Genomic DNA, 72,089 nt, shown 5'->3' on the forward strand with positions numbered 1-72,089 from the left:
AATATGCTGACTCTGTAAACTTCTTAGAGAGGGCGGGAAAGCACTATAGAACAATATATAAGTCTAAATGCTGTTGCTATCACAAAGTTGAAAATTGGCAGCAAATGCTGGGAATTAAATGCAGCTTCTCTTAGACATTTAGTAGAAAACAAAAGAAAACATGCAGATAATTTACCAAAGAGGTTAAACATAATGTAAGAATCTCCTCAATCTCCTCCTAAACATTCCCCCAACTGGACAAAAAGAGTTCAAACATCCTGTCCTTTCTCCTCCAGTGACTTTATTAAGAATTGGTGCAATCTGGTCAACAAGAAGCAGTTTAGATATATTATTTACGACAGTATTAATGTACATATTTCTAAATATATGCAACAGGTTTCATTTCCTAGTGAGCAATTGCTCCACAAATGAAGAATAAGATTTCCTTCCAAAGACCTCTAAAGGACCTCTGTATATAATGTCCTTAAAAAACGGATGTGTAGTTCTTACTTCCTTTTAACACATTTTGAGAGCTCTGTTCAATTAAAAAAGTTAGAATAGCATTGTCCTTTTGCAGTTAAGCTTTACAATAATGGTATTGGGTAATTGGCCAGACTTGTTCATAGGAGTGGGCTTCAAAAATTGCAGCAACAGGTTTGCTGCCTCGTTGCTGAGTGGGTGTGACCATGGTGGGCATGGCCTACTCAGCACCAGGGGGGGGGAAGATGATTTTTGCCCTCCCCAGGCTCTGGAGGGTTTCCTTGAGCCTCCAGGAGGGCAAAACTCCTTCCCCTGGGTTCTGAAGGCCCTCTGGAGGCTGGAAACAGGCCCGTTTCTGGACTTCCGGAAGCTCCGGTAGGCCCGTTTCCCACTTTCTGAACCTCCATATGGGTCCTGCACTTACCTGGCATGATGAACGGGCTGTGTGGAGACTCCTGGGAGGGGAGGATCAAGGTGGGAGGGGCGTGTTGGAGTGGGTGTGGCCAGCTAGGGGTGGCATTTGGCGGTTCGCCGAATTAGGCAGAATCCTAGCTAGAGAATTGCCCGAACCCTTGCGAACCCCCAGCATCCCACCCTGCTATTCATTTCCACCAATCTTCTTTTCCATTGCAATACCAACTCCTACTTAGTATACATATTTATGTTGAATCCATCAGGATGTTTTTAAACAATATCTGTGCCAGTCAGCTTTTTGTGTGGTGCACTGAGGCACAAATTAAGACCAACTTTAAATAGCATGTTGTTGATGCTATTTAATTACACAATTAACACTTTAAACGGTCACAACTGCATAATTTCAGATTCCACATCAACATTATTTTAAGTGCCTTCTCGCTCCAGGTTCAGAAACAGATCTTTAACTGGGCTTGTACTTCAACTTACATCAGAAATCTGTTTGTATAGGTGTGTGGACAAAGATGTATTATAAGTAAAATATAAATAAAAATATCCAGGAAGAAACTGTATACACTTCACAAATAATTCAGAAGAAGTGGACCTTGAAGAAATGAACCCAGAAACTGTACCTGCCTGTTATTCATTAAAATTTGAGTTCACTGTTTGAGCTTCAAATAGAATGTGCCTTTTTGATGAATCAGATTTTTTTTGCAGATTACTACTAATAAGTTGTTCCAGCAGAGATCAATATCTCTTCACCGATGAGCACATGTGAAGCTACAGTTTGTTTAAAGGGGGCTTCTCTAACTGAATTTATGAATCACAGTGATTGGGATGACACATTATTCTGAATGAAAATTAAGCAGGACATACGATATAGTTTAGTACAATAAGTAAGGCCAGCCACTTGTGGTTGATTTGATTAGCAAGCACGGTAAATAGATGCAATTAGCAGGTACTTTCTTTGTAAGCAGCTATGATCCTTAGAGTGGAATATAGTACCTGCAAGTGGAAACTAATTATTTTGATCCATTTTATTCTAGAATCAAGGTCCCACATGGTTATTGAACCTGCTCCTATTGGATAACACTTGCTAGAAGAAAGGCCAGAAGATTCTGTTCTGCTTATTGTAACCTCTCACCAACTTTTGATACCAATGGACATGTTATCTGATGAACTGACATTTCTGGGTAATACATGAGCATACTGAGAGATACCCAGAGTTGCGGTTCTTAAAATGGAGATCTTAATCTGAGTAAGGTTCAGTAAATTGAGACTTGCCTGCCACTCATCAAGTGTGCCTCATTCAGCAATGCATTAAGTGATTTACACCAATCATGCTATAAACTCAAAGGCAAGTCCATAGTTGTATTTATCTGATTTATAAGTTTAATTTGCATGATGTTGTCACAACAAACATGTCATCCTTTGCTTCACTGAAGTTTCATTCTTCCCACTCAGTTTTGTGTTCAAATGCTGGTGCTTTTTAGAGTGACAACTTTTCAAGCCACTTCTCCTTAACTGCATGCTGATGCCCAGATATAATGCTCAGAGGTGGCTTCAAATAGGAATTCAGTAATGTAATGTCAGTTTGTAATGGTCGTAAGCCATATTTGCTGGCAATGCAGCCCTCCGCTCTGGTGCACATCCACTCACCGGCCAGCTGATTTTTGGCCTTCCAGAAGGCCAGGTGAGGCCGTTTTCGCCCTCCCCAGGCTTTAGGAAAGCCTCCGGAGCCTGAGGAGGGCAAAAAACAGGCCCAATGGGCCAACCAGAAGTTCTTTCCCAAACTTCCAATTGGGGGCCGTTGGGCTGTTTTTCACCCACCCTCAGGAAAGCCTCTGGAACCTGGGAAGGGTGAAAAACAGGCCCAACGAACTTCTGGTTGACCCATTGGGCCTGTTTTTCGCCCTCCCCAGGCTCCGAAGGCTTTCCTGAAGCCTGGGGAGGGTGAAAACGGCCTAACAGGCAAACCGGAAGTTCGTTACCGAACTTTTAGGAAAGCTTCTGGAGCCTGGGGAGGGCAAAAACTTTCCCCCGTGGGGGGGCACATGCACATGTGTGGGGCGTGTCGTGCGCATATGAGCAGGTAGGTGGTCACGTGCGCATGCATGTTAACATACGTGCACACAATTTTGGTACACCTTTAGAAAAAGCCATCACTGTTCTATACTGTATAGTTAATGTAGAAGTACTAAAAGTGAGAAATATCTTCGAAGCTTTGATCACTAGCCCTACTGGGCTTTTGTATGTCTTGTATGTTTGGGATGGACCTGTTTGCTCCTGACGCTTGTCTCTTGCCTATAGTGGACATTTGTGATGTGCAGGCCTGGATTTTGGCCTCAGTCTTGCCCTACTTGTACCAAGGGAAGCTAGGAGTTGGCATGCATGAAGAGGGGCTTCACAGTTGCTTCTCGATTTTTTTTATAAAAATGTCAAAGCTTCTCCCTTCTTTATGTCTCACATCACAGACTGCCTTGAATTTTATTATTTTAAACAACATGCATTTCTTTAAAAAAACGAGAAACACTCCTAGCAGAAGTTCCACTGTTCTTTTAGCTTCCTCTTTCTTAAAACACCCTAAACGGGAGCAGCAAACGTTTAAAATTCGCTATAGAGGCCTGCGAGGGTCCCCCATAAGAAAAGCTTATCGGCAGTTGTATTCAACTGACTAACGTCACTCTGAAAACTTTTCGGCTTTAGTTAGAAAAGCGAAGTTAAGAAAGGCCAGGAGGGCACGGAATCCGCTCCGTGAAAAGAAATCCAGTGCCGGTTTTAACCGCGGTCTCTGGAGTGGGTGGTTTCCGAGGCGCAGCGGCTCCCCGCCCTCCACTAAGCTTGGGACGCGGAGCGAGCGCCGGCTTAGGAGAGCGAAGGCACTGTTGAGCCGAGTGGCTGGACGGTGGGGATGGGCTCGCGCTAGCGGTTTGCTCCGGCTCCGGTTTGCTCTCGTCATGTAAGCGCAGGCTACGGGCGCTCTCCTCTTTTTCCCTCCTCTGCTGGATCCGTTCTAGGGCAGCCCCGGCGGGGATCATGCGGAGAGCCCCGGCGCCCGGGCTGCTGCTCCCGCCGCCGTCACCGCTGTTGCTGCTGCTGGGCTTTTTGGTACTGGACAGGGGCTGCACGGCGCAATACTCGAGCGACTTATGCAGTTGGAGAGGAAGGTAAGAAGTTGCTCGCCGGGCAAGGGGCTGCGGGAGGTTGTGCGGGCTGGCCAACACGCTGTAAGGTGTGTTTCCAAAGGTTGGGTCTTTGTCCGGGCATATCCCCGTTCCTGGGATCTTGTTTCCCAGGTGCGCTCCTGAGGAACTCTAAACTTCAGGACACCCCCCTCCCCTTCCCCGATCCTATTTTTCTGTGAGTTGGCGTTGCTAAATCGGAGGCGATTAACGCTGCTTTTAAAGAGAACAAGGACCCTTGGGGAATCTTTCCTTCCTCTTATGGAGGTGGGTGGGGGTGGAGGGAGAGATGAAACCCTACTTTGTAGAGGGTCGCTTTTCTTTTTCTTTTTCCTTCAAGTCTGTTTTCCCCTCTGTTGCGATTGGAGAGTTGGAATGGGGTTCACAGCGAAACGGCTGCCAGGCTTGGAAATCTTGGATCCAGGAGGGCTGGTTCTCTTCCTCCCCCGATCCCGCTCCCCTCCCCTTATTTCATCCCAGAATTGCCGCGTGTGCGTGTTTGGGAGTAGCTATTGGGGTGGTGGTGGTGGTATTGAATCTTAGCCGTCCTCGAAACCGTTCTTCGGAGAAGTTTTGTTCGGAAAGGGAAAAAGGGGGGCGCATAGTTCCGTGTGGGCTTGCTAGCTCCAGAAGCTCCGGGACACATGGATTTGATTGTTGCAAGGGGGATAAAAGAAATCCTCCCTTTTTTTCCCCTTCACCCCCTCGGCTGTTTGCTCTGATTTATTGGAAAGAAGAAGGAGAGGGACAGTTTGATTAACATTCCAGGAGTGTTCAGGATGAGTATATTGCCAAAGCAACGAGCGAAGGAGAGGCGTGGGGGGGGGGAGGGGGGAGGGAGAGGAGGCGGGGAGGAAGGGAAGCCGGAGAGCGCTCGGCAGACAAAGGTAGAATTTCTCTCCTGACCACCGCGGCACCCTCCGCATCTGGGCAACTCAGCACCACAATAACATACTTGAAACTTGGTGACCTCCTACCTGTTTTGCACTAACTTCAGCGTAACTCGGTTAGGCTTTTTCAGCCGCCCGAAAGAGAGAGAGAGACGGAGACAGAGAAAATGGATAAGGGGCTTATAATCGGCGTGTTTACGAATGTGTAAAGATTGCTTCGCCCTTATCAAACTTGTGACGCTGGGCTCTCTCTCGCTCTCTCGCTCTCCCTCCCCCCTCTCTTTTGGCAGCGTGCAGCTATTTTTTTTTTTTTGAGGAAATAAACCCCAATATATATTATTTTCATTAATACCCGACTTAGCGCCGGGCTTGTTTACCTCAAAACGCCTTGGATGACTGAAGTTGGTGGGTTTTTTTGGTTTTTGGGTTTACTGGGGGTGGGAAGATTGTTTAGATTGGAAACTTGGGCGTTTACTGTACACCTTTTGAAGTTGTTCCCTGGAAATTGCAAAACTAGGGTGCCTATGTGTGGGCAAGGAGGTCTCCAGAGAGTGGGTGGTTGTCGTTCTCCCGAGTTCCTTTGGAGTTCACCTGCTATATTGTATAAGACTAGGATCTCATAAATGTTCTGAGCTGAGCCTCCGTCTCTCTTACACCTGTGGCATAACGTCACCGCTGCTACTTTAGATTTTAATCGGGATTGCTAACAGAAAGCTCTTGGCCATAATTCCTTAGTTTCCACAGCTATGTTAATCCTCCTGCTTGTGAAATCTTTAAAACTCCTTGGCCTCTACATTTTTCCCTCTCTTGTGTCTGACTCTCTCTCCCCCCCCCCACCTTCAGTAATAGTCCTCAACTTACAACAAACAGTTCGTTTAGTGACTGTTCAAAGTTACAATATGACTTATGACCGTTACTCACACTTAAAACCTGTTGCAGCATCCCTACCGAGAGGTGATCAAAATCCAGATGCTTGGTAACTGACTCGTATTTATGACAGTTGCTGTATCCTGGGGTTATGTGATCTCTTTTTGCAACCTATTGACAAGCAAAGTCAATGGGGAAGCCAGATTCATGTAACAATGGTGTTACTAACTCAACAACTGCCATGATTCTCGCTTAACAAATGTGGCAAGGAAGGTCGTAAAATGGGGGCAAACTCAAAAGTTTCGTTTAGCAAAATAAATGTTGGGCTCAATTGTCATAAGTTAAGGACTACCTGCACTTTAAATCTGTTCCTATGGTTTTCAGAAATCATCTGTAGGTCTAAAAAGGCTTTCATTTAGCCATGAATCCATGGCTAAATTATGTGCATCTGCAACCTGTATTTGAAGTTTACAAAGCAATTTATTTTTAAACAAGTAGAATGACTGTGAATGGTTTCTTTGGATTTATGCAAACTGGAAAGTTTAAATGAATAGAAACAGGAGGCAATATCAGGGCAGTAGCCTCAGGCTTAAATGGTGGGGATCAGAGGTGTGTGTGTTTGTGTTGCTTTGTTTTATGGGAGAGACAATTCTTTTTGGAAATCCTTTGGGGAAAGGTTGAACTCCAGCTATCACAGATTATCTCACCTGTTACGAATTGTCACATGCCCTGTAGCAAAATAATTCCATTATCTAGAAAGATAAGTCCCTGAAAATAGTGGCATGGAAAACTTGTTGAATGTTATCAGATAACTTTACAAGACCTGTGCCTAAAACAAAGTTCAGCTTATTTAGGGAACCATTTAAAGTTTTGCTGCCACATTCCTGTTGGTAGGATATTCCAGACCAAAAATTTCTTGGAACCATCTTCTGTTTGTTCATGTATTGAATGAACAATGTCTTTCATGCCTGATTTTCCTTTTAATTGAAGTTCATAAATGTGCAGGCATGGATTTAATCACAAATATGCCCCCCCCTTTTTTTAAATGGGCATTGGCTTGAGGATGTCTCCCAAGATTTCTTTTTAAAATACCACATTTTATTTCGGTGTGATTATTAAAGAGATTGTGCGCGGGTAAAGTCATATCCTTGTCTGGATTATCTCTTCCTAAAATTAGTGGCAACAATATTTCCATAACATAAAAGGGAAATATTATTTGGGGGAGGAGCAACTTGAAGAGCATGACTTGTTTAACTCACTTCATAAAATAAAAGACAGAGGCAGTATTCCCAATTTATATCTGTCTCTCAGCTGCAACACTAAACCATTAATATATTACTCTACTGATGAATGAAGTCTCTCTTCTGGGCTTGTCAGTGTCCTGAATGCCAACCACAAGGGATGTGTGTGAGCAGCATGACTCACTTCCCTGTTGTGGGTCTTACCCAACACTCCCCCCCCTCCCCAATCTGTCATTAAATATTTTAGTTTGGGGGAATGACGCATGCTTGCTGATACTTGCAATTGCACAAGAAAACATCAGATGTCTGAAAAATAGATGGAATTGACCAAACAGGTGGTATTTATAAGAGAGAGCAAAAGCTTCATGGTTTTAAGCCCCATCTCAGGCAGCTTCAGGTAGGACTGGGAAAGTCCTATCTGGAGCCTTGCCTGGAATTCCTGCCTATCAATACATTTGGTTGTATGGAAGTTTTTCCTTAGGGCTACCTCTATCTTCCTAAATGTATTAAGATGCATAATGTCTAGCAATAGGCATGTGCTTCTGAGTCCTAGTCAGTAAGGAGCAATAGTAGATGACTGTTGCCTTCATATCTTACTCATGGGCTTTGAGTAACCTTTTTTGTTGGCCATTAGTGCAAGGGAGGATGTTAGACTATATAATGGTGCCTTACAAGGTAAAGTATACAAAGTTAAAGAGTTTAGTATTGAAGGCTCAAAGGGGCCTTCATCCAGCCCCTCTCAGCAGCTCCTTAAAGTAGTTGTGTTTTTCTTAATATCACACAGCTGCCTTTTACCCAGCTCTGTGATCCTAGGGGGGAGGGTTGGTTTAGTTCCAGCAAGTGCTGTGTGTGTTTTCTCCCCTTTCTCAAAAACACTCCCCCCCCCCAAGTATTGGTGAAATGTCCTTAATCCAGTGTTTCTCCACCTTGTTGTCTTGAAGATATGTGGACTTCAAATCCACAACTACTTTAGGTTGTCAAGATTGCCTTCATTAAAATCTGGCAGGCTGCTATTATAAATAAGAAAAAGGATGAACTAATGAGTATGAAGGGATTATTTAGGTCACAAATTCAGCTTGGCCTTCTGGAAAGGCAAGTTCAGCAGGGCCAGTGGTGAGAGGGACTCGCCATTTTACTTCAAGAGAAGCACAAGCTTCCGACAATGTTACTGTGATGCTGCTTTCCTTTCCAAAATAGCTTTCCTTACTTCTGTCTTAACATGAGCTGGTGGTGTCTCCTTAGAATCTGTTGACACTGGTGATGAATAAATAGGCATTTATAGGCATTTATGTGTACGGGAGAATTCTTAAGAACGGTTAGCTTTTAAAAGTAGGCTTTTTAAAAAGTTTGGAGCAGTTGAGCTTCTCATATACTAGGATAGCTGTGTGCCCTGTGGATGCATTGGGCTACAGTTCTCAGTATCCCCTGGCCAGCATAAACAATTCTGAATTCTGAAGGCTTTTTGTCTAGCCCTAATTGCCCATCTTCAAAATTCTGGCACTTTTTTTCTAAAGGTTTTTATACAGTGATTATCCCATTGTTATATGCAGGATTACAGCCTATTCTTTCTGGCTGTGTAACCTTAGAAGTTATATTTGTTACTGTGGCAGCAGATGAGGTCTAAAGTACAAGCTGCCACTAATCTGTGGTATCCGGCCTTCAAAGTTAAAGATTTCAATGATAACAGAGGTGTAAATGCCAGGCCTTCCACTTCTTCTAAAAAAAAACCCCAAACCCTGTTTTTTCTAAGTTGTCAAGCTGTTCCAGTAGCAGGTTGGTCTTAGAAATGCCTGAACCTCCCATTAGTAGTTATAATTAACATTGTTTTGAACAAAAAGGAGAACCACAGTTTTATATATATTCATAAGTACTGTAGCTGTCAATGCATGTTTCACTGTGTAAGAATGAATACTGTTGGCATATCTCAGTTTGGTTTGGAAGTAAACAAGATAATTTCTTGTCTGTGGGTGGGATTAGGTAATTGTGAAGTTTTTCCATTAAGGCCTTAAACTGAATTATTTGGCCTTATGGTCATGCGTAGGTAAAACTAAAATACTGCATTGATGTAATAGTCTTCTACTAGAAAATGGGATGGAAGTAAGTTATGAGTTTTGGTTGTCTTGTTTGTGTAAGGACTTTGGACATTTATCTTTGGCCTTGAAATCAAGCCAACATCATTTTGTATTTATAATGGAAGTGAATGCAGGTTTGCTTCAAAACATGGGCAGTTAACCTGCTTGGTTTAATACATTGAATAATCCTTTACATACAGTACATAACAGGAACATGAGATGATTTAGCAATTGGTCCTGGAACTGGCTATATATAAATGTGGATTAGAGAAGTGGCTTTGTTCTTAGTTCAGACATTTAATATCACCATATTTATCCGGAAAGGAAAGATTTGTTAGTCCATCAGACCTCTTAACACCTTCTGATAATGAATCATTTAAACTCTCTCTAGGCAGATGTTTTCTGTCTCCACCAAATCTTCCAAACCATAGAGAGCTCTCCATCTCCACCAACTCTTGACAGCTTTAACTAGGTCATGAGCTTTTAGCCAAGTCAACTCAAGTTGTTTTGAAATGCATTCAGTATTGTGAATCATCTATTCAGTAGGAACTTGGTGGATTTGTATCCTGACTTGCTTGTCTTTTTAATTCTGCTTTATTCCTTTATGGTTTCTTTGATATCATTAACTTCAATGAAAACAATGCACCCTCTTTCCTTTTAGTCACAAGAAAAGCTTGCAGACCTGTGTTTGTGCTTAGTTTTAGGGTCACTTATTGCTAAAAACTTCAAAGCATGAATACTCTCTTGCTTTTCTTTCAAACTGAAAGGTCACATTTTGGCATTGGAGAAGTTTCAAATAATCCATGGTATTTTGAAGTGGGAACTTCTTCCACTCAAGAAAACACATTGATAAAGTATAGGTTGTATGTGGGTTAATGAGTTTCAGGACTCAGTGTTTTACACTGGAAAGCTCTTTATATTTTGTAACAAACAATGTGCTTCTGAGCCAACTGCACTGACTTTATTGTGAAGAAATAGCAAATTCACACTTTCAAGTAGGACTTTATATAAATGCTGTAGCTCTTGTACTATGGCTGCTCTATTCTGGCTGCATTCAGCCATGTAACAATCCTGTAAACATGGTTGAATTATAATTCTGATTTGATGAATGGAGGTGATCAGGAACCCAGAATTGGTAGGAGTTGGTGCTTTGAGAAGTGGCTTGATTCAGTCTTGAGTTTAACTTGCTGCCACAACAATGCATTGACATTTTGAGAAGAGTATTTTTGTAATCTGGAACCATATACACCAACAGATTGCCACTTTTATTTAACACTTAAAACTGCAATATCTCAAATGTTCCACTGAGAGTTACATTTCTGAGATCAGCGAGAAGCATGAAGATCAAGAATCAGCTCCTTCTCCCATAATTTGTCAGCTCTTGATGTGACTGACTTAGTTTGCAGCCAATAAAATGATGTTATGATGATGCTAATGATTAAAATTTAAGTTTCTTGGAGTTTTCTCATGAAACCTCTGAATTTTGTTGCATCTCCAGTATGACAAGTATTTTATTCTATGTTGTCCCTTGTTTTCTCCCCACACTCCAAATCAAATCTCCCAAAGCTAATTTCTGCACAAGAGTAACATTAACATTTGTATTATTAAAATGATGTTGATCACTTTTTAATGTAATATATTGGAAATCTAATGTCTGGTTATAGTACCTAAATGCATCCAACATGTTGGTTGGTAGGATTGTCATGTAGGGTTGGATTTGAGGCTGAAAGTTGTGTCTAGTCCATTTTTCTCATAAACAGTTTGGTCTTGTAGCTTAATTTATTTTATGGAAGGACTTAATTTGAACATTACTCCATGGTTTGGAATGGACTTGATGTTAGCAGACTTGATTAATTTGTCTATTTGAGGTAAGTGCCAATACAACTTAATAGAATTGGAAGCATTTCTAAACCCTTAAAAAAGCCTGAACCCATTATTTCATTGTACTTTTCCACAATCGTCTTTCAAGTCTTTCACAGTGGCTTTTGTCTGACTGCATATAATATTCTTGTAGAATAAATCAAGGCACTTTCCTTATAATGTTGCTATCTTTCTTTTTCCCTCCAGTGGATTAACTCATGAGTCCCACAGAAAAGATGTCGAACAAGTCTACCTCCGTTGTTCTGAAGGGACCATAGAATGGATGTATCCCACTGGAGCATTGATCATCAATCTGCGACCCAATATTATCTCTTCTTCTTACAAACATTGGACTGTTTGCATAAAACCCTATAAGAACTCTGCAGGAGCAAATATTTATTTGGAAAAAACTGGAGAACTAAAACTACTGGTCCAGGAGGGAGATCACAGTCCTACCAGAGTGTATTGCTTCAACTTTGACCAAGGGGGCCTTTTTGTTGAGGCTACTCCTCAGCAGGACATTAGTAGGAAGATTACAGGCTTCCAGTATGAACTGATAAGCAAGGGGATGGCATCTGATTTGCACATGATTTCCGGTGAGTTGTGATACGTTACTTCTATTTGGCCTTGCATCTGATTTACAGTTTGATTGGCTTTTCTGTTGATATTTGAAAGGTAGTAATGTTCAATCCCAGGCCTGTTCAGTCTTCCAAACTAATTCCTTTTACAAAGGAAAAGTGATGAAAACTTTAAACATAAACAACATATATAAATAACTTGTTAATGGGCCTCCTCCCGAGTCTGCCTATGAAAGTTTTTGCTTGTTCAACTCCAAATGTCAAACTTGTTTGCTTTGCAATTGTTACCTTGAGGTGAGAGTCACATACCGGTTTATCCATGTTGTGGGGTTGCTTCCCTTTCCTGCTCTCCTTATGAATATATTTAGATGGTGAGATAAGTTTAATAACTTAAAAGAGAGGTACACCTATTTATAGGCTTAAGGCTTCTTTATACATGGGTTGGTTCTCTGTAGATCATGCTTCCAAAGAAGAAGTTGGCATCCAAATATTAAAATCACATGCCCATGATGTTCCATGCATCCTGTCCGGCAATTCACCCAGGCTGTTGTTGCTCATCCTTTCCCCTCTCCATTTGTTCGTTTTTGTTCTTATATTGTGGAAGAGGTTCCTTTCACCACTCTAATCACCCTACAAGGGTGTATTAAAGAGGCGAAATATATTCTACCTTGTGTGGAGTGTATTATATATACTACCTTGTGTGGTGTGGTAAGTTGTAGTTTTGCTGATTCAGCTCCTATAAACGGCACAACTGTCTCTTTAAACACATTATAACTGCCTTGCAGTTGAAAATCATTTTGAGTCATTAGCAAACAATTCATCCACTATTGATGTCTCTGAAAGCAAACTGGGAAAGTAAGTGCTACTTCCTTCCTAGGGACCATCACTGATGTGCAGATAGGTGAAAGAACCGTTGACTTCAACAGTCTTTCAGAGCTAACAATTTATATTTTCAACAGTTATCTCTTACTTCTAGTAGGATGTACTACAGATATTAGTAATGATTGCAACACAACTTATTTTTAGTTTTTGGCATGTTTTTCCTTATTTTTAAACAGCTCCATTTTTTATCTGTGCAGCAAAACATGTCTTGCTGTATAGAATTTTTCTCCCTAGTTTTTTTTTCCTTGCAAGGTTGACTTGGTTCAACTCAAAGTATTAGAAATGTCTGCTTTGTATTGACCTTGATGTGTAATGTCTTGACCTCTGGCTGCTATAAAACTGTAATGTCCCTTAGTAGCTGATAGGTGGCGCATTTGCCATTATAACTAACTTAACACATCTTGCTTTCAAAAACATTTGTAATTCAGTAGCATCGACTATCCTGCTTTTAAAGTTGAACATTTTAAATATGTCTGTCACTGCTGTAAAATCACAATTTTTAAATGTGTTTTCAGAATTTTTCACAAAGATTTATCTTTGTTTTGGAAATCAACGCCCTCTCCCCGTTTTCCATGTTGCATGCAATATAAATGCTGTCCTTCAATTATTTCTCATTGTTATTTGCCTTAGCTGACTAAACCTCTTAGAACATATTTCTGTTTCTTTACTTGGCAGTCATTTTTTGATAGTTGGATATTATTTGAGACATCTGAACCAAACATTAGGTCAGCAGATTATTTTAATGACAAAATAGGAAATACTGTATGCCTAAGGATATTGCTCTTTAGACGTAAAACTTTGTTTTTAGTCCGAATTCTAGTTTAGTTTTCCAGATTTGCATGCCTCTCCTGGAATGCAGATGTGTAACTTGGTACCCTAGTATTTCCCCTGGTATTGAAGTCCCATTTTCTCTATATAGTGCAATCATAGTAATGTTTGTTAAATAAAATTTTCTTCCCAGATAAATGCAGATAGGATTGTGGTCTTAATCTGCTTTTTTGTGGTACTGAAAGTAGATGCAGGTTTTTTCTCCCCAAGTCAGGCTTACATATAGTACATCCTATTTTGGCATGAGAAAAATAGTCCCTTTGTCCCTTTTTATGGATACATTCACATGCTGGACCTCACCATCAGAAGACCTACTGATCACACCTGAAGCTCTTATAAACAGAAGAACACTGACATTGACATACCCTAAACTGTGCTGAAGATGTTACCTAGCCTGCTAATGAAACATTTGGAAACCAAGCTTGGAGAATGAATCTTCATCCTCATCCTATACCCAAGCTATACCTGACCTAGATATTTGCCATTATTGCATGCTGTTTTTTAATAGAAGAGAAAGGAACTGGCTCTAAAGCTTTGATAAGTCTTACAATTGTTAATCTACCCTTTTCCTAAACGTTTTATTTTTTTTAGCAGACTGACTGTTTTTGGATAATATTATTGGAGTCTGTCTTTATTTTTGCTCTGCTCTCATCCTAATCCAGCTGTGATCAAAGTTCATGTGTCATCTTATCCTACTTTAAGGCCCTGCTGTGCCCCTAGTCATAACACTGCTGCGAGAATCAATACATAAGCAAACTGTACTTGGTAGAGGACCAGGGTTTTGATTGATACATTCAGCATTTTATTATTTATACTCTTCTTTTGACTCAGTCTGCACTTTGCAAATAACTGCTGTGAAAACCACTGTCTGTGAATTAGCAGCATATGGACATTGTTTTGCAAATGAATGGATCCTAAGCTGCTGTGCTATGTAGTATCATCTATCCAAATTGTCCTGTTTTTGGAAAGTGCTGAGAATAGAATTGGAGCAAGAAACACTATGAATGAAGAAGCCATGCTGGATTTACTCCTATACTTCTTGTAGGCTGGGTTTGTGTCCATGATGACAAATCCTTATCCGTATGATTGATAGAAGCAACTGTACCTTTCTTCGATTCATCACACTTTATCCCAGGATGAGTTTAAGGCAATATTGTTATGGTGATGTCTTGAGTTCCTCTATGGTAGATACCAACATTCTCGTCAGTTCAAGAGCTGGAAATTGAGCTGCTAGTTTGCTGAAGTTTGCTATCTTATGGTTAGAATTACACCGTTAGGAAGAACTAATGCAAGAGTTGCTCGGAAATTCTGCAAAGGAGAAGAGCACGTCATCCTTTTGCTGCTTCTGTCAGTCTTTCCTATGAGCATGACATTAGGAAAAACACCATGTTTAAAGTGCTTTTCTGCATTTTCACTTTCATCAAGTATCTTATTATTATTATTGTACTAATAGTCTTGTAAGTAGTTGGGCATGAAAAGAAGGTGATCAGGACGCTAAATTATCTAAATATATTTGTACAATAGGGAGGAAAGGTTTGCATCAGGAAGTTGAACACATGAAATGGCAAGAGTTGTTCCTTCTAATGAAATCTTTCTCAATCTAATTCAGTAAGAACAGACTGTCTTTCCAATTTACCTATTTCAAATTGAGACAAGTACTTTACTAGCAGCATTCTTGATCATGGTGAAGAAAATTAGGAAAATGTATAATTTCCTTTCTGCCTCCGATCCCACTGTGCAGTTTCATCAGTTACTTTAGAATGAACAGAGGGCATTTGGTGAAGAGTTTGTCAAAAGTAACAACTGTGCGTGCACACGCACGCACACACATACTGTTTTGCCTGAGTTTGTTTTTTAATGAAAGGAAGAAAAGTTGGGGGTCCCTCACTGAGTTTGAATAATCTTCTTCTGCAGCTGTTCATCAAGGATTCCAATCCTTTTATTCATTTAAAAAAGTACTTTAGTTTGTGGCAGTTTTTTCCATGTATTTTAAGTGCTTAAAAATGTTCAAGCTCTTGGTTTTCCCTGAAAACCTATTCCTGTTCCAGAGCCAAGGTCTGCAAACTTAATTTACTGGAATTCAGAAATATAAAGCCCTGTTACCTTCAGGGTTTTTAACATATATATTTTTACACAGGCAAGTTAAACTTTAACAAACATTTCTTCTATCTTGATGAGATCTGTTTCTTATAAGGCAGCTGGTTCTGCTGGTTAATGAGATTCCTATATTTTAATGTCCAGTATGTAGTTGTAGGAATTTATAAATGCCAACATTCAACTATAATCAAGTTAAGGGATAATAACCAAACATTTCCCATACGATTTTTGCTGAATTGAAGGAATATGCCCCTTGGGTATAGTACTTCTTCAGGTGTGGTGTAAGGATTTATGGGGATGGTGATGAGATGGTCTCTCTCCAGACATCTGCATGTGATAAATTATAGACCAGTTCTGGGTAACAGCATTCCCCTACCAGCTGTATAGGATCTCTTTTGATCCTATGATTCAGTTCTACTTCCTAACAGGAAAGAATAACTATTTTTTCCAGCTGTACTGTATATTGTTGAAAAAACATATAGTCTAACCACCAGTGTCATACTATCATTCCACTTAGTAATGGCAAACCTATGATACATGTAGCACATGCCATCATTTACCAACACCCAACAAATATTCTTGCAAGCATGGCAACGAATGGAGTGGAGTGGGCTCTTGCGTGGCCTCCAGGGTGGATTTGATTTAAATCGAGTCGATTTAAATCATGATTTAAATCACTAGTAAAAAGGCTTGATTTAAATCAACTCGATTTAAATCATAATTTTAAAAGTGCAGCTGTCATCTCGATCCCGCAGTGGCTCCCCCTCTGACATGTTGTTGACTCACCGACAGTCCCAATACTGCAGAATATACAGCCTCATGTTATGTAAGCTCCATTTCATGCTGAATAAACTAAATGATTAATGTATCTTAAATAAAAAACAATCTTTAGATAGATATTTACTCCAAAAGCATTTTATTAAAATAAATTTACTAAAAAATTTTAAAAAATCAGTTTTAAATTAAAAAAAGCAATTTAAATGAAAAAAAATCCGATTTAAATTTTTAAAAAATCCATTAAATTATTTTTTTAAAATCATTGATGTTTATGTACCCTGGTGGCCTCCAGAACATCTGTACATGAACAGGGCTTGCTTTCATGTGGTTTTCAGCTGCTGTGGAGACTGCACAAGTCTCCAGACCCTCGGACAATTGCATGAGAATGGGACTTGCTTTTGTGTACACAGTTACATACTGCTGTTCAAGGTAGTTTAGATGGGTGGGGAAGTAGAGAATTGTTTGTCTTTTGCTCAGAGGCGGTCAAGTTAGGTACTTTCTGAATGTTTGACAGGCCAAGTCAAAAAGATTGCCATCAGTTTTTTAAGAAGTGCCAAAAGGGTAGTCATAAGTAGTAGTTTATCAGCTACAGAATCTGGGACCTATTTGCACACCTTGCTATATAAACAAGCTCATTCAAACAAAGCTACAAATATCATTATGAAATTTAACCAGAATTCCTTATCTTCCTTATTTAGTAAAGAATGCACTCCGTAAGAGCTACATGGTAGTTTTATTACCCAGAATTTTTACTGCAGGTGAAAATTATAGTTAGCATGGCATATTTAATGTTTACACAGGAGATTTATATGAAGGAAGGCTTTATGCTTGACTCATTGTTTCTCTGTGCTCTTGCATTGTTCTTTGAAATTCTTCTGAAGTGCTGACCTCTGGATTTGCTTTATTTTGATTTTTTTTAAACTAGCGGATAACGCGGCATTGCCCGGATATTTATTTATAGGGAGAAAATGTCTGGACCAAATGTAATTTCTAATGTTGTATTTTCCCCCTTATCAGAGGGAGTCTCCTTGTGGAGTACTGTGAAGCCATTACCATGGCAACTCCACTGTGTTTTACAGTAGAAGCCAGTATGGCAGTACGGCACAACAGGCTGTATCATAACAGAACACACATCCCGAGGGGTATTAGTGAGTGTCTTACCCTCACAGTATTTTTTCCCAAAGAGTAAGTCATCTGTGTACCACGTTTGGTTGAAATTGCTCAAGGCGTTCCAGAGTTATGCTGTAACACACATACACACACACACACACACACACACACAGAGCCATTGATAAATAGATAGATAGATAGATTGATTAAGATCTTCTTTACTGTTTTCTTATCAGTTGTATGGGAACACCAGTGGTGGGATATGACCAGTATGCCCCGGTACAGGTGTACCTGTGCCTGCTGGAAACACCAGGTACCATTCTGGTATGGTGCTCTGGAGGGCTCACCTGCCTGCCCGCCGTCCTTACCTGTATTTGAGCCCATCGGGGCTTCCGCACATGGAGCGTATGGCACCTGCGCGACGTTCCGACGAGCAGCTAGAGCTGTCGCGGAGTGTTGAGGATGGTAAGTACAAAGGTGCGTGCTGTGCACGTGCATGTGGTAGATGCCTGGCCCCGTTGCATCATACCGGTTGCACCAGGATCCGGAACCCACCACTAGGGAACACCCCTTTAACAACATTGTTATGGGTGCTCCAGCTAAAATATTGTCATGTTGACTCTTCCATTATCAGTGGATGGGATTATCCACTGAGCTACCAAACAAAATATTTTTTCCAATCAGTATCCACCTTCTTGGATTGATTCCCTGTCAACGGGATCGCATCCTGCCCCATACATCCCTGCGACCAGTTCGCTCTCACAGAGAGGGACTCCTCCGGGTGCCGTCCACTAAGCAGTGCCAGAGGGCGGCGCCCAGGAGTAGGGCCTTCTCTGTGATGGGCCCAGCCCTCTGGAATGACCTCCCCCCCCCGACATTAGGACAACTACCGACCCACCTGTTCAGACTAGCCGGCCTGGCTTAAATTAGAACTATATTCTCTAATCCCCCTGGCAATTTTAAATGATAAATTTCAAATTTTAGGGTATTTTAATTGTTTTAATTTTATTGTTACTGTTTTTAACTTTATGGCTATTTTATTTATGAATTGTAAAAATGTTTTATGTATATTCCTCCTCCGTGTCATATGCTTGTATATTTAATTGTACGCCGCCCCGAGTCCCTTCGTGGAGAGGGAGCGACTTATAAATCAAATAAATAAATAAATAAATAATAAATAAATAAATAAATAATAAATAAATAAATAATAAATAAATAAATAAATAAATAAATAAATAATAAATAATAAACTGATAATCTTAGAAATCCCTGATAATTCCACTTATTTAGCAAGGAAATGAAGGTGTCTCTGATTGCATGCTACAATAAAAACAATCATAAATTCTTTTTAGTTTTTCACAGGTCTCACGTTAAAAAATACTGTGGGCTCAGGTGCACAGGAAAATGTTAAGAGCCTTTTTGGATATGAATCAAGGTATTTAATTCTTTCAGGACTGAACTGCCAGCACTTACTTAGTGCTGGTTACAGTGAATACCTCAATCCTGGTAATGTCCAAAACAGAGAGTACAATAGTTTCAGGATGATAAATAACTATTTGGCCCCAAACCAACATTTTAATTAGGCTTTAAAGGGTAGCTGATACGCCTGGGCCAGATTCTGTTGTTTTTCGCATTTTACTTTAAATGTAATCCTCTTTCCAATAGCAAAATATCTAGAAGGGCAGGATTTTTGAAGCAGAAAAATGCCATTTGAACAGTTCTTAGGTGACCTTAAAGAGTCACGATTTGCCTTGGTCTTGAAGTAAGACTTGATTTTTCCTCCTTGTTATTCCATGTTTGTTTCTATCTTTAATGTCTTTGCAGTTGTTGTTGTAATACTGTTTATTGCCTCTTGGAACAGCTCTCTGAAATTTCTTTGCTGAGATCCTTGTCTTTCTCTGGTTTGTATTTGGCTTGGACTTCTCTTCTTGGCAAACTCCACTGCTCTGACATCCAGTTTGTTTTCTTCTATTTCTTGATCTCTTTCAAGTTCATTCTAAAGAACCCCGGTTCTTTATGAATGAGATTCAGGACTTCAAAGCAACTCCTAGTGTTGTTCTTGACAATGATGTACACATGCTAAAGATCATACGGTGGAAACTTTTTGGCTTTGTTCTTCCACTTTAGCTTGATTTGGAACTTGCATACGAGCAGTTCCACAGTCACCTTCAGGACACATTTTTGCTGTAATAAAAGACCTCTTTGGTTTTCTTATAGCAATAATTAGTCAATTTGATTTTAGCCTACTTCCTCTGATGGATAAAAGTGTTGTTTTGATCGTTTGAAAACTGTGTTAACAGGGGGGGGGGAGCCATTGGACTGGCAGAAACCAATAATTTATTCAGGCCATATAATCCAACCCCATTTTCTTCCTTCTCTTTCCAACTTTTTCTAGCCTCCAGTTAAAAGCAGCACAACTTCTTTGCCTGTTCTGTCAATTTCAGAATGAACTTTACCATAAAACTCATTCAACTCCTCTCTCTCTTTTGCATCAACATAAACTTGTATAAATGTCATATTACTGACTTGTCCATGAAATCTGATTGATAATTATTCAGTCACCGATCATGTTGTATTCAAGTACAGCTAGTCCTAGACTTTTAACCATTCCTTTAGTGACCATTCAAAATTACAACGGCATTGAAAAAGGTGACTTGTGGCAAGTTTTATGACCATTGCAGTATCCTCCTGGTCATATAACCAAAATCCAGACACTTGGCAATTGGTTTGTATTAATGACAGTTGTATTGTCCTGGGATCATATGATCACCATTGGTAGCCTTCCCAGATGGCTTCCAACAAGCAAAGTCAATGGGGGAAGTCAGATTCACTTAATAATCACATGATTCAGTTAACAACTGCAGTGATTTGCTTAAAATCTGTGTCAAAAAAGGTCACGAAATGGGTCACAACTCACTTAACAACTGTCTTGCTTAGCAACAGAAATGCTAGGCTCAATTTTGGTCATAAATCGAGGACTACCTATACTGTCTTTACTATATCCTTCCTGACTATGAAAGCAATGTATTTTCTTTTTGTGTCCTGAGCAGTAAACAGTGTAATTTTTTGAATGAATGTGTTCAATTTATTTCTCAAATACTAATGTAGAAATTCTATGTCTTATCCAAGTGCCTATGGCCCAGCATCAACTACTTGGCTGTATAATTCTGTAGGACTACATCATCTTAAAAATTTCTTTCCTGGATGGTGGTATTGAGAGCAAATCATCTTATCCAATTCAATCAAAAAAGAACAAGAATTATACAAGAAGCTAGTGCTATCTTAGAACTGACTGGGCTTCTTTTTTAAATAAGGCTATGGGGTTATGTTTCCAATAATCTGTATCACATTTTTCCAAATACTGGCAGAACCAGTATTCTGTGGTAGTATATGTGGAAGATTAGCACAAGAAAGAAAGGTCTGTTTTATGGATTATAATACTTGATTTTATAGGAGGATCCATCACTGGGAAGGGAGAGTTTCCCTCATGCCACTGCTTTTGGGTATAACATACTTTGAAACTGAAAATGCAGCTTTTTGTGAAAAGATCATTATGTTTCTAGGGGCCTAGGTTGCTTTAAAATAAGCTAGAGGAAGTGACTATCCTCTCATATTTTTTCATCATTTTTCTTCTGCCCCTAAATTTAAGCCCCCTAGAACAATTGAATGTCTACTTGATACCTTAGAAAAGAACTTAATCCCCTTTTTAAATGATCCACTGGAAGTTACTCAGCATTCTGATCATTACAAAGTTAGAAGGCTAGAGAAATCAGTGGCATATTAACAAAAATATGGCAAGCAACAGATAAACAATAAGTAAAGTTTCTAACTGAATATTGCCAACAAATTTAAAACATGACATAGTAGTAAATAGATTGAAAGAGGTCAATGTGTACATCACCCTGATGGAGGCTTATATTTGTAGTCACTAAAAGTCATGGAACATAATGACGAGAAAGGAAACTGTCATATTGTATTATCTGAAGGTGATGGGGTTATGCATGAAATGGGATGGACATATGGTCTTCAAGTTGAGCCTCGAGTCCCATTTGTTGCCTTCAGAAGTTGTAAATGCTCCAACACTGGAAGTTTTAAAGAAGAGATTGGATAACCATTTGTCTGAAATGGTATAGGATTTCCTGCCTAAGCAGGGGGTTGGACTAGAAGACCTCCAAGGTCCCTTCCAACTCTTGTTCTGTTCTGTTGGCTTGATGTATAAAATTTACTTATAAGGTTATTAAATTTAACATCTTAGTGCTTATCTCAGTGGGACTTAAAACTGAGTAAACAGGCCTAGGATATATTACAATTAAGATGATAGACTGAAGACATTTATCTGCTCTTGAATAGAGTTGAATAGAATGGAACAGGGCACATACAAGCCCTGTCCCCGGAATCAGTATGTACTTGGATGCTAATAGAGATCTCTATGCACTTCATTCAGATGTCTGAAAGGAATATAAGCCATCGAAAAGCTCTTTGCAAGCTTATCCAGGAATCCAGATAAGACGGTGATTAAACACACAACCATTTTTGTTTTTAGGAAAATACTGAGCAGAATTGCCAGAGGCAGACACTTCAGTGTTTAGTTGCGGCTCTTTCTGTAGCTTATATGGATATCAGTGTAAGCTTAATTGATCTTAGTTCTAGAATTTAAATTACCAGATCTTGAGTTACCTGACTGTTTACAACTAGAAAATACCTCACCACACTAGAACGGCCAAATAACACTGAAATAGTCCAAGAGTGGCAGAGTTTTCTGAATTTCTGTTGTCAAGAATATTCTGTTGTCAAAATGACCCAGAGGAGTATGTTCTCTAAAGTCGCTTTGTCATACAGTTTTCATTCCATTTTGGAAGAAATTACTCCAGGACCTTTTTCTCTCTCATTGTGCTATTTTAGTCAGCAGTGGCCCTGGACTATTTTGAACATTGACTATAGCTTTAAATGTTACAGTAAATTGCACAATTAAGTGACACAAATCTGAAATGAGCCCAAATCCATGCCTTCTCACACCTATTCCTTCTTTTAGAAACAATATAAAATATTGCTTAGGTTCTTTTAAAAAGTTCCCTTTAAGGCTTATTTACACTTTGACCTTTTTTTCACCAACTTGCTCTCCAAGTTTAAGTTTAACCAGCTTCTAGTCATTTAATTCAATTCCACTCCAATCTGGATTCCATATGAGGTTGAGACATTTTACTGGCAGGATTCCAGCCTGGGTTAATATATACAGTGCTTACTGTTATTGTCCTGATACCAGAGGCCAATGGAAAGTTATTTTTGTGCTGGAGCGGAATACCAGATAAGAACTTTTATGTACTAAAGAACAGGAAACTTGTGGTGAGCTACTTTCTTGTACCTTTCCCCCCCTCTTCTTCCTCTTTGCATTTGAAGACTTTCCCTTTCTGCTCTTATCAAAATGAATATTTAGTATAGATGGAATTCCTAGTTTCTGAAAATGAAGGTTGTTTGAGTCAAAAAGCAATAAGATATGCCTCCAAGCTTCAGAGGGTTCACAGTAGCCTAAGGAAATTGATACCTGAGCTGGTCTCACAACTTCAGAGCCACTAGTGCATGTGATTGTTCCACAATACCACATGTGTACAGAGCATATTGATTGCTTCATCACTGGTAGATGTCATAAAAATGACATCTATTAATGGGGATGGGGAGAGGTTAGCAAATTAAGAAGATTATTCGTTTTGAACTTCACAAATGAATTGGTTCCAAACCAACATTGCACTGGTTGCAATATGAGCTATTTTACCATTGGGAAGGCTCCTCTGCAACTTTCTTGTTAGACACAGTTCTAATCACAATGACAGAGAGTTAAATCCCCAGGCACTACCAATGCCTCAGTGCTTTCTTTTTCTCTTGCCAGATGTCATTATTGTTGGGTTGTTATTTTTGGTTTTAGCCATAGAAATATTTGAACCAGATGAAAAACATTATATCTGCTTTGATTTTCAGAGCAGGGTAGATAGTGGACTATATACTGTATAACCTTAGCAGTGAGCCACCGGATAGTCAGATGATGATTTCTACCCTGTCTTTTGGAGGAATCCGCACAAAGCAGTCTACAAGAAAAATGTTGCTGCAATCCTTGTGGGAAAAGCAAAACACTTGAAGGATCACATATTCAGGCTTGCTTCATAAAAGCCTATTTCTTTTCACTGTTCAGAAGTCAAGGATATGCCAATTAAAAATAATTGCTGGGCCAAGAAGATTGTAGTAATCTCTCCACGCTGTGTCAAACTACAATTAGAAGAAGGACTTCTAAGTTACGAGAAATTGGCATTAACTTCTTCAGGTCTGCAGAATGTCTGTGATTCAGTAACTGCACTGGAGCCTTTTAACGTGTTAACCGCCCCCCCCCCCCCCTGTATTTTTATAGTGTCAAATAGGAAGCAGAAGCAGGAAGCTTATCGAGTCATAGTGGGCAAACATGAACAGTTGTGTTTGGGTCACAGATTGATCCATGCCTGGAGTATCTTTTAATGCCACAAAAATAAACATGAATTGTGGTGGATGACAGAGGAGGATAAGACCAGACCATTTAAATAGCTGATACTTATTTACCTGATTTTGGTGAAAGCTTTTGCTTTTAAAACTGTACCCCATTGAAACTGTGGGTCTAATCCTTTTGCAGAAAGAGTCTAACAGAGACTACATGAAACCAAGTTAGACGTCAACAGGATATTTGATTCCTCTCACACTATTAAGAGTTTACATTCATTTATAGTCCTCTAAGGAGTTGTATGTGCAGGGTTTATCCCTCTTGAGTTGCAGTAGGCCATCCCAGCTGAAAACTGAGCTTGCGAGCCCATTTTCAGAGTGCTCCGGCCACCACAGGCACCCTTGACATAGTGACGTCAAGCTGGCCAGGCCCCCCGCCCCCTCAAGGTCAAACACAACCCTGATGCGGCCTTCAATGAAATCGAGTTTGACACCTTTGCTCTAGAGTATCCTTATGAGATACTAAGCAGTGAGCCATGGTACTTGTCAGATTTATGCCTGGCATCTTAGTTTTCCAAATTCTTCAGGAATTTGCTTCCAGTAGAAGCTCATTGATACAATGAATTTTAAAGAGCTGTTTAATGCTAGGAGCTATTTCTGTGTGTAAAATACACCTGCTGTACAATACAGAAATGAAAGTCTAAATATACTTATACATAAGCTCTAGGAATTGAGTCTTTTTCAAATAAGTGGAAATTTGGCCGTTCTCTTCCTCGCCTGGCAATTGAGAGCTACCTCTCTAGTGTTTACATAACTGCTCCATCTAGTCCAGGGATGGCTAACCTTTTCAGCACCGAGTGAGAAAGCACACGTGTACGCCGGAGCACCGGAACCTTGAAGAGAACAGCTGGCCGGTGTGCATGCTCTTTTCCGAATTCAGGCATGCATGCGAACCATCCCACTTCTCTCTTCTGGGATCCAGCGCATGCTGAAACCTGGAAGAGAGCAGCTGGCTGATGTGCATGCATGCAATGGAGAGGGCGCATGCACACAACAGAGAGGACTGTGTGCCACCTCTGGCACACATGCCGCAAGTTTGCCATCACAGATCTAGCCTGAGAAGGGTTGGATTCCACTGCCAGCTTCAGTTTTTATACTACCAACGTTTCATGACTGTGGTTGAAGAGGCTTTAGAGGAGCACATGAGAATGGAGGGATGGAGGGATCAGATTACACACCCCAAATTAGAGCAACACTCTTAAGAGACATGCCTAAGTAGCGCACACTATGAATCAAGCTTGGAAGTGGGAGAAACTAACTCACATAAGTTTTTGTTTTTCTTTCTTTCTTGTCAGACACCAAGCTACTACCCCATGGGAATTCTGAAATACAGTTTAGCCCTTAAACGTTTTTAATAAAACATTGTAATCCCAGTAGGCATAGTTCTGTCTTTGAAACAGTTTTACACATTGAGTATTCAGAAAGTGGATTTTTTCCCTTAATGTTTTCTTTGTCTTGCAATAAACTAGAAGTCCTATCAAAAATCAAAGGGAATTTGAGGTTAATAAATTGTTCATGTTACTAGTTTTTAGAAAAAGGATTCCAACTCTGAGAACGCTTAGGTTTTGTTAATATATTCCGTAGGAGGAAAACCATGCTAGGCTAATCAGATGGAATCTGATAGCTCCTTTATTTCATTTTATTCAAAGTGCAAGATTTTGAAAGCTTGTGTATTTGTTAGTTGGAAAGGACCATCAGAAGCCTTCCAATAGTAGATTCTTTTTTTCCTTTCAGCTATAGATCTAAATTGCTAGGATCCTATAGTGAAAACTTTACCCCTGAGGTTTAGGGCTTGGATTTTCAGTTACTTGGGTGGTCATTGTCATTTTTATTTTTATTTTATTTTATTGTATTCTTACATTCTCGTGCAGAACCTCTATCTGACCCAGGTTTGAACTGATTAATTTGCCAAAATATGAATATGTTGGACAAAGAGTGTTAAGACTTGATTTATGAGTCACACCAGAAATGGGAATAAGAGATATGATTCACTTCTTCTCCAGAACAATTTGTATTCTTCTGATACTAAATACCTCAGGGGTTCCCTTCTCTGAGGGGATAACCTCTTCCTAATTTGAACATTCTGGAACTTTGGGAGAAATTTTAAGTATTTTGAAATAATGTATTATTTTTCAGTTTTTTTAAATCTAAAGTAGCATCAGAACGCTAGAAGTTAAGAAGGCTACATCTAATCCATCATGTGATGAATAGGACCTGCTGCTTGTATTAAGTCAGTGAAGCAGATGAGTAGGAGATTCAGTATAAACAAAAGAGTACATTCCCCCTCCCCCCAGTTTAAACCTAAACTACAGAATCTGCCATTGTGAATTTGTCTGATGATTGAATGTGAATTCAATAATTAAGCCGAGTCTCTGTTTACACAGACAGCTATAGTAACCCCCCCCCCAAAAAAAAACCACCACGCAAATGTGAGTGCTTCCTCCATCAAAAAAGAGGAGTAGGCAACCTGTTTGATCTTCAGCAATTACAACTTTCATGAGCCCTTACAGTGGCCATGCTTGGTCGGATTGATGAGAATTGTAATCTAAAATATAATGGAAGGCATCAGGATACCTACTGCTTACTTTTTTCTAAAGTAAATGTTTCAGAGGCAGTTATAAGGAGAGTGTTAGCAACCTTTTGCTGCCATTGTCGCCTAAGCCTAGCTTACTGGTACCTTATATATTATACTAGACCGAGTATATAATTCAATGGTGCTTATTTACAGGGAAGCACCAGCTGCAAAATCTATAACATCTAATTAGTGGGCAGCCTTTATTTCCTTGTTTATCATGTTTAATTGGCTTGAAAAACGTATTTGATGGAACCTGTTTAGGAAATACTTGAGCTACAAACAATATACTAATACAATAATTGCATTGTTTTCTATTGATGATAAATAGTAGTAAACTGTGCACTCACTTTTTACGTATTAAAAGCAGTTCTGCCTCTTCCTTTTTAAAGCAAATATAAAGGGATTAGTATGATACTTATTAGAGTGGCAGCAGCATTTCTTTCTCCGCCTGCTGTTGTGGTTGTTTGGCCCTTGAAGACCTCTTAGTTGAAAACAATTCCCAGCTGTTCCTAGTTCCCCATTTAAAGTTTTCAGTCCAGTCAGATTTCATCATAATTGTTGTCAGCCTTGTGGAAAATTTGACTGTCAGAACCCATATATAATTATGGAAGAACTACTAGTGTTGGAACAGATTTCCTTCTACAATGAATATAATCAAGGCCTGACCACTACTATGCCAATAGTTCAGCAAGTAGTTTATTTTTGTCTACATTGTGGACAATAAGGTTTTGTGTTGCTGCAAAACCCTATAGATTAGGATCTCCCTTACAGTAATAGAAGTATCAAATAATTTGATTTTAATGAAACTTGTAAACAAGAATCTGCTCCATATTCTGCTTCGGAATCATTCTAAAGATGAATGTTAAAATCACAGAACTGCATCTCATTTCAAAATTTCAATTTTGACATTAGATATAATTTATATTACTTTTTTACATAAGCACATTGAGGACACTCTCACATGGATCAGATGCTTTAATTCTGTGCCTAGGACACCACTTTATATAGTTAAACCAAAATGAGAATTTTCTAGGAGAAAAGCAGTCCAGTCTCAAGAAATTTGGGGCTTCCCCCCACCCCACCACTTAGCCTCATTGATAATATTAAGTGGCTAAGGATGGAGAGAAGAAGATAGATGTTGTCAAGTTTAGTTGACACATTGGTTAGAATGCAGTACTATAAGCAATTTCTGCCACCTGCCAGCAATTTGGCAGTTTGATTCTCACCAGCTCAAGGTTGACTCAACTTTCCAATCTTCTGAGGTTGTTAAAATGAGGACCTAGATAGTTGGGGGCAATATGCTGACCCTGTAAACCGCTTAGAGAGGTCTATAAAACACTATGAAATGGTATTATAAGTCTAAGTACTACTGCTATTTTCTGTGCAACCTGGTCATGATGCAAGGCAAATCAAAATTGATAGGTTATGTCAAATGAACCCTTGATAGGCATTTCTTTTACAAATAAGAATATGGTATCCCAAAACATTTTCTAACAAAAATAAAACAAAAATTGCTTTGTTCCTGGAGGATTATTATGGACACCTATGAAAAACATTCTGCTTTTTCTTCTTGCTTGTTTTTCAAGAATAGAAAAAGCTTCCAAGTATTAACAGCAAAAGCACTTAGATTTATATACTGCTTCACAGTGCTTTAGAGGCCTCTAAGCTCTTTACAGAGTCAGCATATTGTCCCCATCAATCTAGGTCCTCGTTTTACTGACCTCGGAAGGATGGAAGGATGAGTCAACCTTGAGCCAATGAGAATCAAACTGCCAAACTGCTGGCACCCAGCAGTCAGCAGAAGTAACCTGCAGTGCTGCATTCTAACCACTGCGCCACCACGACACAGTAATGAGGGGTGAATTGTTATTGGCAACTATAACATTGCTGGAAGGTAACTGAACAATCATAAATCTGATTAAAAACAAACAAAAACAACTCTCAGAAGACAAAGCATTTTAATTCCCAGTAGAAATTTAGTTGTGACAATTTCACATCCGGTTTCCCCTGGAAATTGCAGAAAAGAATTTGAAAGAAAATTGGTCTATTAACCATTGCAGAGGAGATTATTAGCATGACTTTCTTCAAGTATAAACGGATAAGGCAGGAACTCAGGCACCTGAACCTCTAATGCACCTTATATTGTGACAATATAAAAATTCACCTTTCTTCACTCCCTTCCTACCACTCCATAAAGGTCTTTGGATACTAAAGGTGAAGAGGTTGCAAGGCATACCTTCACTTAGTTCAGGTCATGATACTCTCATCAGAGGAACTCCTACCTGACTTAACAGTGAGTCACTACAATGACAGCAATATCCAGGCATTTGAAAGTGCACTGAAACTACTCTTCTTTTCTTGTACTTTCGGGTACTATTGTTGAACATCTATGAGGTTTGTTTTGGCTTAGAATCCTGTGCACTGACATTGTCTAAGCCATCTGAAGCAGGAAATAGAATAGTATTGTTGTTCTTAACACATAGTCCAATGTTGAATAAAATAGACAGCTTTTGCTCATAAATTGTAGTAGTAACAGATGATACACTAACTAGAAAATCAATATGAAGGCGTAGGAACATTCTACTGGTAAGATTTTCTTTCTTCTTGTAAATGTCTTGATAGAAGAACAATACTGTATCAACCGTGGCAGCTGCTTAACAACCAACTAGATTTTGGACAATCAGAATTCTTTTGGACTTTAGTTTCTTTTAGAATATCTCTAGTTGGTACCCTGTTTCCCTGAAAATAAGACCTCTCCAGATAAAAAGCCCAATCAGGCTTTTGAGTGCATGCTCAAATAAGCCCACTCCCCAAAATACGCCCTCCCCGAAAATATTGCAACACGCTAACAGGCATGAGATGACCATGTTCACTGCCTCCTGCATGTCAAAAATAATAAGACCTCTCAGAAAAGAAGGCCAAGCGCTTATTTGGGGGGGGGGGTCAAAAGAAAATAAGACCCGGTCTTATTTTCAGGGAAACACAGTATTTCTTCTACTTTCTCATGCAACAGCACCTGCAGGCTCAAGTTTTCATAAAAAGTAGTAAAGGATTTTAGCTCCACTGTTATTTTTTATTCAGCATTGGTACTGAATAAAGCCACCTATTTGCAAGGTACACTTAGAGAATAAGTTGAATTTCTCTTCCAATTGTATGAATGGCCCGCTCCTTAAAATAGAAGAGACTTTTAGTTAGCAACACACCTGTTAAAATGACATCACACGAACTGTTATTGCTGTACTCTATTTGAAAGTCTCTACAGTTTAAAAAATACATCTAAATATAGATATAATTATTCATGTTTTGAATAATTACTACATAAATCTGAATGTAACCATGAAGATTTAAATTCATTAAAGCAAGAATCTTCCAGTTTTCTTTTCCCTAAGTGCCATCTTGTCATGTTCGCTGGTGACACTGAGCATAGATGCTTAGTTAAATTGATGAGTTCTCATTTTTATGATGAATGTAAATGCCCTGCTGGGATAACAAAGGAAGTTGTAGTTCTCCACCCATTCCATTTTTGGGTCTCCAATGGGTAGATTTAATTAGCCTGCTGCTAGAGAGGGCAGAGTTCTGAGTGAAAAGGAATTCCATAACTGAATAGGGCATTATAGAAACATCTGCACCACCTTCTCTGTAGAAGTAGCTGGCTGAGTATAAAAAGCAGCTACATTCCTTCCTTGATTAGATTAGTGTGGGGTGTCTCTACTATTTCCAGGCTACACAGTTCTTAAAGTTGTAACAGATCTGGTCTTGAGTTTACCCTTGATCTTCCTGTCTTCAGATGTATGTGTCAGCTATTTCTCCTCTAATATACTTTATAATTGGTTTTCTTATATGAAAGAAAACAAGTTAGCCATTCAAGGTTTCATTGTGTGAATGTTTATGTACATTTATATCCTAATTTTCACATAATCCTATAATACATTTTTCAGTGCAATACAATTATCGCTACAATAACTAACATGTTCTACACGCAAGTTTTCAACTAGTTTTTATCATGGGAATCATTACCCAAGTACATCAAAATCTGTATAGGGGAAAATCCTGTCCACACTTGAAAGATGCTGTTTAAGCCACCAAATCTAATTCCATGCTTGGTATAGAAATACAAATTAAGAATTCATGATTGATGGTTGTTCCTCCACTCTTGAGTCTAAGGTAATATCTGATTACATTCCGATTTAATTTTAATCGAAAACAGGAATTCTAACATCACATAGCCATTTTCCATTGTGTTTCTTGCTACTTCCATCTCTTTGACTAGGTGAAATATGGTAATTGTATGGCCATGAATAGTTTTTTTTTCTCCTCCTGGCAATAACACCAGTCCAATCTGTAGCCCTAACATTTCCTGGTGGACTTCAATCCAAACATTAACCAGGTCTGAATCTGTTTGGCTTCCAAGCAAGATTAGGTTTAGCCAACTGCTCTGACTATTTCATTGTCTGTACCATAACTATTGGCTACTAAATCAAAGATAACAATCCTCCTGTGCCTTCCGTGACCCTCTGAAAGAGAAGACAATCAGATACCTAGGACACTCGGCAAAATTTGTCTCCCAAATGATGTCATGGTAATTTAAATCCCTATCACTGCTACCACATGCCTCTTTGAAAGAATTGCGCTTTGCTTCTGGAAAGCATTATCCATATCTCTTTGGTTGGATAAGCCATAGTAGAGGCTAATAGTATTGCCCACATTCATCCCTCTGCTTATTTAAACCCAGATATCTTCTGCAGTATGCTAATTCATTTGAATTCCTTAGCAGATATGATACTTTTAATACACAGTGCAACTTCTCTTTCTTAACTATTACTGATGTTTAGAAATGTTCCATTATTTTGAGTCTGAAATTTTCCAAACAAGCTTCCAACAGCTATTAAGCCAGGTTTTTTTTCAAGGTCGAAAGGTTTTTTTTAATCTTGAAACAGGATTATTTACAGGTGGTCCTCAAGTTACCACCGCAATTGGAATACAACATTCATTGATAAATTGTTTGGTTATTTAGTGAAACATTAGGGGACCATAACTTGTAATCTTCCTGCTGGCTTCCCCATTGACTTTACTTGTCAGAAGCCAGGTGGAAATATGCCAGATGGAAATCACATGATCCTGAGACACCACCATGATCATAAATGTGAGGACTGGTCATAAGTCACTTTTTTTCAGTACTTTGTAATTTCAAATAGTTGCTAAACAAATGGTCCTAATTTAGAGACTGCCTGTAGAACCTGGAACAGTTGACACAATGTGATTCAGGCTCCAGACATTCTGAATATAAAATATTTTGAACATCCTTGGAACTTCTTTTGACTAAAATTTATCTTTGTTTGCTATATTCCAGTTACTTCATCAGTTCTTTACCATGTCTATTAAGTCACATTTGTTTTTCTGAAATAAAGAGTTCAAGCTCGTCTTTATTTCTAACATTTGAGGATCCGTGTTAGGCAACCCATCTGATAAATTTATGAGCCAGTTCTCAACTCTGATTTCCATTAAACATTTTAATAGGCCCCACCAGACCAACTGTCTTCTACATGATACAAGTCCTTACATGATCCTTCATTTGAGGTTTTGGCTTTGAATTCCACCAGAGACAGTTAAAACCTTTCTGATGAAGGACATGTTTACCAATCTTTATGAACTCAATTCATGTAGCCTGGTAATACAGACTATATGATACAATATTCCCATAATGGTGGATGTTGAATACCATAAAATATAATGTGGATGAATTTAGGAGCTAAGCAAATAAATGTCTTTATGATAAAACCAGGATGATGGTTTCTAGCCTTTGATAAAAAAAAATCTCACTCTACAGCTGTTGTTTCATTACAGACCTGTAAACTCTTTGACCATTTCCAATATCCACCATTTCCATTATCCACCCTAGCAACCTTTAAGGTGAGTGGACTTCAACTCGCAGAATTCAACAACCATCCCAAATTCTGGGAGTTGAAGTTCACAAATATTCAGATCCCTACAAGTGAGAAACTCTGTAGTTATTAATAGCAAAGAACTCCTTTGGAAAGGACTGATAGAACCAGGTTCACCCCACCTCCCTTTGCATGCCTTAGAGCAGGGGTGTCAAACTGGCAGCCTGCAGTCTGGATGTGTCATATGCAGACCACACCCATTCCAGCTCCATGAATGGAGAAAATGTTGCAAAACGTCACGTGATGGCAACGTGATGCGGTGAGTTTGATACTTGTGCCTTATCTAGTCTTTCCCATATGAAAATTGCCAGTCCTGTATTATAGGCAGAGAACAATCAAGTAGCTAGTTTGAACTCTACATATATGGGTCTGGTTATACATACATGTCTGGCTGTCACATTATAAGTTGGATAGACAGAAGGGATAGACAAAGTATACTGTATTTTTACCCCCATTCCAAATCTCGTGAAAGAAAATGGAGGAAGTGACCACAAGATCATTTAATAGAGTAAGATAAATTGAGAGGCAAAGTTGATTTCCCAAAGAAGAAAAATGAGGAGAAATCAGTAACAACTCATAGTTTATTTACTTACTTCTATCCCATCATATGCCATGTGCTAAATGAATAAACAATAAACAAACAATAAATATCACCCCTTTTATTTTTTATATATAAATAAGTCAAGGCAGCAAACATACCTCAGGTTCCTTCCTCCTCCTATTTTCCCCACAATAACAAGCCTGTGATGTAAGTTGGCCTAAGAAAGACAGACTAACTCAAAGTCACCCAGCCAGCTTCCATGCCTAAAACAAGACTAGAACTCACAGTCTCCTGGTTTCTAGGCCAGCAGTCTTTAAGCAGTACAACAAGGGAACAGTTAAGAGGATTCAGAGGCTTGAAATGCATAAAATGTACGCTGACTGGCCTTTTTAAAGCCAGAAAGTAAGCATGAATGGGTTCTTTAGTTTCAGTCACTAATTACTATGCTGAGGGAAGAGGCAGCTTTCACAGAGGAACTGTGGCCCAAGCAAGAGAGGTTAACCCCCCTGTCCCAATATGCTGTGGTACTGAACTGTATCAGGTCTACAGCCTTTACTTTGTAGCTTAAGACAAAGTCCAAGGGAAAAACATGAAGCTACACATGGTATCTTTAATGTATAGTGTGACCTTCAGACCTCTGCCTAGCTTCACAAACCAGGGATGCAGGTGTAGGCTGCCTCTGGCTTTGTCCCACAGCCTTGTGGTGCAACTGCTCATGAATAAAGGCTACTGTGTAAGGGCACAAAACAGCTGCTGACGCTTTCCTAGATGATTTTCTCTTTTTTTAAAAAAAGTTTCCTCTCTGTAGTCTAGGCTCAACTACATATTATGTTTAAGGCATGGCTACCAGCTGCATCTTTATTTATGTTCTTATTTTAAATGGACTAACCAGTTTTGTTGGGATAATTAGGAATATTTTTTTCCTATTGCAAGTTCTGACACTTGGAATAAATGCCTAGAATCAAGAGCTTGAATTCCGAATGCATGCAGGGATGTTTGCTTGCCGAATCTTGAGGAATTATGTTTTAAAAGTTTATCCTGACAAGTTAACATCTGCCAACTGAAGGGAACTATTCTGCCAGGGGAGACAATTCAATGTAGAATATAGATAGATATCAAAGGATTATTGTAAGAGAAAAAGTCATATTCTGGATATGACATTAAATATAATGCCCAGAATATGGACATTTTCACAGAAACTATTGCTCTGAAGAAGTAGACTACACATTTGCTGACTGAATTGCATGGTGCATTAAGGTTGATCTTTAAGAAGTTCCTGAGTAGAAAATTTACCTTCTTGAGATACTAAAATGCCCTTCTTTGTTTCATTCTCAGCTCCTTGCCAACCTTGCAGTGACACGGAAGTTCTCTTGGCTGTCTGCTCCAATGACTTTGGTAAGTTTCCTTGATTTCTGGATGACTGCTGAGTTCACCATTGCTCTGTAAAATCCCATTCTTCCCTTGTGATAATCTGCTGGATTTGGCCTACAGAAACTTCACCAAACAGTGAACAAACTGAAAGCCCCAGATTGTAACCAACAAGGGAGCCCTTTTCTGCTCATTTTGGAGTAAACAAAGTGTATCCAAGAAGTACAAAGCGGACAAGGGAGGAAAAGCCTTTATGGGGTTTTAGCTCTGAAGAGCTTCAATTAAATCATTGTGTTTGGCTAGTTCTTTTCTACTATGGACAAAGAAAGAGACAGGCTGTGGTAATAGTGGTGGAAGTTCAAAGGTTTTTAGGAGGGAGTAATAGGAATTATCCTCTTGATGTTTCTAAATAGACCCTTGATAAAAAACTAAATCCCTGTTTCTGTGGAAGTTGTTGCTTTTAAAGATGAAGTTTATACTTAATTCTGCAGGAAATAACTACAACAGGGTCATTTATTTTATTGAGCTCCTGACCTATAAGAAAGGAAGGACTTTCTCAAAATGTACAGAAGGAAATAAAATATTGATGAATGAAACTTTTTATGGAATAGAAAATATTCTCTTTTACACTGGTTCAAATATAATTTGTGGAAAAGGGTTTTATAAAACCTGAAAGCAAAACAGATTCAATCCACAAAATCTTCTCTGAGTCATTAAAAAAATCGTTTGATGCATAGATATCCAACAGAAATCTTCCGTAGACTCTCTGGAAAGAAAGTGCTACAATATGGTTAGACTTTATCAGTATGCTTAGCAGAGATACAACAGAATTATGTATTATTTTTCTCCAACTACATTTTGCCTGCAAAGATTGCCTGCCTGAAATGCTTAGATCTCAAATAGACATAAACACAGTGATCTGTGCCAGCAAAAGGTATCCCTTTTTCTGTTATGTCTCCCCCACAAAGAGACAAGTGGTTTTCCTTAGTATGACTAGTGGGGTAACTGTTTTCCTCTTTATGGTAGTGAAATAGCATTAAAGCAATTTTCCCACGCTTGGAATCCAAAGTAAATGTTGTAATGAAACAGCTGGGCATGTCTGGTCTTGGACGTGTGCTACAGATATAAATACAGTCTATTAGTATTGTGAATATAATAGGGGTATATTCTGAACAAGGAGGAGGATGCAACACCCAGACATTGTGGTGGGATTGCTCTTGCTTCGTCTTGATGGAAAATGTTGCCTAGACAGGTGGTGACTTGCTGTGTGTATTTCTTCAGGGCAGAATGCCAAAGAATTCAATGTAAATGTTACTGGCCATTAATAGAATGTGATTTAAATTTCTAGGGTGGTTTGGTGCAGGCATTTATTTGTTTTAATGGTGAGGCTTATCCTGTTTAACTTATAGGCAAACTGGTCTTCTCCAGGTGTTTTGTTATGTTTTTTTTAGGTTCCTTGACACATGGTTATTTGCAACTGTATTCTGAAACTTCTCAAAAGCTAAACATTGCTCCTTTCTTCATGCTAGCTTTATAGATGAACTCTTAACTTTATGCAAATGAATAAAATATTTGTTTCCTTATTTTGTCAACTTTTGCAGTGGATAGATTGAACATTTAATGAAGCAAATACTTGTTTTCCTGTTTTGTGATATTTTGTAGTGGATAGATTGACTGTTGTTTTAGACACAGCTGAAATCAAGAACTGTCCTGGCTCTAAACCCCAAGATTATTGTAGCAGGCTTTAGTAGATTACACATGGATCATAGCCTTTCTCAATTGTGAGCCCTTCAAATCTATTGGACTAACACGTCCCAGAATTTCCAGCTTTTGTCAGAATTGTAGTCCAACATATCTGGTTGGCAAAAAATTGGAGGAGGATAGTTTATGATACATTTCTTTTCTAATGATTTAATAATTGACAATTCCTAAAAGAGACGATTTTCCCAATATTTCTCTGGTTTTTGCACTGAGGCGATAATTTGACTTACATTGATGCATCCCATACATCAATATTAAGTCTTATTGGAAAGCCATACCAGACATTTCCCAAACTGGTAAAAGTAAAAGTTTCCCTGTTCAGTTGCTTCCAACTCTAAGAACTCTCTGTTCTTAGCCAAGGGAGCCAGTGTTGTCCAAAGATACTTCTGTGGTCATGTGGCCAGCATGACTATATATACTGAGGCACATGGAACACTGTTATCTTCCCCTCAAATTGATATCTGTTTACCTACTCGCATTTGTATGCTTTTGAATTGCTAGGTGGGCAGGAGCTGGGGCAAGTAACAGGAACTCATGCTGTCACACAGCGCTCGGGTCTCGAACCTGGGCTGTCAGCCTTCCAACTAACAAGCTCAGTGTCTTTAACTGCTGAGCCATTGTGTCCCTTGCTTCCCATACTGTCTCACATTCTCACATTTGTCCTCAATCTGGTTGATTTGGAGGAACGTTAACCGAGGAGATCTAGAGTTAAATACATCGAGGAAGGCTGCTTTAGGAATATTACATTTCAAAAATTGTGATCTGGACATCAGGTTACAAATCAACACTAATTGTTTTCTTTTTAACTTTCTCTGAAATATCTAATGATATTTACGTATGAAGCTAGTTAAACTCTAGTTTGGTGCAATACTGTAAGATAGATCTTCCCCAGGCTGGGGATTATGAGAGTTAGGAACTAATATATTCAGAATGCAATGTTTTTGACAACATTATTAGTTTTTGTTTAGTTTTGAAAAATGTATTTAAAACAGACCATTCTTAATCCAACCGTGTATCATATTTGTTTTTAATTTTAATTTTTAAAAAATGTACTTTGGGGGATCACTAATAACAAACAATGAGGTGAAGCTGGAAATGTGCTCATATAAACTATAACATTGCTTTTCCTGGATATGTTTTAGGTACCTGAAATGGAACAAAACCCTTTCAAAAATATTACTATATGTGCATAAACTCAGATACAGAACTTAAGGTTTCAATGCAGCAATGTATAATTAAACTCACAAATGGTATAAGAATTTAATTTTAAGCACACAACAGAATTTGCCTCATTTGGGGGAAAGATCTTAACATCTGGTCCTGTCGTTCTTTTTCTTCCAGGATGCTACTGAGTAAATATTTTGTTAACCAAAATCCCACATATATTAAAGACAATGATAAATGCTCACGTAAAAAGTGGATCTCAGGGTAGCTCTGTATCTAATTGGGCTTTTCTTTTCTGCCTGTGTTTCTTCCTAGTTGTCAGAGGTACCATCCAAAGTGTAATCAACGAGGAGGATCAGCAAGATTCCATTATCAGTATAAACATCAATAGAATCTACAGGCAGAAAACAAGGATCTTCAACTCTGCTGAGGAGAGCGGTCGGTGGCAAGGACAGATCAAGACTCTGCTTCAATGTGGGGTAAAACCAGGAGAGGGAGACTTCCTCTTCACAGGCAGTATGCACTTTGGGGAGGTCAGGTTAGGCTGCGCCCCACGTTTCAAAGACTTCCAAAGGATGTACAAAGAAGCCAAGGACAAAGGACTAAATCCATGCGAAATTGGCCCAGACTGAAACGATGTTCTTCAGCTGTAGGTTACTCTTAGAGCTCAGCCAGAACTAATTCTTAGTTGCTGCAGATCTGCTGATTTAAATGGAACTAATAACAGAGAGGAACCATCTGATGTCAGAAACAAAATATTCTCCTTTAAAGAGGTCTGTAAGAGGAGACTGGATGAGCGTTGAGTATGGAGGATCCTTGAAGCCTAGAGACTCCTTATTGCTGCTTGGAGGCTGGGCTTCTTACAAATCCCGAGGTACTTTCTAACCCTATGACCTTATGACTATAAGAACCACACAAGCTGGTCTTTGCGGCCAATGGCTTGCTTATGGAATTGACTGAAGTACAAAGCTAGAACGCAACCCCGCATTTAGTCCATTTGAACTAAATTATTTTTATAGGTTCCCCGGGGTGGGGAGGAATGAAACACGTCACAATCCTTGTCTTAAAAATATCAATCAACCAACGAACCTTTGAATCTTTGTAATGCTAATGTGTAAAATGTGTTAAGCAGATGTAGCATTTTGCATGGTATATGCAGATGACAATGTGGTAGAAGCTGGCAAACCCATTTTAACATTGATGCTGTGTTGAAAAAGAAAAAAAAATAAGGCTTGTTCTACAATTTTTTTAAAAAAATGGTTTCCCATGACAGGAATTTATGGAATTAAACACTTGCTTTTCTTTTTTAAAGAGAGAGAATGTACAATTACCACCTGCAGTTTGTGTTCAGAGTGGATGAGTTGTTTCCATTCCAGAGAAATAAAATGTTCCTGGGTTTGAGCCAATGTTGTTGTGATTCCCATGCTGCTTCTGCCTTCTGCACTTTTAAATTTAACTGATTGATATCTGCACCAAGATGGCAAAAAGGCTATTTTAAGTACTGATTTTGTTTATGTAAAACACTTGCACCACCTTCCAGGGACTGGAAACTTGCCTTCTATCTGAAGGCATTTGAAAAGCTGATAGCATCTTGAACGATAACACTCTACTCGGTATACCATACCAGCTTTTCTCAAATCTGGGCAGCTCTTGTGTCATTGCTCTTCATTTACAAAATTTACATGCTTGTTTATAAATGAGGTTTAGTGTTTCAATAAAAAAGTGAAAATACAAATACATTTGTATTAAATAGATTTGAAATACAAATTTAATATAATGGAGAAGTCAGTACAATCCACTCGTGCCTGATGTTATCACTACTTTTTCATTGGGAATTGACTTTTCATTTATTCTCAGTTCTTTTATCTTCATAATAATTATTCCGCACCAGTCTTCCACATTCTTGGCTTTCGGTGTTTGTTATAAGGACTAAAAAAATTGCAGCGATCATATAAAACAATAGTAAAGAAATGGATTATTTAGCATTCCACAAGAACTTTAAAGGCATGGGATAGCCTCTGTACATTATAAAGCCAACAATTGATGTAAATTGGTGTTGCTATAGAAGAACAACTGAAAAGGTTTTTCTGCATACTTTTTTCATTTTTATTTATACAGTAATATATATTGGGTCCAAATATTTAGTTACTTCCATTTGACCCTTTTATAAACGTATATACTCCACTTTTGATTAAATGGATGTCCAGATTTATTTTGTGTGCCTTCAAGTTCAGTGTTGACTCCTGGCAACTGCCTGGACAAGTCCCTGCAGTTTTCTTGGCAAGATGTCAGACGTGGTTTGTCTCCTTCCAAGAGCTGAGAGAGTGTGACTGGCCCAAGTGCCTAAAGTGGACTAAAACTCATTCTCCCAGTGTCCAGCCTGCTACCTTAATCTCTACATCAAACTATACCTTCCCAAATTCACTTGCAACAGATTAAAATATGTCTATTACAATAGTTGCAAATTAAAAATTGCAATAAAATCAACAATAAATGCTCAATAATCGCACACTGAATTGTTGTTGTTATTCTTCTATGCCCTACCAATGCAAATAAAAATACTCACAATGTAATATCTCTTTCCCTCTTGGGCCCTTATTTAAGTCAGTTTCCTGAATAAGTCTTCAGGCTTTTCAGGTTTCTTCTGAAGGAAAAGTTCTTCTGATTATATCCCCATATTCTACAGTTAATTTATGCCTTCCCAGCATGTTCATGAAGCATCTATATTTGTCCTATAAATATTGGCTGGAGCCTGGCTTTTCTCTTGAAGTTACCAGCCACGCTGATCACTCCCTTTCCAGCTCTATTCTAAGTTCTTTGTCCTCCCTACATCTTAGGCTTTGCCATATGGCAAGTTCTCTTTTGTGTGGGAAGTTTTCAAAATTGCTGACATGCAGTGCTACATGCTTATTATCTCAATACTGGCAGGTGCACTCATAAAAATTAAAGACTCTATAAGGGAGGAGTCAGCAACAGTAATTTAATACACAGCCCATTTTTTAACAACAAAAAGTCTTTAAGTGGAATATCATGGTCATGATCTTGATGATGGGCCACACCGGATGGCCAGTGATGCTACTGTCTGTTTTTATGTTGTGTTGTCAAAACTGAACCTGTGGCTAAGGCTGTTTCTCTTGAAAGGCTGTCAGATCATTTGAAAAGAAGGGATGGTGAGTTGTAAATTGAAGTGAAGAGCCACTTCTTGCTATGAAAGGAAATCTTAAGTATCTCTTATGAATTTGCTATTTTCCTTCACACTAAAGCTAACATAGAAGATTATATGGTGTTTAGGATTTGGCAGCATTTTAAGACCCACGGGTGTTTTTTTTCCCCTTAAAAAATATTTTAAAGATCCTTTTGAAAGTTGAAGCTGATTGATTTAAAAAACAGCAATATGCATTTGAATGTTGCAATTGCAATGAATTAATTTAAAGCAATAATGTCAGCATGCCTGAGCTTTCTAAGTCAGAAAATCTATGGTATTGATAATGGGAAATGTTGGGAAAATAAAAACTACAAATTTTCAGCTATAGTCTTTAGCAGCTTGACTTGTCGATTTGACCTGACAGGCTCCTAAGGGGAGTGGAAGAGGAGGCCAATGTATTGACCTCATTCTTTGATAGAGAAGAACTGGAATTCATGATATGAAGAATGATAAAGCCACGGGATTAAATGATATTCATGTTGAACAAATAAACATTTTGGAGATTTTTCCAAGCAATGGTGTCATTACTTTTTAATGAATGTGTGGCCTCAAATTCTATTCTGGAGATTTGGAGGAAAGCCCAGGTTATTGGACGTCTGAAACCCAGAAAAGAACTGAACCAAAGAATTTTAGTCCAATTTCCCTCCTTTGCCCTCCTTTCAAACTCTATGAGAGAGTTCTATTAAGTAGAATGTTTCCTATCATTGAACAAACGCTTATTCCTCAATAAGCTGGTTTCCTTACAGGCCAGATAGTTAAACGCATCCAGAGGATGGTTTTCAATTAGGTCTAATCATGGGAGCTGCTTTTATGGATTTATCTGCGGCTTATGACACAATTCATCACAGGAAGCTTCTCTTAGAATTATATAATATCACACATGGCCTTGCTCTGACTATTTGTATTGATGAATTTTCATTGCTTTCCAGGGGAAAAAGAGCTGGTGGAGAGCCCAGCAATATGGCCTTCCACAGGGGAATGATCTTGCCCTGCTATTATTCAGTATACATACCAATAATCAAGCCATTGTTCTTAATACATTATCTTTTATCTATGCTGATGATTTGGCACTTACCACTCAGGGAACTAACTTCTGGCTCTTAAGAATATGTCAGAATAATATAATGTGAATGGGCTAAAGCCTAACTATCAAAAAAAAAAAAAGTCTGCATTCCATCCCCCAAAACAGGCAGGCCAGACGTAGGCTCGATATTATCTGGAATGAAATGGTGCATTGTGAAAAGCCACATTATCTTGGTGTTACACTGGACCAAACATTAACCTTTAAAAGACATCATTGCAATTTAAAACAAAAGATATCTACCTGTAATAATCTCCTCAGAAACCTGGCTGGACCTATGTGGGGTGACCACACCATTACTCTTTGAATGGCCACCCTTGTATTGTGTTACTCAGTGGGAGAGTACGCCTGCCCTGTTTAGGACCGGTTTGCACAACCTACACAAGTGGATAGGCGGTTTAATGATACATGCTGCATCATTAATGGACGCTTGTGCTCCTCCCCAGTTGAATATATATCTTGGCGAAATAGCCCTGCCAGGCATTATTCTCCAACAAACTGGCTTCCGATATATGTCACAAAACATGGAATATGGGAAGGTATTACATGATCCAGCAAACCACTTATTGGCTAAGTACCCCCTACAAAAGAATTGAAATCAAGAAAGCTTTTTAGATTGTGCCAAGGAGATTGTTACTACACCTCAAAAAGAACAATTAAAAAGATACAAACTACTAGTTAAAACATCTTCATAATTGGATAGAACTGATGGAGGAGTTGCCTGAGGTTCAGAGGAGGAAAGGACAATTTGGAGATGTTTAAACAGACTACACACTATTTTTTCTAGAACTAAAGACCACAGAGGACAAGGATATGTGCTATTCAAACAACTATCCATCTTTTACAGTGCCCCCTGGGACTGACATGCATATAGAATGACTTGCTGGTTTGAAATATTCTTGCTGTCAATGTGGCCGAGCATTGGGCTAGGACTGTATAAATTTATGCTGTATTTAAATTTAAGTTAATAATTTCTCCCTTTCTAGTTCCTGCATTTCTGATACAAGGCGAGATGAACTTGACTTGTCCTTACAATTCCTGGGGTGGTTGGGGACTTTTCTACAGATGGAGAGAAGCTGTTATTACCCATCTATCCTAGAAGAACATGTTTCATATTAAATGTAGGACTACTCTATACCAGTTTAATTTCCATGGAAAACAAGATAATATCTTCACTGGAAATCCTAGGATGAAAGAAGAATTATCCTTGCAAATAATAACTCATTCAATATGGCTTCCCTGTAAATCATTATTTCAAAGGAAGAAAATCCTTAATTTCTAATCTCTTTGATTAGAAGTTTCAAGAGTGGATTGTTTGGATTGGCAGAGGTGTGTACACCCTGAACTGGAATAATAAGGGTGTGGCAAATAACATCTTCCTGTGGTAACTTTGGAGCATACCATTGTATTATTATTATTTTGGTAATGTACCTGCTTGTTAAGGTAGATTTTTTTTGCTTTGTAATAGGATCAGTTTTTATGTAAACAACTTGTGCAAACTGGCCCCTATCCAAGAAGAGCTCATCTATTCATTGTAACAAAATGTTCAATACAATGCCCTAGAAAAGCATGAGGCAATCAGATTTCCAATCCACTCAAGAGCATCTGTTCTTGAGTCCCTGTTCCTTCTGATACTTGGTGGGCAAACCTTTCTCTTCCAGCAAGTAATGGAATGACCTATCACATTGGTAATTGGTTGGGAAATAAGGCTGCTGAATGATAGAGGATAGGCATCCATACAACATTTATTTTTTATTATATAATGTATATCTTATATCAATCCATCCATTCAAAGAAAATTGATATAAAAATTAGACAAATGTATTTTAGAAATACATATGCATGCTATTTTAATAGAAGCATTTAGATTAGGATTTCCGAACCTGGGTGTCACTGTTCCGAGCAATACACCCAATTCAATCAGAACTCTTACACACCAGGTAGATTCAAAATAACTTTTATTGAGTACATAGCCTTGGCACTTAATGAAGTTGTAGCTCTACAGAATTTCCACCCTTCAGTGACATAAGAGGGCTTGCAACTCCCTGCCTCCTCCAGGTGTTCTTGATCACATAGGTTAATCAGTAGTAATGTCTCCTTCGGTCTCATCAGCTCTTTGGCGCTATGACCTTTGCTGTCCATGCTGCATCTGGTTGCTATTACTATCAGATAGTTAGGAAATACACCCTACTCCTCAAATCCCTCCATGTTTCATCCCTCTCCTTGCTAGCCCACTTTCCTCTCCTCATGTAAGAAATCGAACGCAGGTAGCCATGGTTTTAACTTATGCTGTTTCAGAAGTTAACCCTGGGATCTTTCAAATGTACACATTTGCAAGATGAATTGGGAGGAGCAGATGTAGTTTGCACTGTTAAGTTAGGTTATGAAAGCCAAGTTGTCTATTTAAGAAGAATTACTAAGGCTGAGAATCCCTTCTTTGAATCTCCTCAACCTAATATGCACCTGAATCCATTTATAGCATAAAAGGAAAAGGTAAAGGTTCCCCTCACACATATGTGCTAGTTGTTCCTGACTCTAGGGGGCGGTGTTCATCTCAGTTTCAAAGCTGAAGAGCCAGCGCTGTCCGAAGACATCTCCGTGGTCATGTGGCTGGCATTACTAAATGCCAAAGGTGCATGGAATGCTGTTACCTTCCCACCAAAGGTGATCCCTAGGTTTCTACTTGCATTTTTTATATGCTTTCGAAATGCTAGGTTGAAGAAGCTGGAACAAGTAATGGGAGCTGACCCTGTTACGCGGCACTAGGGATTTGAACCGCCAGACTGCCAATCTTCTGATCGACAAGCTCAGTGTCTTAGCCACTGAGCCCTCTTTATAGCATAGCAATCACAAAAACCCATCCGTTGTCTGCATTTAAAAATTATTTATAATGTGTTTGTATTTCAACCCTAACCAAATTTTCCCAGCACAGTTTGCAATACAATAATGTACTATACTGATCCTATTACACACTTACAGAAGGAAATTTCCCTGAGGACAATAGAGGTTTTTTTTTTCAAAGGTAAGTGCACCTATGATTACACACTTTTAAACCTGAAAATGGTCATTAACAGTTAAACAAAAGTGAAGAGACAATGATTTTTGGAAACTCTGACCTGAAAGTGTAGGGTTTTTTTAAATTCTAAGATAAAAATTTCTCTTTAACTCAAGACAGCTCACATTCTCTTGATACATTTTTAGAATTTCTATAGAAATCGCTGCATGGAACATCGATGTGATTTCATCTTTGAAGCTGCAAACGTTTTCTTTGGTCAGAAGGTGGATTAAAGTCTTACAAGGAAGCATATATAATTCTTTTCAAAGTTTGAGTATCTACCAATATAATCTTTTTTTTTTCTTTTTAATCCTTCTCACTATTATGGGTTGGTTATAATGAGATTGGTAGGTGAGTTCTCCCCGCTCCTTTTAACAGAAATCTATATAAGGGAACTTGCTTGTGTAGAAAGAATACTTTAATTCATAGAAAGTAAGTAATTCATTACTATCCATTCAGTTCATAGTGGGTAACACATCAGTTTACAGTATATGATGATGGGAGATTACTTCAGCGTGTTCCTTCCTTCCTTCCTTCCTTCCTTCCTCCATCCTTCCCTCCCCCATCCTCCTTCCCTCCCTCCCTCCCTCCTTCCTTCCTTTTGTGTGACTACCCTCATGATATTTGTCTTTGGATGAAAAATAGCAAGTTAAAAATACCAATAAGGACAAGAGAAACTGAGCACATTAGACAGCAGACATATCCGCATTAAAATGCCCCCGCCCCCTGATAGGCTTCCTGTCACAGGGCCCAGAGAGAAGCCAAGCTTTTAATGTCTGTGGAGATTATCAGTCATCCAGGTCATAATTGTCTCAAAGGTACTTTTTTTTTCTTCAAAAGGCAACCGGATTGTTTTTTCCTTGAGGAAGAAGAAAACATTTAGCTTCTCATCCAAGAAGCTTCATCAAGCCCCGCCATTAGAACTGATGAAGCTTTTAAATGAGAACCAAAATGTTTTCATCTTCTTCCTCAAGGAAAAAAAACAACAGTCCAGACGGCTTCTGAAGAAAAAAAAGCACCTCTGAGACCAATTTTTAATGTTGCTTGAAAGACCACCAAGGTCAGGCCAACTAACTTTCTTACGTTATGCTGATCCACAGGGTAGGTGCAGTGATTAAATTTGGATCTCAAGAATACACAAGAGAGGGACATTACAATGAAAACAACTTCTTGACATAAAATCATAAACAGAGTTTTATAAGCATATGTATATGTGGATACCCCCATGTGGATGAGCATACAGGAAGAATACAAAGGGGCTGGTTAGAAGGGCAATATTAAATATTGAAAACAGCCTAGTTCTCAGATTTCAGGAATTAGATTTCCTTGCAAGACACTAGCTTACTAGATAATCTATTAGATAATTAGCCAGTGTAGCATAGTGGTTGAAAGTGTTGAACCTAGCCTGGAAAATCCCATGTTCAAGTCAGTGGTGGGTTCCGGATTCTGTTGCAACCAGTACAGTGCAACGGGGCCAGGCGTACACCACATGAATGCACCCAACACATGCACACATGTGCGCAGCACGCACATGCATACTTACCATCTGCAACACTTAGCGATGCCTCCGTGACGCTCCAGCTGCTTGGCAGAGCGTCACGCAGGCACTGTATGCTCTGTGCACGTTCGAGGAAGCCCCAAAGAGTTCAAATACAGGTAAGGACAGAGGGCGGGGGAGGGGGGTAGGCCCTCCAGAACACTGTACCGGAATGGTACCCGGTGCTCCCAGCAGGCACCGGTACGCCTGTACACGGGCGTACCAGTCATAACCCACCACTGGTTCGAGTCCTCACTTGATTTCAAAGCACACTGTAGCTCATCCATTCTCTTTCATCTCAAATCCCATATTTCCTGTTGAGTAGAGTAGAATGTCAACTAAATGAATGGAGCTGTACTTTATTGAATGTTTAATTTTTTATTGCTTTCAGAAAGGCAGGAATGATCCTAGTGTGTTCCCTACATTATCACTGCACTTTTCAAGCCACTGTTTGTCCTCTGTTTTAAAGAACTGCAATAGAAAAATGATGTAAGGATTTAAAACTCAAAGTGACAGAAAACAACCATAGGAAGATATGATAAAATGGGCTTTAATTCCTGAATGTTTTGCTATAAGAAACATGCTACCTTTTTAAGATGTTGCAAAAGGTTGGTGGATAATGTTCCGAACTGCAGATAGAACAAGTAAATATAGTACAGCCACCTATCTTACAATAACTTTAATGACTGGGTAAGTCATGATTGGAGCAGTATATTGAATGAGGTAATACACCCTAAAACAAATAGGTGAATCAGAGTACTAAATGTTTTCTTTGATTTTTGAAGACTTGCGGGAGCCACCCTGTTTCATTTTGGAAAATGAGAAACATTACGTATGAATCAGAGTAAAATGAAGGTGAGGAGGATACTGACCTGGCTAGTGATGTAGATATGACAGGACATAGATCTCTAAGGCTAGGAAAGACCAAACAGAACTAGTTGGGTGCAGCACTGTGGATAGCACATGGAACCCAATATAGTCATGAGCTGTTTCATCTAGAGAGGTTTTGTTTTGTTTTGGTCTTCTTTAGAATTATGTATCTCTCTGGAGAGTTAGGAAACAGTTAACAAAGTCATTTCCATGTGAAAAAATTGTGTTGAGCTCATAAAAGAAATTTTACTGGCAAACACTTCCACAGGGAGAGCAGGACAGGCCCATGGAAAAGAGGTAGTTAACTGACTTATGTATAGAGTATGTAGGGTTTGTGTGAAATTTGTGGTTGTATGTTACTGAATTACACCTCCCAGTTTTATTGACAATTAGTCATGCTAGCTGAGATCTCTGGAAGTTATATTCCCCATTCCAGCATATGACACAATGAAAGGCAAAATTGCACTATGAAACACCATTCCAGGTTTTTCCACTCCAGGTTCTTCAATGGAGACATGAACATTGGAATTGAAGTTGGTATACGCCCACTCAGCATTTAATAGATAGACGATAGATAGAATTACTATTTCTTCCCTTCCCAAATAATGATCCAGTAATAAAGTTGTTGATACTGGAAGTGTGCTGCCCCAGCAGTATATTCTGTATGCTGTACTCATCAAGGCATGTCAATTCCTTGGTTTTGGGATCTTCTTTAGCAGCCAGTAGTTCCGAGAGAAGGATAGAAAACTCCCATAACTCCTTGGGATCATTTGGACTAATATTGGGGTACTCGATCGACGGTTTGGCTTGTCAACGCTCATGAAGTCCTCACTCTTGGAACAGGGCGTTGAGTACCCCAATATTAGTCCAAATGATCCCGAGGAGTTATGGGAGTTTTCTACCCTTCTCTCGGAACTACGGGCTGCTCAAGAAGATCCCAAAACCAAGGGATTGACATGCCTTCATGAGTACAGTATACAGAACATTATCATCAGAAAGCTGTCAAGACGGTTCAATGATCGATGGACCGATCTGCGTGACACTTACAGGAAGAACAATCAATACAATGATCCTCCCTTTACTACACTCGAAGAATTCATTGCTGATCAGGTAGAGCAATACACTGACCTTCGAAACCTAGGTCATTGGGATGACTACTCCACAATCACCAAAAGGGCTGCCCATAATCCTGCTGCGATCAAGAGCCCAATGCAGACCACAAAGGAAAAAAACTTTGTGTCTGTACACAAAACACAAATCTCCAACTCTGCCATGAATGATTCAGATACGACACTATCAAGGACAATTCTAATTAAACCCCCAACAACAAACAAGGACCCATTCTGTCCATTCCATGAGTTTCCCCACCCTTTGAACAAGTGTAGAGAATTCGGAAAGAAGCCTGTGGAGGAAAGGAAAACTCTAATTAGGGAGTACAAATTCTTCTATAAATGTTGTGATTCTGCAGAACACATAGCCACAGCATGTACAGCCAAGGTGCAATGTCATCTTTGCAAGAGTAGCAGGCACCCTGGTGCCCTACATCCAAACTCTGAGATAACACATCGTCCAACGGCTGACCCTTCTCCACACAAGGAGATTCCACACGATGCCGAAGCGCACCCAGAAACTACCTCAGATGTAAGCGTCAGATGCACCTCATTATGTGGTGGCTCACCATCACCTTGCACATGCCACCAAATCTGCCTAGCCAAAGTCTATCCTGCTACGTGCCCACAAGAAGTTGTGAAGGTGTATGTAATCCTAGACACGCAAAGCAATTAATCACTAGCAAGGTCAGCATTCTTCGATCTCTTTGATGTCCAAAGCAAACAGACGGAATTCACTATATCAACGTGCACTGGATCCCAGTGCATGGTGGGGAGGAAAGTCAATAGACTCTGCATAGAAACATTAGATGGGCGTGTACAGTTCCCATTGCCATCAATAATAGAGTGGGATGATCTACCAGATGTTCACAGTCAGATTGCGACACCAAAGTTAGCAAATGCCATACCCCACCTCAGACATATGGCTAATCACTTTACTGCCCTGGATCCCGAAGCCAAAATCATGCTCTTGCTGGGAGCAGAGGCCTCTGCAGCTTTTGTTCTGCAGGCAGTGGTCGAAGGCCCAATGGATGCCCCATTTGCCCAGAAGACAAGACTCGGTTCGGTCATCTTCAGAACAGTATGTGTCAATCAGCTGCAGGTCTCAACCCAAGTGAATGTCTTCACAACTTCCACTCTCAGTAATGGGAGAACATCTCACTTGAAACCATGCCAAGAACATTTCACGACCTCATTGATCAAGCCAATTTTAGGAGCAACAGTGTTCCAGACCAGCAAAGAAGACAATGACTTGGCCTTGTCGATAGAGGACAAAGAATTTCAGAGGCTCATGGACAAGGGGTTTCAACAGGACGCTACCAAGAGCTGGGTGGCTCCACTACCCTTTCGCATACCAAGGCAATGGCTTCCAAACAACCATGAGCAAGCTCTCTCTCGCCTCTTCAGTCTGAGACGACTCATGAATAAGAAGCCTGCAATGAAAGCTAATTTAGTAGAGATCATGAACAATATGGTCCAGAATGGACACACAGAACTTGCTCCACCTCTGAGAAATGGTGAAGAATGCTATACCTGCCATTCTTTGGGGTGTACCACCCACAGAAGCCAGGTCAGATCCGAGTAGTCTTCTATGCCAGTGCGCAATTCCAAGGCCTCTCTCTGAACAAAGTCCTGCTCACAGGGCCTGACCTCACCAACAGTCTGCTTGGTGTGCTCATCCGCTTCAGGAAGGAAGCCATAGCCATCATGGCCGACATCCAGCAGATGTTCTACTCATTCCTTGTCAGGGAAGACCATCGGAACTACTTGCGTTTCCTGTGGTTTAGTGATGAACAACACAAACAGCAGATAATGGAGTACAGAATGTGAGTGCACGTTTTTGGAAATGGCTCTTCCCCAGCAATTGCCAACTACAGCCTGCAACATACTGCTGGTATGGATGGAGCCCAAAATGGTGCAGATGCCAGATGGTTTGTGGAACGGGACTTCTATGTTGGCCTAAAATCTGTGCCCACCCCAGCAGAGGCCACAGACCTATTAAAGAGGACACACCAGATGCTAGTTTCATCCAACATTAAGCTGCATAAAATCGCATCCAACAGTGAGGAAGTGCTAGCAGCCTTCAATCCTGAAGACCATGCTAAGGGATTGCAGGAACTTGACTTCGGCACAGATACCTCCTTTATCCAATGCAGTCTCGGTCTTTGTTGGGATTTGAAGAAGGACATCTTCACCTCCAAATCCCAAGCTCAGAAGACTGCTTTCACGAGAAGAGGAGTCTTGTCAACAGTGAACAGCCTGTTCGACCCCCTGGGGTTTGCTGTACCTGTAACGATCTAAGGGAGGCTCCTACTGCACACACTCTCCCAAAACACCAAAGATTGGGACGAGCCACTTCTGCCCGAGCAGAAGCAAGTGTGGGAGACATGGTGAGACTTCCTGAGTTGTCTACAAAGTGCTCAGGTAAAGCGCATGTAAGTTCCCATCTTGCCCACAGCTGCAAGGAAGAAAGAACTACATATCTTCTCAGATGCATCAACAAAGGCAATAGCAGCCATAGGATACATCAAAGTCTACGGTGGGGAGAATGATGCTCACGTCGGTTTCGTCATGGGAAAGGTATGTTCTGACTGATCAGAACCCAGTAGACCATTCCACGCACTCTATCCTTGCATCTCCTTTGGCAGAATCAACCTGGTGGAAGGGCCCAGAGTTCCTGGTTTGCCCAGACACCCCGATGTCACAGAGATCAGAACAACATGAGCTTCAAGACCCAGATAGTGACGCCGATGTACGACCGGAGGTACTCAACAAGTCTCCCAGACAGGACAAAAGGCCCACAGTGCTGGCCACATGTTTGTCGACAACGATAACGGAGGCAAGGAAACTACTCCCTAACCGCCTCTTTGCCTTATCTCACTTTTAACGCTTCTCCAGATGGAGATCTCTTGTATCAGGGGTGCGTTGATTATCCTTTTCCTGCATCACAAGGCAGGGTCCCCAGTCCACTGCACCCAAGCAGAGAGATCCATTCTGCGCACTGTGCAAAGAGATGCGTACCCAGCAGAATTTGAGTGCCTACAGGCTAAAAAGCCTCTCCCGAAATCCAGCTCCCTTCTAAAACTGAGTCCATTTCTTGACTGCCATGGCTTACTGCAGGTAGGAGGGCATTTAGATAAGGCTGAAATAACTTCTAAACTCAAGCATCCTATAATCCTTCCTGCCCACCAACATGTGTCAAAACTGCTGGTCCAGTACCATCACGAGAACATTCAACATCAAGGCAGACACTTCACAGAAGGAGCCGTTAGGGCTGCCGGACACTGGATCGTAGGTGCCAAGAGGCTCGTTGCTACTGTCTTACACAAGTGTCTGCACTGTCGCAAGCAACGAGGTGCAATACCATGTCAGCTGATGGCCGACCTGCTGCCTGAATGTCTTAGTACTGAACCTCCTTTCACCAATGTAGGTGTAGACATTTTTGGCCCCTGGTCCGTTTCTGCCCGTTGGACCAGAGGAGGGCAAGTTAACAACAAACGCTGGGCAGTACTTTTCGCATGTCTCAGCATTCAAGCCGTCCACATCGAAGTCATTGAATCCATGGACAGTTCCTGCTTCATCAACTCCTTAAGGCGGTTTCTGGTGCACAGAGGATCGGTCAAGGTGTTTAGATCTGACCGTAGCACAAACTTTGTAGAGGTCTGCAAGGAATTGAAGATAGGTAAAAACGATTGCCTAGACCCAGCAATCGAGGGCTACCTGAAGGCCCTTGATTGTGTATGGACATTCAATCCTCCCCATGCATCCCATATGGGAGGAGCTTGGGAGCAACTGATAGGCATAGCCCGCAGAATTCTGAAATCAATTTGGCAAAGACACCTACACTAACACACAAGATTCTTACCACCCTCATGGCAGAGGTGGCAGCTATTATCAACTCTCGACCTTTGGGACCAGTTTTTACGGATCCTGAAAACCCAATTATTCTCATCCCAGCCATCTTGCTGACCCAGAAGACAGGCGACTGGCGACCACCAGCAGGGAATTTTGTTCCCAAGGACATGTATAAACAACAATGGAGACAAGTACAACTGCTTGCCGACACATTCTGGAAGCCCTGGAAGCAGGAATACTTACCCTCCCTGCAAGATCGCCGCAAGTGGCAGCGCAAACAGCCCAACCTTGAAGAAGGAGACCTTGTCTTGTTGAAAGACAAGGACGCGCCTTGGAACTCGTGGCCAATAGGACTTGTGCACCAAGTCCTACCCAGTAATGATGGACTAGTGTGCCAGGTGAAGGTTCAAGTTGTGAAGCCGCTGGAATCAGGTCACAACAAGCAGACTTCCACCAAGAAGCTCTACATCAGACCAATCAGCGACCTAGTACTGCTGCTACAAAAGACTGAACTAGAAGATTGAACCTCAAGCTTTGCATGCTTTGTGTTTACATCATTGTTTGCACTGTTTGATGCTATGCCTTTGTGTAACTCAGTTAATTAGTTAGCTAGGTTTGCATGTCGATGTTATGCGTCAGTTATCTTAGTTAGATAGTCAATTGCATTGTTTTATGTCATGCCTTTGTTTGCCTTTAGTTAAAAGTTAGTTGATAGTGGAATTTATAATTCCAGGTGGGGAGTGTGCTGCCCCAGCAGTATATAGCTAGTGTAGGAATTAAGAACTGTCTCCTTTAAGAAACTACCTCATGGGAAATGTAGGCAGAGACTGTCTTATGGGAAATGTAGTTCCATGACATGTGATCACATCTCTGCATACAATTGGCCTCTGGGGCATTTACCCAGATGCAAAGTTTATAGCCGGGCAGTTTAAATGCCTTTGTGAACTGGAATAATAGCGTTCTACATCTCCGCTCAGCATGGGGATAAATTCATCATCTTTTTACACTACGTGAGGTGACAGATCATGGAAAGTCAGAAGTATCTTAACACTGAACTGTAAGTTTTGCTATTAAGAATGCCTGATAATAAACTTGATCTAAAAGAGATTCCTAAGCATGGAGTTAACTGCATGCCCCGAGCAAGCCTATAATGCTTGAGGTAGAACAGGAAGGAATAAAATAGTAGTAAACCTTTCACTATGAGTCAAGATCTAAGGTTATCTGCTTTTTATTACAGTTTTAAGATTATTTTTGTGATTTGAGTGCTTGCAATGTTCTATCCTGTAAATTGCACAAGTCTTATTTAGAAATAAAGTCGAATCGTAGATGGTTTTCTTAAATATAACCTTACAAGAAAAGAATAGTTTAACAGTTGTATACAGAACCTTTTCACCCTACATTACTGGAAGGATCCAAGTCAAGACATTCACTGCTCTCTTGCAATTTTTATTTATATTTATTTAAATTGATGCTTCTAGACTGCCCCCTCTCCCGAAAGGGACTCGGGGCGGTGTACAGTCCATACAAAGTATAACAGACTACAATAAAAGTTAAATATGTACAGTTGACAGTTGGCATGGAGGAGGTTAAAATGCAATTAAAAGAACTGTACAAAGCTAATATAAATATAAGTTTAAACCCCTAAAATAGATACAGTAAATTAAAAAACCCCTAAAATAACCAGATATAATACATTTGCCAGGAGGGACAGTTGTAATTATGCCAGGCCTGCTAATCGGAACAGGTGGGTCTTCAATTTTTGCCGGAAGGAGCGGAGGTCAGAAGTGGTTCGGGGGGGAGGTCATTCCAGAGGGTTGGGCCCATCACAGAGAAGGCCCTACTCCTCGGTGTCGCCCGTTGGCATTGCCTAGTGGACGGCACCAGGAGAAGTCCCTCCCTGTGTGAGCGAATTGGCCGCAGGGATGTATGTGGGAGGATGCGATCCCGCAAGTAACTAGGTCCCGTGCCATGGAGCGCTTTAAAGATGGTAATCATCACCTTGAAACGCACCCGGAAAACCACAGGTAGCCAGTGCAGCTCACGCAGGAGAGGTGTTACGTGGGAGTACCTCGTACTCCCCATCACAGCCCGCGCGGCTGCGTTCTGAACTAACTGCAGTCTCCGGGCGCGTCCCAAGGTCAGCCCCATGTAGAGAGCGTTGCAGTAATCCAGGCGGGACGTCACCAGCGCATGAGTGACCGTGCGTAGGGCATCCCGGTCCAGTAGGGGGCGCAATTGGCGCACCAGGCGAACCTGGTGGAACGCCCCCCTCGCCACGGCTGCCACATGGTCATCCATTGACAGCCGGGCATCAAGGAGGATGCCCAAATTGCGCGCCCGTTCCACAGGGGGCAATTGTTCGCCCCCTATGGCCAGTGATGGAGTCAGCTGGCTGAACCGAGGTGCCGGTAGCCACAGCCACTCAGTCTTGGAGGGGTTGAGTTTAAGTCTGTTGTCCCCCATCCAGACCCCGACGGCCTCCAAACACCAGGACATCACTTCGACAGCCTCGTTGGGGTGGTTTGGAGTTGAAATATACAGCTGAGTATCATCAGCGTAGAGGTGATACTCAACCCCAAAACCATGGATGATCTCACCCAGCGGCTTCACATATGTGTTGAACAGGAGAGGCGAGAGGACCGACCCCTGTGGCACTCCACAAGTGAGTGGCCTCGGGGTCGACCTCTGTCCCCCTGTCAACACACATTGCCTCCGGTCGGAGAGGTAGGAGCCGAACCACCGCAAAACGGTACCTCCGACTCCTATCCCCTCCAACTGGCGCAATAGGATACCATGGTCGATGGTAATCAAAAGCCGCCGAGAGGTCTAATAGGACCAGGATAGAGGAACAACCTCTATCTCTGGCCCTCCAGAGATCATCAACCAACGCGACCAAGGCTGTCTCTGTGCTGTGCCCAGGTCGGAAGCTGGACTGGCGTGAGTCTAGATACTCGGATTCGTCAAGGTGTCGTGGAAACTGCTGCGCCACCACATTCTCAACAACCTTCGCTAGAAATGGAAGGTTGGAGACTGGACGATAATTAGCTAGCTCCATTGGGTCGAGTGAAGGCCTCTTAAGTAAGGGCCTCACCACCGCCTCCTTCAAGGCGGTTGGTAAGGATCCCTCACCCAATGAGGCATTCACCAGGCCCAGAAGCCAGCCTCGGGTCACCTCCCAAGATGCCAGTACCAACCAGGAGGGACACGGGTCCATTAAACATGTGGTGGGTCGCAGCCGTCCACGCAACCTATCTAAATCCTCGGGGGCAACAGCATCAAACTCCTCCCAGGATGGTCTCACAAGACTCGCTGTTGGCGGCCCGTCTGGTCCACTGAGGGGGGCCCATCTGCTCCGGATCTGAGCGACCCCATCCTGCAGATATTCCCCAATGCTTCTATGATAAACAAAATCTGAAATACATTCTTAAGAAGCCCTAGTGGCACAGTGGTTAGAATGCAGTATTTTAGGCTAACTCTGCTGAATGCCAGGAGTTCGATCCTTACTTTACTTTACTTTACTTTATTCGCACTTATAGACCGCCCCCTCTCCCAAAAGGGACTCGGGGCGGTGTACAGTCAATACATAAAAGATACATAACATAAACAATTAAATAATTAAATAGTTAGATAGTTATGGAGGAGGTTAAAAGAAGAACTGTACATTAAAGTAAAGTATTTAAAATATAATTTTAAAAACCCCTAAAAAATACCCCGTAAATTAAATTTAAAAATGGATCTCCTAAAAATGGATCCCCTAAAATACCAGTTAAAATATATCTGCCAGGAGGTAGAAGTTATGAGTGTGCCAGGCCAGCTAATCGAAACAGGTGAGTCTTCAGTTTTTGTCGGAAGGAGCGGAAGTCGGTGGTGGTTCTAATGTCGGGGGGGAGGTCATTCCAGAGGGTTGGGCCCATCACAGAGAAGGCCCTACTCCTAGGCGTCGCCCGTTGGCATTGCCTGGTGGACAGCACCAGGAGAAGTCCCTCCCTGTGAGAGCGGATTGGTCGCAGGGATGTGTGTGGCAGGATGCGATCCCGCAGGTAGCTAGGTCCTGTGCCATGGAGCGCTTTGAAGATGGTAATCAAAACCTTGAAACGCACCCAAAAAACCACAGGCAGCCAGTGAAGCTTGCGCAGGAGAGGTGTTACGTGGGAGTACCTAGTACTCCCCATGACAGCCCGCGCGGCTGCGTTCTGGACTAGCTGTAGTCTTCGGGCGCGTCCCAAGGGAAGCCCCTTGTAGAGAGCATTGCAGTAGTCCAGGCGAGACGTCACCAGCGCGTGAGTGACCGTGCGTAGGGCATCCCGGTCCAGTAGGGGGCGCAATTGGCGCACCAGGCGAACCTGGTGGAACGCCCCCCTTGCCACGGCTGCCACATGGTCGTCCATCGACAGCCGGGCATCTAGGAGGATGCCCAAATTGCGCGCCCGTTCCACAGGAGGCAATTGTTCGCCCCCTATGGCCAGTGATGGAGTCAACTGGCTGAACCGAGGTGCCGGTAACCACAGCCCCTCAGTCTTGGAGGGGTTGAGTTTGAGTCTGTTGTCCCCCATCCAGACCCCGACGGCTTCCAAACACCGGGACATCACTTCGACAGCCTCATTGGGGTGGTTTGGGGTTGAAATGTACAGCTGGGTATCATCAGCGTACAGATGATACTCAACCCCAAAACCACGGATGATCTCCCCCAGTGGCTTCACATATGCTTTGAACAGAAGGGGCGAGAGGACCGACCCCTGTGGCACCCCACAAGTGAGTGGCCTCAGTGTCGACCTCTGCCCTCCTGCCAACACACATTGCGTCCGGTCGGAGAGGTAGGAGCCGAACCACCGCAAAACGGTGCCTCCGACTCCCATCCCCTCCAGCCGGTGCAATAAGATACCATGGTCGATCCTCGCTGGCTCAAGGTTGACTCAGACGCCTATCCTTCCAAAGTCAGTAAAATGAAGACCCAGATTGTTGGGGACAATATGCTGACTCTGTAAACTGCTTAATGCTGCAAAGCACTATGAAGCGGTAAGTGCTATTGCTATTAAGGGTGGGATTCCATGACATGAATGTCATTCATTGCAATATGGCATATATTCTTCCTGCAGCCATCTCACCAGTTTATATCTTGAGAAGGTCAGACATTATGAGCATCCCAACCACTGTTCATATGGGGTGGTTGACATTATCTTTGTTTTATAAGAGACACCACAGTACATAATATCCTTTTCCAGTTGGTACAGAAGAAGCTTCTGCTCCATTAATACATTCATAGAGGAAGACTTTATCAGTATATGTCACATTTAGGAATGAATAAAGAGCTGTCCAACCACAGAACTCTTTGTGGCATGTACAAAAGAGGAATATTAAGTTGATATTATACTAGTGGAACAGAGCCAGTAATTTGAGATGCTCATATGCTTTGGCAAGTCAGAAGAACCAGCTTTCCTGTGCAGTCATGTCTGTTGACAGCAATATTTAAAGTGGAAAGAAGAGGAGGTGTATGGGTAGGTGGATCAGCCAGCAGCTGGCAGCCAATTCTGGAACAGGTCTCTCCAGTTAATGAAAAGAATGCTGACTCAGTCAAAGTCAAACCAGTTTGGACTGAGCTATTATTTGCATCTATTTAGAAAACCATTTTTTTTATTTAAAAAAAAGTCAGGTTAACTTGGACATGGTAAGAACATGTGCAGAAAAGGATGGTGGTAAAGGAATTCTTGTATGTAAATTTTATTCCTACATATGTTAAATATAAATATTAATCTTCCATTAAAAGGGTAAATGTTTCTCCTATTACTTTTTCCTGTCTTAGTTGTTTTTTAAATATTTTAGTTAATGCTTTTTAAATAAGTATTATGTATTTTATATATAAGTATTTTAAGTAGTGATTGGTTTATATAATTAGTTTTTTTCTTGGATTGTTGCTGGCTTCCCAGAGTCATTTTTTGTGTGATGGGTGATCATATAAATTTGATAAATAAATGAAGTATTTCCTATTGAGTTATGAATAGTCAAGTCTTCTTCCTCTCTTCTGCCTTTTATAATATATGAGCAAAGTAAGTGAAGCAGAAATCAATAACACCACAATGTTGAGTACCGTATGTCTTCTTGGAATTTAATTGGACTTAAATAACAACGTAAGGGAATAATATATGTAGTAGCCTTCCCCAATCTGTTCTCTTCTAAACGTGTTGGATTACTGTCACCATTCTGAGCTGCTACAGTCATATGATTGTAGGCTGAAGTGTAGGACTGCATCCCTAGATGAGGTTCCAAGCATAATAAAATCAAGATCTGGTTTGGAAAAGATGTTATGATTTTAATTAAGAAAATAAAAAGCAATTTCCCTCTAAGCATTCAGTTACAGTGGGTGGTTCTTACTGTCATATTTTAGAAAATAGCTTGAATTTGGTTTGCAAAGTTACTCCATGCAAATGAATATGGACAAAGCAAAATATGCAAAGTATATAATAAATGAAACATAAGTATGCCACGTAGTAATAATCATACTAATAACAACATTAACTTATTAAATGTATATATGCTGCTTGACTCCCAGTGAATCTGATTGGATTACAAACGGTTAAAAACATTTAAAAACAGAAAAGCATCTCCCTTCAAACACCTCCCTTCAAAAAAACCAAATAACAACACAATCCAAGAAACAAAGATGGTAGCGAAATCAAATTCAAATGGGAAAAGGGAAAAGAGGAAAGGGGACATCAATCATCCTTATTAAAGGCCTGGGCAAAGAACCATGTCTTCAGGGCCCTTTGAATTCCCAGAGGGTGAGGGGGGTTCTTTGGAGGAACTGTATTCCAGAGGGCAAGTATTGATTGCCCTCTGGCATGAGGGCATGATTCTATGGTTCTGATTGGTGGCATTATATAATTGAAGGAATCCAAATTCTGCCAAGGAGACCAGATCAGACCAACTGAACAGATAATGTTGAAGACACACCATACTTCCAAGGAAGACACAAGGAACTGAAAAGAGATCCACTAAAAGCAGAACTGACAATCATGACGAATAGTCTGGTCCATTGCAATTCCCCTCCAGATAAGGAGAAGACTCAAGATCAACCAAAAGGGTTCCATACAGTTCCTCATGAGGAAAGCACAAGACAATGGTCTTTGATGGGTTTAAAGCTCTGAGAGATGGCAAAATAGCCATCATTTGAAACAAAGTGAGATTGCCCTTTCAAAAGGATACTTCCTTTTTAAATCACTTTTAATTACAAGCTTATTAACTGCTTTTCAGCTACTGTGAACCCTTGCATTAACAGGTTTTACAGCATTGGGTGAGTTTTCTTCAATCCTTAGTGAAAGAAGTTAAAATATAAATTTAAGGACTTAATCCTTTTTTGCTTTTGGAATAAACAATGAAAGTGGGATTAGAATTTTGATTTTGGAAAGTTACAACTAGAGTGAGGACCAAAATAAATTTAAAATAAGATCTTTGAATTAATTATGAGAATCCTTCCCATGGGAAAATGTTTTGGTTTTGAATTCTCTTTAAAAAAATGATAGGATGAATATTTCAAGATTGTACACTAGAGAGGTCCAGAAGGCACTAAAGATTACAATTAAAAAGGAGAAGAACACTGATATTTGATTTACTAATCCAGAATGATATAAAATATTTTGGAAATATTAGAGGGATCTTTTTAACAATGGACTCAGAAGTTAATTTTAAATTAACTGAATAGATAGACTATATTTAAAAGATGCTATGGAAGAGAAACATGTTTTTCCTCACAAGACTTAGACTGATTTGAAAATGGATTTAAAAATGACCAATTACAAGAATCATCAGCCCGAGGGGATTTAGCTGGAAGAGTTGTCTAGCAACCAGGAAAGGCAACTACTGCTGGACTCAGAAGAGAAACACGCAGAGTTAACACCTCCCACAATGCAAGGGCCATCCTGGAGAGGACGGCTACACTACTATGGTCCGCAAAAGCATTGACCAGAAAGAACCTTGCCCCATTGAAGGAACAATCCCCTATATAAGGGGAGCCCCATGACTCACAGATCCATTGGCAACAACTCTCCATCTACTTCACCATTGTATTTCTCAACTCCTTAGTTGCCTTCTTGGTTATCTAACTTTTTGTCATTAGAGTTTTGTTTGAAAACCTTTCTTTTGTAAAGATAAAAGATTTACCTACCATATATGCCTATGATTTCCATGGAGCTGGAGTCCATGGAACAGATCAGGACAATGACCAGCACCATGAATTGCACCCAGAACCAAACTGGCAACCAGTATTACCTCCATCATGTCAAAACTCTTTTATACCTCTGAAGGGAATGATCCAACCCATCCACAGTCATACATACTTCTCTCTTTGTTGAACACTGAATACAAACTTTTTATGACTTACAGTATGACAAACTTTATTACTTTTTATCTTAGCAAAAAAATTAAACAATCTTGTAGCATATATAATGTACGCTGTTCAGATGGGACTTGTTCTGAAGAGATATATGACTGGTGCAGTGGTGGGATTCAAAATTTACTGGTTCTGTGGGCATGGCATGGCTTGATGGGTGTGGCAGGGGAAGGATACTGCAAAATCCCCATTCTCTCCTGATCAGCTGGGACTTGGGAGGCAGAGAATAGATGGTGGCAGGGCGAGTCAGAGATGGTATTTACCAGTTCTTCGAACTACACACAATTTCTGCTACCGGTTCTCCAGAACTGGTCAGAACCTACTGAATACCACCTCTGGTTATGTAAGATATATAGTATTTTGAATGACATTGATGATATTATTTGCAATTCCAAGAAAACATAATTATTTTTCTTGATGCAGAAAATGCTTTTGATTCCTGAAGATGAACTGCAGTTGAAATTTTTAAGTCATGGATTCAAAGTATTTAACAGCAAAGTTAAAAGGAAATGGATCCATTTCAAAAACTTGTTTTTTATATAAGGAATAAGACAAGGCTTGTTGTAGAAGGATCCAATATTTTTGGAATTAAATGACAAGCCAAAAATATAAATAAAACTACATGCTGTTGATATTGTACTTACAGGAACTCATCTAAGTGATTCTTTAGAATTGATAATGAAATAAATATAATAATGTAATATGGATGGTAATTAGTAGTATGGCAACAGGAAACAGATGATTACATGGAATTTATTCAGAAAGGAATAACAATGCCTAAGATGATGATGAATGATAATATTCCCAGTGACTCCGGGTGGTTTAAAATTATATAAAAAAAATTAAAAACATGAAAACAGTGCAAAAAGAACAAATATGTCATACCAAACTGACTCAGATATAAACATAGAAAAAGAAGCAAAGGGGACATAAGACATGGTTGTCAAAGGCTGGACTAAACTGCCAGGGTTTCAAGGCCCTTCAAAATACCTGTAGGTTGGGATCATTCTAATCTTAAAGGAAACGTCATTCCAGAAGTCAGGAGCTGCTAAATAGGAGATGCATTTCTGGGGCTCTAATAAGTGGCATTGTTCAATCAGTAGAAACCAGAGCATGACAACTCTGCCAGATCAGATTGGCTAGGCAGATACAATGGGAGATGGAAAAAAAAAGTATTTAACAATGTTAAAGCAATTAAATACTTAGGTATTTATTTAACTATAAATAATAAAGTTATTCAGAAATAATTATTTGCATAGTTGGAAGAGTATAATAGCAGATATTCTTAAAAGGGAAAATTTGAAGTTATCTTGATTAGGAAGTAAATAGTAAAAATCAACATTCTTCCAAGGGTTAATTTCCTATTCCAAAACATGCCAGTTAAAGATTGATGAAAAGATGCAAAATGACTAGCAAAGACAAATAAGCATTTTCATCTTGCTAAAGAACAATTGAGGATTAGATTTAGGATTTTACAAGATGTAAAAATAAAGAGTGAGGCTGGGCTATCAGATAGGAAGTTATATTATCAAGCCAGCTGTTTGACTTGAATCACAGACTAAATCATAGTTCCATGTGGCTGGATCACATTTATAGAAGGAATAGAATGTACAGAAAGTCTACATAAATATTTTTTGACTGATATAAAAAAAAGTGCAGTTAAGTGTAAGAAATCAATCCGTTAAAATTACCTTATTAAAAAGTATATGACAAATACAAAAAAGGTACAAGACCATACTTACGAGCTGTGTCTTTGATATTAAAGATATATTTTCATCAAACATATGCTAAAAAGGGATCAGTAGTGAGAAAAATCAACCCGTTATCGGACACTATGTAATAATTTAAGAATCTCAGAATGGTGAGAAATGCTTTGTGGTCTTGGTATCTGCAAATAAACGGTACAATCCAGAAGGAATGATTTAATAAAACAAGGTGGTCAGCCCAAGGACTTGATTTAATTTGAAATACTTCTAATACAAAATACAGAACATCTGCTAGGGTTTACATAGGAATTGTTGCTGAAACATGATTTGGAGACTAAACGAGTTAAAGAATGCATTATCAAATGGATACAGAACTTAAATAGAACAATGGGAGTGTCAAAAGAACAGAAACATAAAAATCATTGGGATTAATACATTAAGAGTAAATTGGTACAAGACATTCTTCCGTTGGTACAATACCACAGTGGTGATTGTTAAAATGGACAATACATATTCAGAAAATTGTTGCAAATGTAGAAATGAAGTTGGAACATTTTAGCATATTTGGCAGCAATGTCCTAAAGCTCAGTTATTCTGGAATATGATCTTATAGAAAGAAATAACTCCTAATGTTGATTTTCCTTTTCTATCAGTTATTTTATGTTATTTATGACTAAATCTTATGTACCTAAAAATACATTGATTTGGCTTTATATATGATTAATGTTGCTAGAATGCTTTACATTGGAAATCACATTTAATTCTTTCATTGGATGAATGGCAATTTAACTATAGTAGAATGCATATTTCCAAAACAACTTTTTATAGAAAAAACAAATGTGGTGTCAGTTTCGATTTAACCTGGAAACCATTTGTGGAATACAATTCCGTACATGGCCTGAAGTTTTATTTTATTTTTTAAAAAAATAGTTTTGAACTAACTATGATTATGTATTTTTTTATCATATGGATCTTTCAACTGATTTAATATTTTATTTTAGAAATAGTGAAGGCATTTTGAAGCATTAAGCTATCATGAAACTATTTTTGTAATTTGATTTAATCTACATTGATATATAGGTAATCCCCAGGTTACGAGCGTTCCTTTAGCGAACATTCGAAGTTACATGATAAGTGCCCCCTAGCATTTGCAAACAAGGCCTGAAACTACAAAATTTGCAGTAGCACGGCAGTTGTTTGCCCTTACGAACAACCACAGAGGCTCTGCAACAATCATTCTGCATGTTGCCAGCCGAAATGGAGCTTCTGAGGTGCAGATCCACTCATCAGAAGCTCCATTTGAGCATCCAGAAGCCTTGCTTGGCATGTTGCTGGCCGAAATGGAGCTTCTGAGGGGCAGAGCTGGTCCTCATTACAGGCAGTTTCAGCCTGAAATGGGCCAAGGGAGGCCCATGGAGGGCTGCAGAGGGGCACATGTGTCTGAGAGGCTGGAGAGAAGACTTCTTGCTAGATCTTCACAAGGTAAGTGCCCCAGTGTGACAGGTTTGGGAGTGGGAGGAAGCAACTGTGGGGATCATGAGGTATTTCAGTGGGTTGGGAAGGTCTTGGGTGGTCTTAGGCAGGTGGCCTGTTCCATCAGTACCCCCCCCCCATGGCTTTCCCTACCCTGAAATACCTCATGTTCACTTAATGAGCATCATATTCAATTAGCGAATGTGTGAGCGAAAGGAGGGAGTGATTCTGTTCAAGAAATGAGATTCACTTTCATAAATCCTCGAGTTACTAATGGAATGGGCAGACTCCATTACATTCATAACTCTACCTGTATAAAGATAAAGTGAAGGGTTTTTTTTCTAATGGAACAGTTTATTTTAATTTTCTCTTAACTGCTCTGCAAACTTTTCCATGCAATACTTGTATTTGTAGATGACAAATAAAAGTATTTGTAATTTCTATTATGCTTCTTTTCACTTCCTTTTCAAAATAAAAGAAAAGGGAGTTGACTATGACATGAGTCCCCATTAGCAAGGTGAATCACTTAGAGTAGGCATGATGAAAAGAAAGCCAGATAATATTGCTTAAATAATGGGACCTGCCTACCCTGTTCACCCTGTTGGGTGTTGTCAGATCGTATGTGCCTTGAAGGACTGAGGTCAGTCTCTAGGAAGACTTTATTAATAGTACACATTAAATGTGTACTATTCTTCTTCATGTAAACTAATCCAGAAATGGAAGGAATTATTAGAAGCCCGGCATCCTGATGGTTCAGCCATTAACAAACACATAGAGATAAATTCAGTCTGCACACTATGCCAAAAGCAAACAAGGACCTGAAAAAGAAATAAGCTTGGGGCACATTTTTCCCACCCAGATCAACAATAGTTAAATAAGCAAGGACCAATACACTAGGCAGGAACAGTCAAAGAAGACCCGCTATAGCCAACCAAACCAGGTCTGCCAATCAGATATAGGCAAATTACTGCGACCCACCTTCCCATATCAAATTACTGACAAAGTTACCTTGATTGGTATTGAAAAGTCTACACGAAGAAATACAAGTTCAGAAAATATCACAAGTTCAAAAACGCATGTTCAGAATCGAACAAACTGGAAGGTCCTTTGACCCAAGATAACCGTTTAATCTGTCTCCAGAATGTAAAGTTAAAACTGGCATCCTGGAGTTGCCTATTTCTGCATAAATGATGGATTAGAGAGATAAGCCAACAGGCTTCAATCATCAACCTTTATTACCATCAAAGAGAATAGTGTACAAAAAATTTAAAAACATACAAAATGGAAAAATAAAATTATATAAAAGCTGAAAACTGTAAAGGCCACAATCTAAAACAAAAATCTTTTAAAAAGTCTAAAAATAAAAACAAAACAACAAATGGACAAAAATCAACCACAACCTAAATCTTAATAAATAAATATAAAACAGTCTTCAAATAACTGCAATGCTTCCAGAGTATTATTTCTATTGCTTCAGAATCAGTGGGTCAAAACTACAAGAAAACAAATGTATAGTTGCCAAGAGAAGTCTCTTGACTATATGAGTACTAGTGGAATAAGTTGCCACATGAAGTAGTGAATTGTCCTTCACTGAAGGTTGTCAAGAAGATGCTGGATCTGTCAGAAAGGCGGTAAGGGATCCTGATTTATAAGAATTGGAATAAGAATCTCTTATTACTTTCCAACATCTTTCTAAATATTCTGCAGTTTGCGAAGTATATAGCAAAGCTCTACCATCTTTGCCTTCTCTAAATGTTTATAAAATAGTTAAAAGTGGAAAGTAATTTAACAGAAATGGGATATAAATGTAAGTTCATGTCTATAATTAGTAATGGCAGAAGCACTAATTAGCACGAATAATGGATTAGATACTGTTTGCTTTAATGATTTAGAAGGACCCAAGAAAAATACAACATATATTGTTATATTCTTCCAAGTTCTACATATAGAGAATTTAACAAGGTGAGGAAATGAGGAAATATTTTTGTGATCAACAATTCTAGGTTCTAATCACAGCTGATTGATTTACAAAAGCTCTCCAGTCACAAGACATAAGGGAAGCAATATTGGATTTGTTAATATATCACAAACCATTGTAGAATTCAGCATTGGTTGCTATATTTCTCTGTCAGAAACAGAAATGTTAACCATTTTTAGTGTGGTGAGGATTTATGAAACTTGAGAAGATGTAACTTTGAATGCTTCCCTGAAAGGCATTGCTATGAGAACACCTTAGATCAGGGGTGTCAAACTCACATTGTCACGGTGGCATTATGTGACGTATTGGGACTTCCCCCCTTCACTAAATCAGGCATAGGTGTGGCCAGCATGTGACGCACCTGGTCCGCGGGCTGGGAGTTTGATAGCCCTGCCTTAGATGTATTATATTATTGCATTGCTTTCTTTTCAATTTTTTTGTTTTATTCTTTTTTCTGAGGAAGATACAACTTCCAGGACTTAAGTGTGACTCTAGGGTGTGAAAACTAATCTTCTTTATGAAGCAGCAAGTCACATTTCATTCTTGGTCTGGTCAGATCTGCTTACATTTCTGCAATTTCCAAACAAATAAATGATTTGTTAGCTTCGTTACCCATCTTTCCACCAGAAGCTTATGGCAACATGCATAGCAGCTGGGGTGTCTTCTGGGCAAGGTTAAAAAAAAGTCAAGGAGGTAGGCATGATGGTGCAATTGAAGCTCCATCATTTTTAAGTGTGTTGCATGTACAGAATACATTAGAAAAATCAATCTTCGATCCACCCTTGCTGTCCTTATCTTGATAATTTTTGAAAATGCCCTATTGATGACCTTGCATAACTATCTACTGTATCTATCTATCTATCTATCTATCTATCTATCTATCTATCTATCCATTCATCCATCCAATTAATTTAAAGACATCTTTTCATTCATTCATTAATTCATCCATCCATCCATCCATCCAATCTCTATAACCTCCCAACTCAGCAAAGTGCCTATCTTCCTCATAGAGAGACTCTTCACAAACCTAGGAGGTCAATTGAACTGAAAGAGAGTGAACACAGCAGATGGTAGACTTGAATTTGGCTTTTCCAGCTCCCAATCCCATCACTTTAACCATTTCACCTCATAGTATACAATTTTTAATTGATTTGGCAGATCAATTTTAGGAGTTATAGAAAAAGATGTAAAACAACCCTGCCATACAGAGGGTGAAGTTGTCTGCTTCATTGGCCTCAAACCAAAGGGATGGAACAGATAAAGCAGACAACTGGTATCTGATGGTGAAACACAAAAGGAAGAACCACTTTCACTATCAGGGCTTCCAATCTTTAATTCTGTGTATCTCCGATCAGTACTACTGATGTTTGTGAGTCATACAAGAATCCTCATCTCCAACTGAAAACTTATCTGGGCTCACAGTGACTTTACAGAAATTAGAAATTGCTGTAGACAGTAATTTAAAGCAAGAATTAGATCTGAAAACACACAAAGCCAACTTCTGCTTTGTTTTCAGCTGAAATTGCAGATAGAATGGCTGGGGGCCAGTCACTGCTTAAGGGCGGAACTGAGACTTCTCTGGTTCCAGTTGCCCAATGTCAGTGTACTCTCTTGGTGCCAGATTGCAGTAAATGAATGGATTTGTATTTGCAATGCTGTATTTGGTTAGCGCTCCAAGGCATTTGTTGGTTGGCATTGATGCTGATGCCTCCGGCTTCTTTTGTTCTTTCTCCTTTCCCACCATCTCTGTTCTTTTTGATGAACTTGCTGTAGGCAGAAAGCCTCTTAACTTGACATGATGCTAACTAATCTTACCCTAACCACGCTCTGTATTTTTTGTAGCACCCCCGAAATTGCATCTTTGGGTTATCAAAGCAATGCTTTCATTGATATGATTAATACTCCGTGACAATATGATTATTATTGCTTTAAGCAGTCAGGATGTGAGGGCGATCTGGCTGCAACATCTGTCACCCAATTGATTGCCAAGGTTGATTTGGCTGATCTGGCTGGCTTCCCCTTCCTCCTTCATTGCTCCATGTGCGTCCCTCCCAAAGCTGTGCGCTGGGTGGAAGAAGACGACCATCCCAGATAGGAGGAGTGTACCGATCTTCTGTCACAGGTATACGATAGCTTTTTAAGCATTCAGGAATAAATTTTCAATGAAAGAAAATAAAATTGTGGTAAGAAGAATACATTTTTATGTTATTAACTTTTTCCAAAATGTCTCAACTACCACCTGAGTATCAAATTTGTTCATTTCATTAGGACAAGAAACTGACGTTTTTCTTTAAATTCTAAAGCATTCAAAATAATATTACATTTTTGAATGGGGTGAGGAGGATGATATGCATCATGCAAACCAATCTTTTGCTTATGTTTATTGTTTCTTTGATTAATATGAGCATTAAAATTATGGGTAGACTTGGGAAGCTTATCTGAAATGGAATCACTTGCCTTTTTAAAGAGTAACCAGGTTTGTGTAAAAGCTAATTCACTTTCTCCTTTGGCAGCTGACTCTAACGTTTAATCATGTTATGCTAAGGCTTTCTATCTAATTTGAATTGCAATATCTTGGCGCCTTAATAGGGCGGTTCATATTATGTAAGTAATTCACAGAAGCAGATCATATAGGTAGGTATTTGTTTTCTCATTTGTGGACACTTTACCTCTTAGCAATATAGGCTTGTTCATACAAGGCTTACAAATTGCTTAAGAGAGGGGATGAGCATTGCCATAGTTTGAGCTCTGAGGGAAGGCACGGAAACTGTTTGCTGGAACAAGTGCTTTTATTAACTACTAACAGTGAACAAACAACACTTTAACCCGACAGCTCTTATATAGTTGAGCTGTCAAAACAGTTAACCAATGGGAAGTCTGGAATCTTCCCGCCAGAGTGCAGTTGTGTATGGACTAATCAGAGCTTGCCAATTACTTGACTGACGTTTCCTGCCATAGTTATGGTGATGTAGCAAGCATGTATACATTACAGCTGTCTGGAAAAGAGAGATCACCTATTCTAAAATGCAAAGCAATCTAGTTACCTGGTATTTTTTCCTTCCCCAAATGTTTGGAGAAAATTCAGAGTTTCCCTCATTGTCCTTCATTACCAAATATGTCAATATTACTTTGCAACATTAACTCACAACTAGACCAAGAAACTGAATAACAGATGACTTCTGTTTGATTGACAGCCACGGCAATTTAATTTGTTTGTTTAAAATATTTATACTGCAATTCTTAGTTAACAAGGCACCTGACTTTCAACACAATACAAAACATGACAGCTTTTGTGTTTAGGCTTGTAATCTTTCAAACAGGGCTCCAGAGGCAAATGGAACAGATACAGGGGTGTCAAACTGGTGGCCCATGGGCTGGATGTGTTACACATAGACCACGCCCACCCCAGCTCTGTGAAGGGGAAAAACATCACAAAATGTCATGTGATTACACGAGTTTGACACCCATGGAGTAGAAGAAGGAAAAAACCACAAAATCAATTAAAAGTTAGAGGAAACTCAAAGCCTTTATCTTGCTTCTAACCATGACATTCAAGTGGAGGAGGAAAAAAATGGATTAAAAATGGGAACTGGTGCTTTACGAGGCTCTTGAAAATCTCACCTTTTATACTTTTAAATATTCCCCCATAGATTAAAACATGAGTATTCTCTGTAGAGTTTCTTTCTTTCCCCAAGAACTGTACAATTTAACAACAACAACAACAGAGTTGGAAGGGACCTTGGAGATTTTCTAGTCCATGCCCCTCCTCAAGCAGGAGATTCTATACCATTTCAGACCAATGGCTATCAGGACTCATTTTAAAAACCTCCAGTGATGTGGGAGCACCCACAACTTCTGAAGACAAGCTATGCCAACTGTTAGAAATGTCTCCTTAGTTCTAGGTTGCTTCTCTCCTTGATAAATTTCCAGCGAGGGTTAGCTTCCAATGGCTACATGATACTTTCCCCAAAAGACATGATGTTATCAGCTGGCAGGGAGACCATGAATGAAGATGGACCCTATCAAATCATTGATTTAACTGTGTTGCTGCGCTATGAGCCGTGATTAGAATGTAGCATTGCAGGCTACTTCTGCTGACTGCTGGCTGCCAGCAGTTCGGCAGTTCCATTCTCACCAGCTCAAGGTTGACTCAGCCTTCCATCCTTCTGAGGTCGGTAAAATGAAGACCCAGATTGGGGGAAATATTCTAACTTTGTAAACTGCTTAGAGAGGGCTGTAAAGCACTGTGAAGCAGTACATATGTCTAAGCAAGTGTTAATAAGCAAGTGTTATTGCTGTTGCTATTGGGGTGTGTGTGGAGTTTTTATGGGTTTTTATACTGTATATTTTAAATGTCATTCGGCATTAATGTCAGTGTGCATTGAGCAGCCATATAAAATTAAATAAATAAAATAAAGACTATGCTTGTCACATTTTCATCTCCTCTGATGCCTTATTTCATCCTAGTTAGATCCCTGTGCTAGGTTGGTAAGATACTTTTTACCCATTACTGGAATATTCTGGCTACCGTACTGTACCATTTAATATTTATTTTCTTAGGGAAAATATTTCTGTTGAAAAAAATATTTGGAGTAGCAGATCCCACAATATTATTTACTTACTGTAAATCTATAGCCTGCATTTACAATTATAGAATACTCAAGTAGGCTAACAGTGGAATGCTCATACTGTCTTGACCATATTCCCTGCCTGCTCCACAAAACACAAAAATAATCAAAATAAGCAATTAAAGCCACACAAAACAATATTATTGCATGAAAGCTGCTGAAACCACTAACAGAGTGGTTGAGCAGCAAGAATAAAGGCTAAATATGTCCATAGGGTGTATTGCATAGCCTGGGAACTATATATTTAAAAACTCTAACCAAACCTTAAAAGAGCCAATGTTACAAGAACCTCCATAATAAAGAGGCCGTCACCAAAAAGGAAACTAACCTGACCATTCTAGTGTTACACACAAAATGATTCATGTGACAATAGGTATATAATGGTAATCATCAGTACCATAAGCTATGATAAAATTGAATTGGATTGGTACGTAGATGATGCGCACAATTGATGTTATGTACTTTCTAAATCCTAGATTACAATAATAATCTGAGCATGGGGTAAGGACAAACATCACCCTTACTAGGTCAATGTACTTTAGTGGCCACAGTTGATATACCAATGTAATCTGTAGGAATATCCCCCAAGCTGGAGCAAACTTCTGAACATCCGAAGACAAATCTAGGCTGGAGAGAGAATCTCTCTTGTTTTTTTTTTTTCTTTCAGAAGGATTGTAAGCCCACCCAGAGTCAAAAGTGCCAATTTGAATCTGTTTTATCATTTCTCAGAAACATTTCCATTTTATCTGGGTTTATGTTCAGCTTATTGATTCTTATTCAGATTGTTGGTTTATTATTCCAAGATGTTTGTTTAGGATATCTATAGCCACCTCAGATAACAGAATAACAGTGTTGGGAGGAACATTGGAAGTCTTCTAGTCTAACCCCCTGCACAGGAAGAGAACCTTATACCATTTCAGACAAATGGTTGTCCAATCTCTTCTTAAAAACCTCCGGCGTTGGAGAACCCACAACTTCTGGAGGCAAATCATTCCACTGATTCTGATTCCACTGGTTCTAACTGTCAGGAAATTTCTTCTTAGTGCTCGGTTGCTTCTCTCCTTGATTAGTTTCAATCCATTGCTTCTTGTCCTGCCTTCAGGTGCTTTGATGAGCTAGGAGTGGAAAATATAATGTATGAGTGGTATCTCACCCCAAGCCTGGATCTTTCAAATGGTTACAGAAAGCTAAGCTAAGGATTTCTGGATAATGCCAAAGTATAATAATAGCTGCAGTAAGCAGATATTCCCGCAGTAAGCAGATATTCCCCAGCACCCCATTCTCTGAGGTAAGATTAAAACTGCTATGGAATGGTTCTTCCTAAGTCTATCCATTCCTAGCAGTGTATATACAGGTCTTGGTGTATATCATCAGCCATAACTATTTCACTATCAAACACAGCCATACTATAATCTGTTTCTTTCAAGGGTTGTTACGGGTGTGATGTCAATCACTGATCTCTCAAATTGAGAATTCAGACTGCATGATAATTATTCTACCTGTCAAACATCTTAGGGGTTTTTCTTCAACATGGGACAAGCTATTGTTTCGTGCTTAATTGACCGATCGGTTTTCTTACTCCATCTGTCAAGACAATGAGCCAAAAAGAGTGCCAGAATAATAGAATTATTATAGATAGACATTGGCATTCATTAAACATTAAAAATGTAGAGAACAAGTCATATACAGAAAGGAAAACAATCCATGCATCAATGTGGCTCACTTTGGCAGCACATATACTAAAATTGACATGATATTGACAAGATTAACAAGGCTCTAGTGGCCAGAAAGCAGAAAGTTATTTTAAGTTCTTAAAAAAAAAAGATCTTAAAAAAAGATCTATAAGATGACTTTCAGTAGATGCAATACTGACAGAGATGTATTTTACACATGTAGTACGTGTGTGCACTCACAATTCAGCACTACCATAATTAGGACCAGCCATGGATTCTAATAGATATCAGTTTGATTAGTCCACCATTTCTATATAAAATATTGAAGAAAACCAGAACTATAGGTTGGCTGAAGATACTTAGGAGTGATTGAATCTATAGCCTGATTCATTCCTGATTCGGTGCCAAA

The 72,089-nt window shown here is 39.7% G+C and overlaps 1 protein-coding gene across 1 annotated transcript; it reads left to right on the top strand.

Moving 5' to 3' along the window:
* Window positions 1–3,708: 3,708 nt before the first annotated feature.
* METRNL (meteorin like, glial cell differentiation regulator) lies at window positions 3,709–38,528 on the top strand. Its single transcript, XM_081956637.1, has 4 exons — window positions 3,709–4,040; window positions 11,193–11,581; window positions 34,170–34,229; window positions 37,443–38,528. Exons 1-4 carry the CDS (start codon window positions 3,910–3,912, stop codon window positions 37,757–37,759), a joined length of 897 nt encoding a protein of 298 aa, XP_081812763.1. The 5' UTR covers window positions 3,709–3,909; the 3' UTR covers window positions 37,760–38,528.
* The last annotated feature ends 33,561 nt before the right edge of the window (window positions 38,529–72,089 follow it).

The sequence above is a fragment of the Natrix helvetica genome, assembly GCF_964273705.1.
Source record: "Natrix helvetica genome assembly, chromosome: 1".
Taxonomy (NCBI): domain Eukaryota; kingdom Metazoa; phylum Chordata; class Lepidosauria; order Squamata; family Natricidae; genus Natrix; species Natrix helvetica.

Coding starts and splice junctions, on each gene's coding strand:
- METRNL (XM_081956637.1), top strand. CDS start 3,910: ATGCGGAGAGCCCCGGCGCCCGGGCTGCTGCTCCCGCCGCCGTCACCG. Junction 11,582..34,169: donor TGATTTGCACATGATTTCCG/GTGAGTTGTGAT, acceptor TTTCATTCTCAG/CTCCTTGCCAACCTTGCAGT. Junction 34,230..37,442: donor TGTCTGCTCCAATGACTTTG/GTAAGTTTCCTT, acceptor GTTTCTTCCTAG/TTGTCAGAGGTACCATCCAA.